Genomic DNA, 72,089 nt, shown 5'->3' with positions numbered 1-72,089 from the left:
AGAATAAAAGGAGAGGTAAAAAGGAACTCAGGGTGGAATGTGCTGATTGGATGAGGATCAGAAAAGATTTTATCAAGAGAAAAGGATATGTGTTGTATTCAGATCCGTGCAGGTGGTTGCAGTGATGAAGGGTGTTATGAGAGTATGTGGAGGACAGGTGTGGAATAGCAATAGGACTGTCATTGTGTGAAGAGGTTGTGTGGGATAAGTGAGGGAGATGTGTTATATTGTAGCTTGTGTAAATAGAAAGTCTAGGTTATTAATAATGTAGTTGGGGTTCCATGTGGAACACTTGCTTCTGATGTTATGTGATGTAGTTAGGGTTCCATGTGCAACACTAGCACCCGATATTATGTTATGCAATAAGGAATGTTTAGACTTGAATATAGTTCCAGGATCAGTTGTTGCCTCTCCAGCCTGGAGGAAGGAAGTGCTGGGGGTCTGTTAGCAGCTGACCTAAAATAAACACAGTTAAACTGTACTCTCAAGGTGTGGATGTCCATTCTTACTGTGCTATATTGTCGCTTGTGTAAATGGTAGAAAGTCTAAGGTATTAATAATCTAGTTGGGGTTTCATGCGGAACACTTCCTTCTGATGTTATGTGATGTAGTTAGGGTTCCATGTTGAACACTAGCTCCTGAAGTGCTGGGGGTCTGTTAGCAGCTGACTTAAAGTAAAAACAGTTAATCTGTACTCTCAAGATGTGGATGTCCATTCCTACATTGGCGATGAGGATGGCTGAAACGATGCAGATCATCAGCACCCAGATAACAGAAAGCCGCTCTGCTGTGAATGAGGTGCATCAGCAGCCAGCGAAGGGACAAGGAGAAGAAGCCCCTGCCACTCAGATAAAAGAAAACCGCTCTGCTGTGAATGAAGCCTAGCAGCAGCAATGAGGGACAAGGAGAAGAAGCTGCTCTGCCAGTTGAGGTGTGTTCAGTGGCCAACGAGGGATAGTCATTTAAATACACAGAACACATAGATCAACGCTAGTCCATTCACCGGCACCCCTACCTGATTATGGAAGCAGCAATGACACTGGCAGTTGGCAGCCCCGCTCTGTGTCCGTTTCCAGTGAAGAGGTCACATTGAAGAAAGGAGGACATAAAGTGAAAAAGGAACCCATTCGCGTGCCGTGCACATGCACTGTCCTTCGGGTTTCCCTCCAGAGTTGCTTGATCAAAGCGAATAGAGCACGCATGCTGTGTGAATGCGCGCAGACTCGCCTGACTTGCCTGTCGTGCTGACAAGAGCACAGAGACGTAGTCAAAGTAAAAGAAGTACACAAAGTAGATAAACCCACATAGATAAAATATGCAGTCATAGTGCACAGATACACCGTACCTTAGAGTTTCAGGATGAAAACCCGAACTTATGTAGTACAGCCCTACGAAGTTGGGACCATTGTGCTCAATGTACAGCAGTGCGTAAAAACATGCGGTTGTGAGCAAGATGCTAGGACAGTTAGGTAAGGGTAATGAAGGGGTTAGAAGAAATTCCAATCGTCTGCCCTAGCAGATATAGCTGTTTCCGACTTTCAGAACAGCCTGGGAGCATGAGCTATTCCAGCCAAAGAGATGATCCCAAGGAACCCTTGTGCGTAAAAACAAATAGATGAGCCAGGGGCCAGTGTCAGTTTAGTCAAGGTTGTCAGAGGTTGTAAATTCCACCTTTACTTCTCAGATCCAGCTCTCAGGTGCTGCTGGAGAGGACTATAGTCTGTGATGGGACAGTAGCCACAACTCTGCCCACGAAGGGAGGAGGAAGTAAATTCCAGTGCAGCAGGACTCTGGGCACAGCAGAAAAGGTAGGAAAGTGACCCACATTGACAATCACTCCAACGTTGTGATGCAGTGACCACAAAGGCTTGTAGGATGACACACTCTCCTAATTCATGACCCTGAGGGGAAAGGCCTATGAAATCTGGTGGGAGAGTGTCGAGAACCACGAGCTGGGGATTCACAAAGTTTTGCGTTGCAACTATAAAGAGCGGTGCTCCTAAGCAATGTCCCAGGACAGAGCTGGCCAGTTCACTGGACTGCTCAGGAACACTTACGAGAAGGCCTTTTTGGGGGGAAATCAGGAGACACCCAGAGTGTTTGTACCCACTACTCAAATGGGTCGAGCACCCTTGCACGCCTTCTAAGGTTGAGAACAAAGCAGGGGTCTGACCAGACAGCAGCCGGCTCAGTGTGCCAAACCTTCCAGCTTGTCTCCGGCGGGTCCATGGGTGTGCTTCAGCTCACAGGATACTTGGCTCTTTCGGTAGTTTGGTATGAACCCCTATAGATTGACCTGGAATGGATGCAGGGCCCCTTCTCTTATCCAAAGTTCAATGTGTGATCAAATATTTACAACCAATAGAAGATCTGCTCCCTTGCATGCAAACCAGCTGAGGTCCAATCACGATCCACAGTGGTCCTCATGTATTCATGCATACCAAACATCCTGGCACCAGTAGTGAGACAGTCCCAACCCTCTTCCTGGGCACTAGCACATGTTACATGCAGGAGCCTATGAAAGATGCAATGTTTACAGGAGTCTGCATGCCCAGATAAGGAAATCCCGGGTCAGCTCGACATGGGGAAGGCCAAGGGACAAGATGGCCAAAGGACAGGACAAATGACTTTGAGGCACGGCCATTTTCAGCACTGGCCACAGTCATGAGACATCTGGGGTAAACAAGGCATGGTTCGCTAATAGGTAGTAAGAATACCATTACAGTAAGCTGCTGCCACCAGTTCATCCTAGGCACATTTGTACATTCACCAAACATTCCTCATAGGGTGTCTAGGGCTATAAAACAAAAGGAATCCAGTGCATGGTACAGTAATGTACTTTGCGCACTGATAATAAGTTACCAAGAAATGGCAAAAAAGTAAAGGATTAAGGGAAACATATTTTCCCAGTACTGCAAGTCTGAAGGATGTGTCAGTTTCCCCATAACAAATGAGCAAAAGCCCAGGGGAGTGCATCTGAAGGCTGTGCTCCACTGGTAAAAGTCAGGATAGAATTGTCAAACAAAATCAAAAGGTTTGGGGGTCCATAATATGAGGGAAAATTGCATTCACAGAAGTCTTTCCTAACATCGGCAAGTGACCCTCCAGAGTTCCGTTTCGAGTCCCAGCAATGAACAGCTGCTTCAGGTCTGGTAAGTGATGAGCTTGGCTAGGACATGATGCTGTGTCAAGCTGAATGTGATACAGTGCAATAATATGGCTGTTTGTGGGAACTGAAGGTATTTCTTTGTGAAGGAGTGTGAGACCCCTTCTTTTGTTGGCACAAATCCTCAGGTAATTGATCTAAAGCTAGCATGTTTTAGGGGACCAATCCCTGCTCCTTGCTGCTGTCGACTTTGTCCTTTCGGTTTTGCAAGCAAAGTGCTTTGCTCCAGAGGAAGTGGGGCAGACAGAAACAGAAAGAGAGACTGTGAGAATCAAGGAGATGGAAGGCTTCTTACAGTGTCCAGAGCACTTCTGCCTACTATGGTCCCACCCCCTTCCCTCCTACCATCAACAAAGACATTTGGATATGCAACGCCATGGTGTGAGGATACTCCTCCTGAATGGGTGTGCTAGTGTTTAATGATGACACAATGAACTATGCCAGTGGAACCCACACATTCTATTTTAAATTGTGCTTAATTAAATCTGCATTTAAGTTTCACTAAATACTGTCAGTTTCAAAGTGTGATTATCAATACAAAAATGCTTTGAGGTTCTTGAAAATGAAATTTCACTTGTATTCATTTTCAAAGAGAGTGCACAGTGTCATTCTTTCTTACTCTGACTCTGTGCCCCTGTTAAATATAGTATCCCCTTGTGCCCCCAGCCCCTTTAATTCCCAGAATTCTACAGACGACAGCTGTCTAAGGATAATCTGAAGTTGTATTGGAGCTTCTAATTACATTCTAAAGGGCTTATTTCTCCAGCATGTTTGGATACCAGTCTCCCATTGATTTCAGTTCTTCCCATCCAGCTCTTTTCAGTTGTATCCAGTGATATTCTTCAACATATATTTCCTATCTATCTGTGTGCACACTATTCTATAATATTAAACTCCTCCCCTCATCTTGTGACTTGAAAGGAGGGGCATTTGCCTCAGAGTCCCATGACTGAAAAGGTGGGAGGGACTGTCTCTCCTAATCTTACAAAGATGCATTTTTTTAACATGATATAACTTTGGAAGTGAATGTGTGAATGTAATAGAATGTATATATATGTTAGAATGAACAATTCAAGATGCTCGCTGTCCCTGTGTCATGCATATTCTCATAGATCATTATGTTTCCTGGTTTTTACTTTTTTAAATCATTATACACTAGGCAAGTTATATGTCAGGTGTAAAACATAGCTTTTATGTATACATCTCAATTTGTCTTAAGCTTCTATGATATTACATAATAAAAATATACATTTTGAAATGACTATATATTGGTCCCAACAGCACACACACACTTTTCATTAGCTTGACAAAAGGAATACATACCAACTTCATCCTGCAGATGTCACTGGCCACACATCTTAAATTAACTCTCCTTTATGACATTAATACTTTGCATACCAGGCTAGTTTCATTTTCCATTTCAACAGTCACATGCCCTCAATTAAATGAATGTGTATGGGTGGCCTGAAATTGATGAATGTGACAGCTCCCTTTGCACTTAGCTAGCATCTGACAATGTTTATGGGGCCTGGCTTTTAAAACTAGTTTAAACACAGTGAATCAGGTGGTTCTGGCTGGGGCCCCTCTTTCTGTCTTGTAATAGACATTCCTGGAGTTGGGAATAGTTGTTCAAGCCAACATTAGATACATGTTCAGGCATACACCATTTCAAGTTAAAATGCAGTGTTATACAAAGTTAAATGAAATGCATGACAAAATGCAATAGAAGTTGCAATTATGCTTTTTACCTTCATTAAACTACGTATCATTTTAGTTAAATAAAATATATTGCAAGATACAATATTGACAATAAATGAAAGATTTTCATACTGTAATAGGCGGCCCACAATTACATGTAATGCAACCCAAATGCTTTTAACAATGCGCGTAGGGCATATAACAAGAAGACATGGATTGCCGACCTTAATTGCGAAACCTACACCATCTCCAATTCACCTTGCACTTGGACAGACCACCACTCCATGTTATTCACCATCCAATCCAGCACACAACCAAAACAACCAAAGCCCTAGCTCCTACAGCACTAACAAGAAATAACAGAAACAGTACATTAAAAAACATACTTCCACTCCTACAACCAATCCTAAATCACTCAAAAACTGAAACAGGCCCCTCCACCCTCGTGGACCTCTACAACCAGATGGTCCACCGAGCCATTGATGCCATTGCTCCTTTGAAATCACGGAAAGCCAAGCCTCATGCGCTCCTCAACAACTGGTTCACTCCTAGCCTCAAAATTCTACGTGATAAAGAAAGGCTGAATCTGAATGGAAAAATCACTCCTATACTTCTAATAGAGACACCTTCCTAAAATCTGTAAAGGGATAAGCCATTCTACAATCTAAAAGTGAATCCTTCAATAACAGAATTACTAACGCCAAATCTGGTGCAAAATAATTATTCAAAATCCTTAGAAAGTTGGAATCACCTATCCCTCCTACTGAGACCTGCACTAAACATAAAACATGGTGCTCTAAAATACAAGCAGCCATACTAGACAAAATATTGCTGCTACACACTAAAATAGAAAAGAAAAAAACATAACATTAGTTCTGACACAAGCCTTCCCAAGTCCCAAAATCCAGCAGGGATGGAAACCTTACATCCCTTTCAAATTCCCACCTCTATCCATCTCAGAAGTGGAGAACATAATCCTTGGCCTAAAACCATCTTGTTGTCAGGGCGACATATGCCCTGCAACTATCATCAAAGATGCAGCGAAAGAACTGGCACCTGCCATCACGTCCTTGATAAATTCCTCCTTTGAGACCAGCACAGTCCCTACTAACCTAAAAGATTCCTGGGTCCTCCCACTCCTGAAAAAGCCTAACCTAAAACCTGACATCCCCATCAATTACAGGCCTATCACCACAGTGCTGTTCCTGCTGAAAATTCTGGACAGGGCAGCCTATCTGCAAATGCAGGCTCACCTCGAAACAAATAACCTCCTGGGCCTGCAACAATCTGGATTCAGACCTAGGCATGGGACGGAAACTGCACTAATAGACCTTAAAACGCAGACCGATGACCAAAAGGACAAAGGCAACATAACTCTACTCCTGCTGCTAGATTTATCAGCTGCATTCAACCTCGCCAGCCACAAAGTCCTATGCAACCACCTCTCTTTCTCAGCCCACTTCTCTAAGAAAGCCACAGCCTGGATTCAATCATTTCTAGACAAAAGAACTATGAGAGTTTTCTCTCCTACAGCTTTGGGCATCCACCATAATGACTCTAAACTACTAAATAAAATCTATCTCATCATTCAGGCATGGATGGCCACGCATGGCTTCTGCCTCAATGATGAGAGGACCAAACTGCTACTGACGGGCTCCCAAGTCAGTCTAAACAAACTACACACAATCTTCAACTCATTCACCATAGACAACATTAACATCCCAGTCTCTAAAAATGTTAAGACACTTGGCGTCTATCTTGACTCTACCCTAACCTTAACGAAACAAGTGAATGCCAGATCCTCAACCACAGCTTACACTTGTAAACTAATAAACTTGTGTAGACCTTTCCTCTCGCCAGCAAGCTGTTCTACACAAGCTACAGTGCTTATATTATCCAAATTGGATTACTGCAATGTGCTCTACCTAGGCACTAGCAAACACAACTTGAATAAGCTACAGGTCCTTCAAAACAATGCCCTCAGAGTGGCCTTCAACATACCTAGATCACATCATATCTCTGAAATGAGATGGAACTCCCGCTGGATGTTAATCACAAACAGAATCACGCTGAAAACCTTGACCCTTGTGTATAAGTGTTTATCTAACTCAGCACCAAATTACCTTGTGTGCAAATTCGCCAAAAGGCAATCCAACCAACCTACTAGGTCAGTGCAACTAAACTGTGAAGGCAGACATCATCGAGAGACTATCAGGGCCAACCCTGATGATATACAAAATAAGGATGATTCAGAGAATGTAATGCTCAGCTAATAATGCGGTTCATCTTAAAGTAGAGTCCAAAAACTACTCTTGAATATACAGTGGATGGATAGAAATAAAAAGTAGCATTCCCTCAACCTAATTCCGACAGATGCTTATTGAATGCGTTGGGTGTGGGTGGCATGTGAAGTGCCTGGTTGTTCCTGAGAAGTGAGCAGCTGATATGCCGTACAATTTGCAATGGTATACAGAATGTACATTTGAAAAAAGTCCCAGTAATTTTGCACCTGTGCAAACGTTGAAATGCATTTGGCATGTGCTGTGTTTTGTACACAGTGGAACATTTTTTTATCACAGCTGCATGCTTTAGAAAACGCACTGCTTTGCTAGAAGTGCAAAACCAAATGAATCAGTTTTACAAAAAGGTTGTTCAATTAACACTAAAGCAAACGCAGACCTTGTGCAAAAACATATTACTTGGGGATGCAAGCGAGGAAATGATTTAGAGAAAAGTAGAAAAAAAATGGAATGTGTTCAGAGCTTATATGTCGGTATTACCCAAATTGTTCGTTTACAATTGTTCGAATGAACAATTGACCGAATGTAAAGAGTCACAATTGACCTTTTCACAATTGACCGTACATATATATATATATATGTATATATGCTTTGGTAATATATATATATCTATATCTATGTATATATATATATATATATATGGGGTTTTGGGTGGGTTTGGGTTGGGTGGGGGGCTGCGGGGGGTTTCCCCTGCATATATGTTACAATTGACCTTCACAATTCGGTCAATTGTGAAAAGGTCAATTGTCATTCGAACAGTTGAAATACAAAAAATTCGTATACAACCTATATGTCCGCTAAGGTGGGCACTCAATTGAGGGAATGTTAGAAATATACAAAACCTGTATAATCCCTGGTGCGATGTAGGCATTAGAAATTGTGGCATCCAGATTCACTAGGGATCTGAGTAAAATCGAGGGGAAGCTATGGAAACCGGCTTTAAGATTAGCCAAATCGATTCCTATTGAGGCCATCAGATGCGAATTCAGATTGACCTCCTTGCTGACTTTATGGAAAATGAGATGCTCTAAATTATATATAAGAATGACATTGGAAGAACAGAAGGAAGATAGTGTGCTGAAGACGATAGGAAGGATTATGACTAAGAAAGAACAAACAAATTAAGCTATAAAGGACTTCATAAATACTTCCATTACCTTCCTGAATGAGATAAGTATGAATTTAACTAAAGTAACAGTGAATGTAAATTACTTCTACAAAATTTTGACAAAGAAAGCCATACACTGTGATCTAAAAAATAATTTTTAACTGTTCGCTAAAAAGAGAAGGTTTGCAACATATTGTCTGCAAGGAATGATACCAGCTAAACCCCGCAAATATTTGTGGATGGTTAGCAGTAGAGTATTCTCCAAATTCATAATGATACTAAGGTTTAATATTCTACCAAGCTATGATTGTGTAGGTGCCTGGATGGGACTTCCTATTGAGAAAAGAATGTGTAGGCTCTGCAAATTGGAGATTGAGACGCCCAGAGGTTTACTAACTACCTGTGAAAAACTGGTGAAATAGCATCACTTAGGTTGTAAGGACCTAGTTTATGAGGTAAATGGGCGCCAGAGACTTGGGGCAAATGTGACATTTTACATGCATAAATCAGAGTATACGAGAACAACAACAACAACGGTAAGTGCGAGTTGACCGGGGTTACATGATGGTCGCTGGGTGGATAAATGTGCTACTATACAGAGTTGCTAATATTGTATTGCATTTTTAAGTGTTTAAGGTTTTAATTAACCAAATGCACTATGGGCCTCATTACACGGATGGCGCTAAGGGATTACCGGCACCGGTAAGGGCACTGGTGCCGTTAATCCCTTACCGCCATACTACGAGTTCCCTCAGCGGGTCCCGTCCTTAACGTGTGGCCAGACCACACGTTAAGGAAGGGACCCGCTGAGGGACTTCAGGGCAAATAACGGTACCGCTAATGGCGGTACCGTTATTTGCTCCGTCCCCATTCCCATTGAGCCCTGTGAGGGCTCAAATGGGAAAGGGGAAGGGCCTTGGTGAATGGGGAATTACCACCCCGCCAACCTTGGAATGGGGCGGTAATTCCCCCATTCACCAAGGTGGAATCAGTAAAATACCAGCGGCAACCATGGTGCTAATAGCGCCATGGTTACTGCCGTCCGTGTAATGAGGCCCTATGAATTAAAAAAACTTAAAAAACATTATTTCAATGCATTTTTGTTTCTGTGAAAAACACTAGGTCTAGGACAATCATTGCCCTGCATGAATGTATTTTCTTTTGCACTGGCGTAATCTGCGTCCCATTGTTAATTGCACTTGAACTAATGCAAAGTGTTCTGTAATGCCATCCGAGTGGTTATTTTAACGCATGTCTGCAGACCACGAGTAAAGACACAAAGGCAATGAATGAACACTTGCAGGACCTAATAGAATAAGTGAAACTAAAGGTGATACAAATGTGTAGAGCTTGGTAGAATATGGAATGAGAAAGAAGGTTTCCAGCGCAGAATAAGATAGCAATGCTATATTAGGATGAGAGGTTTTAAAATTAATATATTTAAAATGAAATGGTTTGATTTGGCTTTTGCTTATAGAGAATGGCGATGAAGTTATGTTGCAAAAAATAACGTGTAGATGCTTTAAGTGGACTGCCTTGAGAAGTATCATGACTTCTTAAAGGCTCTGTTTCAAAAATGGTCATGCATGCATACTTATTGTGAACAGTCAATACATTTCTATGGGCATTTATTGAATATTGCCAATACCATCCAGCCATATGGGAGGATGAGTTCAGGGCCGAACTGGGGCATACCATTGTCTGGGACACCAATGAAAAAGCGGCCCCCAGCTGCAAATGGCAATTTGTTCCTTTTGTGACAGACTCTTTGAATAGTATCCAAGGGGGAGTTTTTTAATAGAATGTGATGCAAATTGTGCCAATTAAAGAACATTTATTCAGTAACACTGGTCAAAACTACTAGACGCATAGCGAAGTAACTCATCAAACTGGCCCACACTGGCCAAAAAAGTGGCCCACTTTAAACCAAAAACTGGACTGCACTAGCATTTGCATTTTTGGTTCAGGCCAGTCCGAACTTGGATGAGATAAACGTTTCACTCTAATGGCAGGCATAGATTACAAAATAAAATCATCAGGATGGGCCATTGCTGTATTCATAAGAAGATAGAAATAAAAAAAAAAAAGAACACCAAAAGACCACATGTCTGTTACCGTCTAATAGCCTCCCTTGATTCCAGTAAAATGGTTTGGAAAGACAATAATGGAAAGAGAGCGGCAGACGCGGGTAGAGGATGTTGATATATGCATTGGAATTCAGGCAGGATTCTGTGTTGCTAATCAAAGACGCCTACTAAATGCCATCATGAATAAATACACTATTCATAAAATATTCAAAAGGGCCATGTTTTTGTGATTGCGAGGCAATGGTTGATATTGTAAATAGGAACTGTCTCTTGAGTATAATGCAAAGAATGGTAAATTGAGTATAATGTGAAGAATGACAACAGCAATAACAGCATGTGGTGTGTGTCGGAAAGCAGCTTGTGAATATTCGGGGATAAATAAAGCACAGTAATTGACGAGCAGTGATGCAAAGTCCTGGAATGTCGATGCTTCCTCCAATGAAAAGTGTTTCAAAGTTGTCTGCATTGTGTGCTGGTGATCGAGCCCTGACAGGTTGTGGGCTCTGCTGAGGCGGTGCACCAAAACTGGTTCATAGATGTGAACAGTGGCTAGAAGTTCAAATGCGATTGGCAAAGGCAGCAATGTGGGTTCCACTGGTTCAAACGCGGCAAACACAAGTCAAATGCAGTTTGAGCAATGAAAATCAGGGGTTCAGGTGGTTGCTGGATGCTGTGAATCCTTATCCAGGGACTCGAGCACACAATGAGTCCTTATTCTCGTGCTCCCAACCAAGTGAAGGCTGGCTAACACCTGCAGGAGTTCTTCACCTCCAGTGAGATCCTGGATACCAGTGCAGCTGACATAATGGCACGTCTTGCTCGCAGTAGCTCACACCCAATGTGCTCTGGTGATGGGTAGGGAGCAGAACCTTTCTCTGTCTTCAAACACTCCTCCTTTACCTCACTAGTGGAGGGACTAGGAAAGGTCTGTTCTTCCAAAAGAGGCCAAAATGAAGTATTCTTGCATTTCAGCAATGAATCAAAGAAATATATGGAGACCCCTTCCTTATAAAGGCAACATGCCACACGGGAATGGTTAAAAGCAAGACTCTTTTAAGTGGTCCAGTCCTTGCTATGTTAACATGAAACATGTGCCTTTTTGCATCATACCCAAAGGTATTTGCTGTGCAAGACGTGTTGCAGACAGTAAGGAAAACAAAGCCCACAGAAAACCAAGATGGACAGATCATTCCTGCTTTGTATTCTGCTCTGTCTCACTGCCTAAACCCACAGGTTTCTCTAAGCATTCACTTGAAAGTCATCTCTGGTGTCAAACTCCCTAGTCTGAAGTAGGCCTTTATTATGGAATTGTCTCTTTGAAACCAGGCTCTCGGGAGATCTCCTGTTGTGAGTTACTGACCCTGGGAGAGATAATTTTTACAAACTCCCTGAGTTTCAACACAGGCAGGCATCCTGCCCTTTGTATCCTTCACTGGAATTCAGACAATCAGGTGCCTGGAATCCACATCAACTCTAAAAGCTGGTTGAGTGCACAGGTTTGTCACTAGTATGCTGCAAATCCCTTATGGATTAAATAATTATGTGAACTAGCAGCCAACATACGAAACCTAGGTATGGCTTATATTTCCAGATTATGCTGCCACCACTTGATAGTTTAGAATAAGTAGTATGGTTTTGGAACCGAGGTGAACACAGAAAGCAGCTGAGAGAGCGCTCATCGTTTTCACTGGACTGGCCTGCAGGTCTAGAATAGGTGGCATCACTACTGGTTTGGCACCCTGTCACCCATTATGGATGATCGATCCCTCCATGTTTCTACACCACTGGCTACAATCTGGTTTCCATACTAGACAAGGCACAAACACTAGCCCTTGTGAACATCTGCAATGACATAATACCCATGAAGGGTGAAGGCTTACTCTCAATCTCAATGCTTATACTTCTCAATCTATCATTACCTTTTACACTGTCAACACCACTCACCTCCTAGATTGTGTGGAACTGATGACAGGCATGTCTAGTCAGGACTTGAGACAGTTCCAATTCTTCTTGACCAATCAGCGTCAGAGAGTCAGAATGGGGTGAGGGTGCATCTTGTCTTAAGCACCTGCATGCTATGAAGTTCCACAGTACTCTTCCTTTCACATCTACTTTTGGATGTTTATAGCAAACATCCCAGAACACTAGATCAACTCCCCTCATACAGAGAAGACACAGAAATCTTTAGGTAAGAATCTATAAAAAAAAATGATTCATTTTAAATGTGTCAGTATGGTTTGCTGCCCTTGAATATTGGATGCATCATAACAGTCTGAAGCTCACTGGTGATAACACCAAGATCCTTTTTGCTAAGCATCATGCCTTACATTTGCCTTTTCGTTTTGTCCCCATCTCTTCCAAGGTGATAAACCTGCAATTGACATGAGATTCAGATTAATGTATGGATATCCAAATTGAGACTCTTGTCAATCAACCCTTGTGTCTTCTATCTCAAGTCACTCAGGAAAAGCCTCCCTTTTATCTATTTCATCTACTTGTTAATGTCTGTCCGTATTACATCAATGTTCTGTGGGACCACCTTCCTGCCTACCAAATCAGAAGGATACAGTTAGTTTAGAATGCAGCCGTCTGGCCCATTTTCAGTGTCCAAAGAAAGTCTACACTGGCTTCCAGAAAATATTCAAGTCCCATTTTAAACTGGCTTTTAAATGCTAAAAGCCACATCTCTCACATACCTTAAACAGAAAATACAATGGTTCTGCCCTTTAAATGACTTACAATGTTCTAACAAAAGACTCCTGAATGTTCCTATTTCTGGATAATGTGTAATAAGTAAGGGAAGCTTTTCAGTTGTCATCCCTACTTTATGGAACAATCTCCCAGCCGTGTGCAGCAAGCACTCTCCCTGCTCCAGTTGATTATTCATTCCAGCATGCTTACATTCCTTTGCCAAGAACAGAACCTTAGATTTGACTTTTGTTATCTATAACCCATCACTTCTACAACTACTTCCCCGCACCCTTTCTCCATTCTCCCTAATCCTATTGCTGTTTTTGTGTTCCTGTTTCCTGCTCTAATACTGATGGCTCTTGATCTATTATTAGGGTCTGGAAATAATTCACTTTGGGGTGTTCACCCCATGAGCAAATAATGCAAATAAGCAGTATGTTGAATTCCCAGCAGTTAGTTCAACGATTCAGAAAGAGTGAATATGTCCAGATTCTGGGGCTAGGTCAACTTAGGTCAAAGTATCTTCGGGTTCACAAAACACCTTTGCACCTGCTCACTAACATGATGGACTCATCAGATGAACTTATTCATTCACCTTTTCACTTTTTATGGGTGCAATCCTTTCAAGAGTTCAAATAGAAGGGTGCAGTCTGTTTGCTCACAGCTTCTCTGCTTCTACATTTCAAAGTAGCTGAATATGTACCTCGGAGCAATACACAGTGCAGACCATACAAATCAAAAGTACATATTTTGGGGTCAAAAGTTGCATGACATCCAAGAAACGTGTCTTGAAAATCTTATCTCAATTAAGCTCTGTGGACTGTTCTGGTCTGTGTCAAGCTGCACCAATGCCGCCTGTGTCCATCTTATTCTGAATCGCTGACAGTCCTGCCAGAATCTCTTCTTTCTGGCAACAGACTTTGGGTATCCTTATAGCTTCGGCGCTATCCCCATCTGGAAATCGGATAGCCGCAGTTACTGTTACCACCGTGGTAACCGGGGGGGGGGGGGACTCTACCAGATTACATGGGTGCCACCTGCATGGCAGCAATGGAGGCAGATTTAGGGAAATATCTACAGGGTTGTTTCAGTAAATCCAAAAGACATCATTTTGATTGATTTTCCACTTCCGTCCTAATCCCGATGGTGGAAAGTGAATCTGCAAAGTAATGGCTCCTTCTGTACAATGCATCATTATTATACACTGAGGAAGGAGTAATTATTGCCGAATCACCTTACCCATTCCAAGCTATAATGACCCCTGTTCAGGGCTACCAGGCTATTAGCACATAGTGAAAGTAGCCATATCGGATTTGTAGCTATGGTGGCAAAGTAAAAAAATGTTAGTCCATAGAGAGAAACCTGAATAGAAAAAAATGTGCTTGTAAAATAAATGTGATTGTATTTAGTACACGGTAAGCATTTTAGCATTTATAGTGCGAGCTTGTTTGAACGGGAATTGTTTTAACACGGGTATGCATTATGTGTAATGTAGAAGTCAACAGTTTCTTTATACAAAAGAGCATTGTTCCGTGTTAAAGCTGTCACATTGGTACGCTAAATTAAATATTGTGTCTCAATATGAAAGTGCATTGGGATAAAAGTCCCTCCAGGGAAGGAATGTCTTGTTGAAAGAAATATTTCTCAGTGTCATTGCGGTTTCTTGAATGCAGAAACTTGTAGACTACTTTTTCCGTGTTTGCTTCTGAAGTCAGAATGTTTAGAACAAAATACCAGGGGTTATTGACTGTATTCATTGCATTCTGATTGGTTGATAGATCATTAATGACCTCCATGTGATAACTGTATATCATTGCATACCAATCACCAGCCATATATATTTCTATCACCTGTCACATTCTTGCAACAGTCTGAATCCACTTATTTGGAACTGCACTATCCAAACAGAGCAAGCAGTCAAATATTATGTTTCCTCTTTTTTATTCATACATATACAATCATGTTTGTATACAAACATCAATATTATGTACACACAACCACTTACACACAAACAATACAAATCATAAGGACACTGCATCATTCAATTTCGTTCACAACTCCCAGTCTGTAAATACCTAACCAAGCAGTGACTGTGGGAGTTAGCAGACTGTTTATAACATGGAGAGTTGTAAGCGGAGTGGAGATAGTAAAGACAAAAGACTTGGGTCAGAGGGAAGAGAGGGATAGAAAGACTCTGGAATATCAGTTATAGAGATTTAGGATAGTATGAGGAAGAATATCAGGAGGGAGACATTGGAGAGAAGCATGCAAACATAAATATACAGAGGAGGGAGAGAAGGAGGAGAACTATTAGGAGGGAAGGAGTGGAGAGGAGTAGGTGGGACATACCTATAGAGTGGAAGGAAAGAAAGAATGGAGTCGTGGAAATTGAGCAAAAATACAGAGAGACAAGATAGGAGGAGAAATATCTTAAGAGGAAGAGCAGCTTGGCTCCGAGATGATGCATAACAAAAGGAATGATGACTGGAAGGTTTAGAATTAATTTCAACCTATGTCATATTTCTGGGAAATCCCAGACCATCGTTATTCAGCCTGCCATGCCATTACAGATATGGGAAAGACCATATGTAAATCAGACTTGGTCCCACCCGAAAAGGTGTATAGAGTTGCAAGCGTTAGCAAATCTGCATGTGAATACTCATAAACATATTGCAACTCATTCAGGTGCCAACCAATCAAAGGGCCCACTCCTATGTGTCACAGTTGTCATAGGTTTCCCTCTTAAAAGCCCAATTACAATCCTAGGTGAGATGTAAAAAGGAGCACAGCCAAGAGATGAGTGAGCTAAGAGATTGCTGTCAAACACAGAATGAAGCAAAAGGGGAGGATGGAGGACGAGAGAGAGGAGGTGGTGGACAGAGTGGAAAGAGAAAGAGAAAGTGGAGAGGAAGATTTCAAACATCAATCTAGAGAGCAAGAAGAGAAGGAGGACAGATATCTGAAGAGAGACATTTTAGAGGAGGAGGAGACAAAACATCAAGATAGCGAGGAAGAAGAGTTGGAGTTTGACTATCAGGAGAGAAAGATTCAAAAGGAATAGGTAAAACATCAAGCTAGTGAGGAAGGAGAGGAAGAGGAGCAATACTACGGGAGAAATATTGGAGTGGATGAGATGGAACACGAATAAAGAGATAAAGAAGAGTAGGAGGATTTTCACGATGGGAAGACTGGTGAAGAGGAGCAGATACAACAATGAAAAGAGAAAGTAAAGGAGGAATATCTAAACACAGAGAGGAGAGTAAGAGAAACATCAAAGGTGGAAACAATGAAAAGTAAATAAAGGAGAGGATAGAGGGAGAGACAGAGAGGGGGAGGAGCGGAACACAGAACCATAGGACGGAGGAGAAGTTATGAAGAAAGAGAGGAGGAAAGTGGTTACTGAGAGGAAGAAGAGGTTCAGAGAACTCTTTAAGAACTAGTCCAAAATGGTGCTCCTAAGCTGGCGGAAAAGGGGTGTAGATCAAGGGCTGGAACCAAGCCCTTGGCCCTTGGCAAAGTGGAACCAAGAGACTATGGGAGGTGACTTCTAATACAACACTAAACTGAGAGGGTTCACTTACAAGACATAAGGTGGGGAAAATTGAAGTGCCCACCCACCCCTGAAGTGTCAGATGCCTGGCCCCCATCAGATGATTTAGGGGAAGAAGGTGAACTGGGGTGTCCAACCCAGCCCTTTAAGACAAGGTCGCAATACATTGAGATGGATGGAGATGCAGAATATACTCAAACATCAATAATTAAACTTACTCAGGAAGTTGGCAAAGTGCATCTGTTTTAATATCAATTATCTAAAACAGGTAGTACAGTGAACATCAACAAACTTGCTCGATCTTCACACTCAATGCATTAAATAAAAAACCCAACATTTATAGTTAAAACCCATCATCATTGACGTCAACCTACGTTGCAAACTACAAAAACCTACTTGGGAAGGTGATAGGCTTACAGGGAACATCTAGGTATACATTCCATACTTGTCAGGGAAGGTGATTGGGTTTCTACCATCAGGTGGGCCAACTAAGCCGTCCTCTAGTGCAGGTTTCTACGAACATCATCAAATACACAATGTCCCATTGGTTATACAAACTATAGGGCTCTCTATTACTCTATTACGTGGCCCACTATAACTGATTGGCACCCTTGTACCCCTCAGTAATATTCCACCTACGTAAGCAACACGCAGGCTGGCATCCAGGTGTTGGTGGGCTGGCCATAACTATAGCTTCCCACCAATTAGCCTGTCATCTATCATCATTCTTGCAGCCTGCTAGTCAATTAAGGCTTTGAACTTGACCTTGGAAATGTTCCCTGTGCTGGGGAATATGAGGGAGTATAGGCATACTCTGTCTACTTGGTTTCTATACAGCTTGTCCCAATGTCTATTTTCATCTGACCACGTGACTGCACACCATGTTTTAGAGTCTTTCTGCATTTAAAATACAATTAAATGATGAATCTCTGACGTCTTCGACATTCTCGCTCCTCACTTAAGACAGGAGTTTTGTTCTTTTCACATGTTCTGTAACCACTGCTCGATCATTCAGGCCCACATTGGCCTTGACTTCCTGGTCTTGGGCCAACCAAGCCTTTCTTTGATTCAACTCCATGGTTCAGTATTCAATTTCTAACTGCAACACACTGAAAAAGCCTTCCTGCTTACGGGATCCAGCTCTGCTAAAATACGTTGTGGAATCATCCATAGTCCATACATTTCCTATGCATATACGTTGGTGCATCGCCGCAAAATATTCACTACATAGCCAGCTTTTAAGAATATTTTGTCTACTTGCATTACTGCATCTGTACAATTGTAAAATAACTTGATATCTTCTTCATTATTTCTGTAGCATGAACATCTTCATCTCGAGCTTGAAATGCTGCTCACCTTTAACACCTCCTCTTAAGAGCCTATAGAATATTTATGTTCTCTCATCTCTGCATCTCTTCTGGGTGCATCAGCTCTGCTTCTTCATGATGTCACCAATCTTCTCTTTTGCTCGGTTTTCACACTTCCTCTGGGATTTCATTCAAATGGCCATCATATTGTTGTGAATGTATATATGGCTTCCTCAATGGGAACCTTACTTCCAAGATTCTGTTTGGTATAGGTATTTTCACTGGTTATGCACGTGTCTCACACTTTGGCTCCCAACATATAGGCAACATGGGGGAGGAGCTTTGGGTGGGGGTACTTGGCTCCACCTCTACACTCCCCCTCTGGATGATTCATCGACCACTCTCTCATCAACCTTCGTATCTAGACATCCTGGTCTGAAGAAGTGCTTCTTTGGGACACATATCTTTATGACTCCATTCAGGCATTTTGCTGATTTTAGGATGGACTGCAGTAGATCCACTTCCCAACATCTTCTTGTGGTTCTTTGGGTACAGGCACTTATTTCCCTCAGGTGCATGAATGCTGGCCTTCGCGTAGTCTCTGATTTCTTCATCTGTCAGCTCTTTAGTTTTCCATCCTGATTCAACATCAATCATGATCTTCACACCTATAGATTTCTTTGCAGTCTTCTTGCATTGTGAGATTATTATCCTGATCATACAAAATCCAAGCAATGCCATCACTATCCGGGAGCCAAGAAACTTGAATATATCTGCCATCCATTGAGGAACCCATGGGAATATTTATCCAAACCAACTGTCATCAGCCATGTCTTCCACTTCGTCTATCATCTGGACGTGTAACTTCGTCAGCATCAATATGGCCTCTGTCAAGGTGCCATTCCCGTCATCATGAGAAGGTATGAATGTGCAACATGATTTTCCAATTCTGGCACAAACACTTCTATCCATTGCTGTAATCATGCCCAGGTTACATCTATTCTGAAGAGTCATCAGTCGAATGGCTCTCAGCTCTTCCTTGATAGCATTGAATCCCTTTATGGTAGTGTTAATCATCTGCAAAAAGCTCCCATCTGGTTATCTGTAATCACTTAGTATTTGCATCTGTCTGGATTCTGGGCATGAAAAGTATTGTGAATCAAAGGCTTCTATTGACTTAGCTGAGAAATAATTCTCTCTCTTCATCCGATTCATACTTGGCCCCTGGTTTAAAACACTCCTTGTATATTTTCTGTACTTCTCATATATATTCATCTGTTAGCAGGTGGGCTGTGCATGACACCAGTCCTTCTTCCCATCCTTTTCTAGATTTTACTTTTCCATAGATTAACAGCTGAGCTCGTTCACAGCATCCAGGCTTCCAAGCTATTTCCTCCTTCTCAGAACAGTTCAGTCTCTTCATTTCTTCAATGGTTATCTCATCTTGTCCTGCTGCAGGATACACAAATATTTTGTTTTTCCATTTAGACTCCTTTTCCATCTGTGTGGTCTTGATATAATCATCCTGGAATGGAAATGACCATTTCGCTCCCATCACAGAGAAGCCCGATTCCCTTGAAACTGGCCTCTTATCATGCATGCTGCAAGGCAAATCAGACATCTGGCATTATTCTATGGGATTTCTCCCACAATGAAAGTTCGGGCTGTAGTCATAGCATAAGATATGAGAGCACAAACATAGCAACTCTCTTTAGATATTCTCTCTCCCACCTCTTTGATGTGCTGATACCACATATTGTTCCCCAAATGTTCTGTGCTATCTAGATAACCATTCAATTCATGATCATTCTCCCTTGAACTTCTCTTAGGTCTCCTTCTTGCCACATGAAGTTCTATAATCATCTATGAAGTATATCAGCATAAATCCTTCTCACTGGGGGAATCATAGGGACATTTGTCAGTGAAATCGGTGTCTTTACATGTGCAACTGGTGTAGAAACAGTCACATAAGGTCTCTTCCTATTGGCATAATACGAAGGTATCCATGAATCATGAAAAACTTGCAAAGATGACCTCCCCAAAAAGGGAAGCCTAGACCTTTCTGTCACAGGACTAGGCACTTTCACATGTACCACTGGAGTAGGGACAATCTCATAAGGCCTTGGCTGCCTTACAATTGCCACATCTGTACTATCTTGCTGCATAGGAAGATATACAGGAACTAATGTCTTGTTTGGATCTACATAATACACAGTATGTACTGTGAGAGAAATAAGAAAGACAACATGATGCATATATATATTATGTACCAGTATGTCGAGCTTATACAACTATAGCTCCTTGCACGTCGTGGTGCTCTCTCGTTTTTTGCCACATTGTTGTTGCTATCAGTGTTGCCCATAGTGCTTATGAATACATTTAAGGAAAGTAAAAATCTATTTCTTAATCTGCTGGTTCTGCTCCACAAGCACCACAAGCAACTGGCTGATTGCAGGACGGTTGACAGGATTCCGAATTAATACAAAAGAGTCATCTTTTCACCAAACCAAATGAGGATGTGCTTCCAATAAATAGTAAAAGACCAAGGTCAGTAAGTTGTGAATATCATCACTCGATAGACCCATCCATGCGTTCAATGAGATGTGTCAGGCAATAAACAGATCTACCTGTGAATTTCATGCATCAGGCAATTTATCACAGGTCGATTTCTAAGATTCCGGAGAAATACGCGAGTATTGGTTTGTCGTCCAACAAGATAAGGATGCTCTTCAATCAAATAAAAGATAATTCCAAGCAGTTTGTGTGCGTCTTCGTCAAACAGAACCATCTGTGCTTGCTGTACTATACTGCAGTAGCTGGAGGATTTGCTCTATAATAGCTGTGAGCATTCTGCTCATGATTGGACCATTTTTAGTATCTTTCAAAAACCATGTATGTCAACAGTTCTCCCAACCAATGAAGGATATGCACGAAGAATGAAGAGGAAAACAGCAAGAATGACAGTCAAAGATGAACTCTAGGTCTGGCACTTCTTTTCCCTTCAAGACTTCAGTATATCTCAGTCCACTGCTGAGAAATAACTTTGGCCATAATAGTTCATTTGGTCTGGTTGCTGTATGGTTTTCATCTGTGTTCTTAGACCAGTGGTCCTCAAACTTTTTAAACAGGGGGCCATGTTAACGGTCCCTCAGACCGTTGGAGGGCCGGACTATAGTTAAAAAAAAAAACTATGAACAAATACCTATGCACACTGCATATATCTTATTTTGAAGTGAAGAAACAAAACGGGAATAAATACAATAAATACAATATTTAAAATGAAGAACAAGTAAAGTTAAATCAACAAACTTACCAGTATTTTAATGGGAACTATGGGCCTGCTTTTGGCTAACGAGATGGTCAATGTCCGGTTCCATATTTGTCACTGCTAGTCGTAACAAGTGATGCAAGTGTTCATCCGTTAGTCTAGATCTGGTTGGAGATTTCAGATGTTTCATTCTGGAAAAAGTCTGTTCACAGACATAAGTGCTGCCAAAGATGGTTGCCATTTTGAGTGCATGGTTCCTGAGATGAGGATATGTCTCCGAAGGGAGAGATGCATAGAAACTATGAAGGCTGCTTGACTTGAATGCGTCTTTCAGAGAGTCACAATTCTGCAGTTCAGCCAGTTCCATTTGGTAAATTGTATCCACATTTTCAATGTCAAAAGAAAATGGGTTACGGAAAAGCTGTATGTCCTGTTCATGGAGATGAAGCTCTTTAAATCTAAATTGGAACTCCTTTTGCAATTTTTCTAGTGAATCCACACATGTTTTGTTTGGGAATGCAACCAATGGTTTTTCCCCTAACAGATTTTGAGTTGTGGGTAGATGGCAGAAGTTTTCCTCCTTCACTTGTTTGATGAGGAGGCCTAATTTTACTTCAAATGCTTTGACATGTGATTGCATATCACAGATGAGCTTACCTTTTCCTTGAAGTTGCACATTGAAACTGTTGAGTAGCTCTGTTACATCTGTTAGAAAGGCAAGGTGCCATTTCCATTCTGCATCATTGAGCTCTGGTACTTCTTTGTTTTTTGAAAGAAGAAAAGCTGTAATCTGTGGAAGTAAGTCATAGAAACGTTTCAAAACTCTCCCTCGACTCAGCCAACGGACTTTTGTGTGGTACAGAACATCTCCATAGTCAGCATTTAGCTCAGACAGAAATTCCTGAAAGTGTCTGTGCTTTAGTGCATGAGCTCTAATGAAGTTAACACAAGATACCACAATTGTCATAACAGAGTCAAACTTCAGTGATTTACTACACAGCGCTTGTTGGTGGATGAGGCAGTGTATGGCTATTGGATGAGAATAATTATGTTTGTCCATCTCTTGGTTAATGCGAGCAATTACTCCTTTCTTAGACCCCACCATGCTAGGAGCGCCATCAGTTGTCACACTGGCTAGTTTAGCCCAGTCCAGCTCCAAACCATTCAAAGTTTGGCAAACCTTTTCATAGATATCCTCTCCTGTAGTTGTTCCATTGATGCTTTGCAGTGCAGCAAACTCTTCTGTGACTTCAAAATTGTCATTCGTCCCACGAATAAAAATTAAAAGTTGTGCAGAATCACAAACATCATTGCTTTCGTCAAGTGCCAAGGAAAAATAGGAAATTTTTTTTGTCAGGTTTTGCAAATGCTGATACAGATTGTCTCCCATTTCTTCAATCCTCCGTGTAAGTGTAGGTCCTGAAAGACTCACTGTACTAAATAAATCGGCCTTCTCTGGACACATCTCTTTGGCAACAGAAAGAAGGCATTCTTTAACAAATTCTCCCTCCACGAATGGTCTGCCAGTGCGCGCTATTAGCTTGGCAACTTGAAAACTTGCTCTCAGTGATGAAATATTTAGCTGCTTCTGCTTCACAAAAGTATTTTGCTGAGCTGTCAATGTATTTTTCAGTTTTAATATTTTATCTTTTCTCACTTCTCCGAGCAAACAATCATATTTATCTTTATGTTGAGTTTCATAGTGTCGACGCAAATTGTATTCTTTGAACACAGACACTATATTCTGGCATATCAGACACACAGCTCTTTCCTTGTACTGTATGGAAAAGTAATCATAAGTCCACTGTTCTTTGAATATCCTACACTCCGAGTCAATTTTTCTCTTTCTTGACATCATTGTTTCCTAGGGATTCCAAATTGCTATTAGTAAAATACCAATAAAAACAATATACCAGCAACATTCCCCCACATTAGGTGCAGTATAGTCCCCCACATTAGGCTGGCAGTATAGTTCCCCCACATTAGGCTGGCAGTATAGTCCCCCACATTACGTTGACAGTATAGTTCCCCACACATTACATTGACAGTATAGTTCCCCCCACATTGCGGGGCTTATGTACCGGGCATGGTATCGGGGACTCTAAACGAGTCCCCGATACCATAAAAATGCCTGGTATCAGTCCCGATACTGGTATCGGGACATCCCTTCTGACCACCGCTCCGGACATAGCAGGACCGGTGGTCAGAACACCGAAGGGACGCGCCGCTGGTAAACACTTACCTCCAGCGCGCGTCCTTTCTTCTCCGCTTCTCTGCCTCGGTTTCCATGGGCGTGCGCACGCATGGGACGTCAGTGACGTCGCTGCGTGCGCCTACTCCCAGCGGTCCCCGCGTTTTTAAAGTAAACGCGGGCCGCAGGGACTTCTCAGAGGCATCCTTGTGTTCCGAAAGCATCTTTCGGAAACACAAGGATGTCCTGAGGCTAAAAAACCCGGCGGGCTGGGTAAATGCGCTCCGTGGGCCGCATGTGGCCCGCGGGCCGTAGTTTGAGGACCACTGTCTTAGACCGACACCCTTCCGCTTGAGTTTATCTGAAATGACAGTGATACTTTTAGTCATACATGTTAAGTACGCATGTAACTCATCTCCTAACATTTCTGCTGTAGTCTGGGCATCGCTTCTAGTCCTCTATGGAGGAGTGAGAAGCATTCTCATTTGCCTCCCAATTACTAGTTTGTGGGGCGTGAAGTGATGGTCAAGCGTGGTTGATTCCTCAGTGCATATAATGCAAGAGGCAAGCAATGTAGCCATCTTCTTTTCAAAGTTAACTTTACCTTAGCTACCCTTTCCTTGAGCAGACCATTGCGTCTCTCACATATTCCATTTGCTTGCAGGTGATAAGCTGAGGAAAACCTATGCTTTATACTGAGCAATAAGCTAATTTGTTTGAGCACTTCATTCACAGAATGTGGGCCATTATCTGATCTCAATACCTCACATATTCAACATCGAGAAAATTCTTCTCGAACTAAGAACTTGGCAGCGCAAGTGGTGTCTGGTTGTGTGCATGGTCTAGCCTTGACTCACCTAGAAAAGGGCCACACCAATACTATCAGATATCTATAACCATTACAAACTTGCAGCATGTAAACATAATCGATATGTAAATGCTGAAAAGGACCATTCGGTCGAGGTATAACTCCTCTGACTGTTCACAGCATGTACCCACCAGTAAACTTTTGAAATACGATGAAATTTACTAAATAAAAAGCAACGTGTTCTAACCAATTCAGTACAAACCAGTCCTATGCAATAGTTGCTGCAAGGCTTTCCCTAGTGACATGCGCAGGGTAGTGTAGCTGTTCCAACACCACCCTTAATAAGGCTACAGGTATTACCGTTTTACCAGTGCTTTCCTGTCACCACAATGCCTCAGAGGGGAATAAAGAACACCCCCTCCGTGTCCACAGATCTTTCTCATCTTGTGGTGCTCCACCTTGAATTTCCATCAATTGTGCCTTCGATAAGTTGTTAAAGCTTTCATTTACAATCATCATCACCACCATTCTTTCATTCACATCAGGCGTATCAAAGCTCATGTCTGTTGAATCTGCAACTCTTTTTGCTTCTTCGTCTGCGACTTGGTTTCCGCGTGAAATAAAGTCTGCTCTCTTAGTGTGCACTGCGCATTTAATGATTGCGATGGCTACTGGGAGTTGTAGTGCTTTAATAAGTCTGTCCAATAAGGTGGCATGTTGCACTCGAGTGCCGTCCACACGGAGGTAGCCCCTACTTTTCCAACATGCTAGCCCTGCGTGTACTGTCAATGTCACATAGGCAGAGTCACTGTACATGGTTTCTTCCTGGTCTGCGTTGTTCTCGAGTGAGACAATCAGTGCCACTAATTCTGCAGCCTGTGCTGAAAAGTGAGATGGTAGTCGTGCACTTGTCATTACTTCAAATTCCCCATTAGCCATGTGCCTTATAACAGCGACACCTGAATATCTTTGCCCACCAGTTTGATCAATTTTGGAACACCCATCAATAAAAATAATCCCTCCAGCTGCCAATCTCATCATAGAATTCCTCATAGTTTGAACAATCATATACTGCTCGTCTTCTGCCATTGGTTGAGCTACAAACATTTCAGGGTTCACTGTCTTACATCTGATTATTTTAATCGCTGGATTCGATATAACCACCTCCGAAGCAGAAGCTCTTTGAGACGTCAGTGTACATTTGGGATTTTCCAAAACAGCAAATAATACATGCTCAACAAACAACAAACAACGTCATGGAACACACCATTACTATGCTAGTAGACTTCTCAATGGCAAACACGGCAGCTGCCAAAGATTGTTTGCACGGCAAGTGAACCCTCATTACTGGGTCTAAAATCCCACTGTAATATGCTATGGGCTTGTACCCCCTTGCATTGTAGTTCTCTGTGTGAGTACTGCTTTCATGACTGTTCCATTTGTGTACGCGAGTAAAAAGAATTCCTCAGAATAATTAGGAATCCCTAAAACTGGAGCTGTACAAATTGCCTTTCTTAACTCATCAAATCCTCCCTCCATTTCCTCAGTGCATGCAATCTTTTGCTGATTTGCTTGAGCCTTTTTTAGGGCCTGCAACAATGGTCTTGTATATGACCTATAATTTAATACCCTTGCTCTTACATAATTGCATAGTCCCCGGAATTGCTGCATATGCTTTATCCTACGCGATTTTGCTGTTTTCAAAATTGCCTCAGGTGTGACTTTCCTTCATGCGAAATGAACTGACCTATGTATAACACCTTTTCTTGGCAATACTGCAATTTTTCTTTGTCCATCTTATATCCTTACTCGGCTAAAACAATTATTAGCTGAACTGAGTCACATCTGCACTCTTCTTCTGACATGCTGCAGACCAAAATATCATCTACATATTGCAGCAAGACACTTGGCAAATCAATATTGCAGGACTCTATTGTATTGAAAATCGATAGAGACTCACAGTATCCAAGGGGTAATCTTGTGCTTTTCAACTTAGTCTGTCTGAATGTAAACAACGTCAGATCTTGGGAATCTTTATGCAATGGTATTTAGAAAAACACATTTTTTAAGTCAATCACAGTGAAACATCGTGCCTCAACAGGGATACTACATAAGATCGTCGCTGGATAAGGAACTAGTGGAAACTCGGCCTCTACAATCTAATTAATTGGGTGCATGTCCTGAATTAAACACCATGCCCCTCCCCTTCATTTTTTTGACAGGATACATTGTAGTATTGCATGGTGACTTTGACCTCAATAAAAGGCCTTGATGCGGATATTGTCTTAAAAATACCCTTGTTTGCCTCTCGAAATATGGGATACTGCTGTGCTTGAGGTAAAATTGCTCCTGGCTTCAGTTTAATCTTAACTACTCCAACCCCATTTAATAGGCCTATGTCATAAGGGCCCGTAGTCCATAATGAAACTGGCACTTTCGCCATGTCTTCATCAAAAAATGCAGGACGCTTTCTCACTATCATCATTCTCTGTGGAACCTTTCTGCCCTAACCCAATATGTAAGCTCATTTCGAACACTACATCGTCATCAGATGGGTCATTTTTAAACATGTCCTCATCAGTGACTTCAGTTAATCTGTAACCCTCTGCAATAGCAATTACTTCGCTCCATGGTCTGCCTTTATCATAAAATCCTATCTGTATAGCCAAACCCCTCTCACCACACCTGCTTGTAACTCTAAGGTGAAAAAGCCCTCCCCCCCTTCGTCCATGGGAATCTGAGGTCTAAAAAGAAATTCATTATTTATTTTCATAGTCTTACCAACTAAACCAGGCAGCCATGTTAAGAAAATGCGTACCCCATAATGAAATACTTCTGGTTCTAATGGAACACCTCATATGGCTATTTGTCCTGTAAATGCCATGATGAATTTGCTCACATTTAAATAATGTATTCCTGGCATTGAACACACTATGCCTTCATCAGTAAAAGAAATTGTCATGTTCAATTTCGTTATTAGATCCTGAGCCAGTATATTAACTGGTGTCTGTTTTTAATACAACAATGGAACAGACATATCACATTCTTCTATAGAGACTGGTAATTCTTCTGTAAAAGCAAATCTACTTGTAGCTCCTGTGAAACTTTAAGCATTCATGGCATTATCTGATAGTAAAAATGTTCCATCCCGTATACATGACTGATTTGCACCAGTGTCTACCAAAAAAGAAAAGGATTTGCCTCGTATCGTGACGTCAACCCTTGGTTCTTCTTGAGGATTTGGCATTACTGATAGTACAGAACACATCAAGTCACCCAGTGGGCTGTCCTATTGTGGATACATGCTTATTCCTGTGCCCATGAAAGGTTTCCCATCCTCAACAGTGACACCCCCTATCCTAAGAGTCAATAACTGTCCTATGTTTGCGCTCTGCTGTATCTGCATAGGCGCATTCTGTGACTGCCCTTGTGGTGAATTCAATGGTGCTTGCTGTGGTTGTAAAGCCTGTTGCATTATCTGTGCTTGTGCTTGACACACTGTTTGATCTTGGGCAAACTTGTCCCAATTTTGTGAGCTATATACAGGCAGATAAGCGGTCCCACCTCTTGAGAACTGCCCATCCTGCACATACCCTTCGCTCCCACATGTTCGTGCTATGTTCCCTGTCATTCCACATGTCCAACATGCAGGAGGGAGCCTTCTAATTTGCACTCCCTGCATGTCTTGATTATCGTTCTGCATAGGCTGAAACCCACCTTGGTTACTCTGGAAATTCCCTTGATTACTCTGAAAGCCTCCTCTTCCACTGAAGTTTCCTCTACCTCTTGGTATAAATCCATTCCCTCCTTCATTGAACTGCCGTTGGTTACGCACCTGTGGCATACCTGCTACTTGTTGTGATCCTGACCCTTCTCCACTAGTGGACATTGGCCCTTCTATAGCATACTTCAGTAGCTTTTTCTGTACCACCTTAGCCTCCTCAAGCTTCCTACCGTCTTCTCTCTTTTGATTTTTCTCTTGCAACAATCGGCAATGTAGCGCTATGGTCAGCTGTATTTCAGGCCATAGTTTTGCCTCCATACCTACCATGTTCTTGAGCTGTCTCTGCACCTTGTCTGTCAGCCCTTGACATAAAATATGATAGAATACAGGTATAGATTTTCCTCATGGCTCACGCGTTTCCAAGCTCCACTGCTCTTGGAAATTCTGAATATAAATAAGCTGATCCTCCCCTTTATGCATCTTACGTGCCATTATAGCTCCCATATCCAATGTATCCGGATACTGTACTCGAAGCGCTTTCCAGACTACCGCTCTACAATTATTAAACAGTGCTCCATCATGAGCTGTGTTCTGAGCAGTGACACCTGCGTTTCCGCACCCAAAGTCAGACTCAGGAGTTTACACCTTAAATTATCCTTATCCATTTGGGGCCATGGTATATACTGTGGTCTGACCCTTCCTTTATCTAACAAGGGTAACTGTGAGATCCCAAAATCGCATTCATCCCCCATCATCTGCCTGTCCATAGCTGGGACAATTGTTTTGTACCATCTTCTTCCCGGTAATGACCTTAGTCTGCTCACATAAGGTGACGAGTCACCTCTCACCATATGGGATTGGCCTTGAGGTCGATCTGGCCGTGCCAGGGGCTCTGGCATCCTCAATTTAGGTAGGTCCAGATCTGACCATCTCACTTTCCTGCCTGTCAGAGAACACTCCTCAGAATCACATTCATTAGCTCCCTCCTCACCACGGATGTTTTCTCTGTCTTCATTTGACATATCTTGTCCCCAACTAGTGTGGCTTTCCTCTTTCTCATCTCTATTCAGAGTCAGCTTGTACAAAGACAAGGCTCTATGCTCGAGGCTGAACAAACCTCTCTCTTCGCCTTGCGACTGTGCACTTTCAAATCAATAGTTTTTTCCCTTATTTTTTTATTCACTTTTGGTCCTCATTTCATGATAAACCTTATCGATTTTCTCTCCAATACTTCTTATATCAAAATTATCCTCTAGATCTGCTCTAGATGGCCCTGGCATTGGTTCATGTGTCAGGAATAATTCTTGTATGTGGTCCCATGCTACGACTGGATTAGGTTCCATTACCTCTTTCTCTATGCGATCAATGTCGCATGCCCTTTGCCTTCTCTTGAGTTCTATTTCCTCGTCAAACTCTCTTTGTTTCTTTGCTTCCTCCCTTACCCTTTCCTCTTCCTGTCTTTTTACCTCTCTTCTCTCATTTGCTCTATGCACTTCTTGATCTCTGCGTATGTGTATCCTTTTATTTTTAACTTCTGTTCTTCCTCTTCTTCTCTTTTCTTTTCTAGCCTATCTCATTCTTTGATTTCCCTTTGCCTGTTATCATACTTCCTTTGGTCCTCACCTCTTTCATGTTTTTTCATCTGTTCATCTTGATAAAGCTGCTCTCGCCTCTGTTTTCTCTTTCTTTTGGCCTTGTCTTCTTTCAATCGTTTCTCTCTTTCTTTATCTTTTTTATCCTGGTCATCCTGTTCTTCCTTTTGTCTTACTTCTTCAAAGCTCTTTCCATCAAGTTTGAGCAATATCTGACCACCCATCAATTTGTTCTGCACGAGCGCTACCATGTCAGCTTTATCTTTCTATCCTTTCCATCTTTTTATTTCTATCTCTATATCTAGAGACATACCTGGTCGATCACTTCTCTCCTTGTCCCATGGGACTTTAGGAATTACATCTCTTTCTGAAGACTTTTTGGGACTCTCGTCACTGCTACATGCAGGTGACTTATACGTTGGTTTGCTATATGCGTCGCTGCCTTAAGCTCTTCAAAAGGATATAATCCTTGATCTTTTGTACTATCGCCATTTACTTCAGGCACGGTAGGGGGAGCAGAAGGCTCTTCACCCCCGTCTTTACACTGGTTAAGCATCTAGTCTTCATGAGGTGGGTTTTCCCATTCCTCCTGGTACATCTTGCAAAGCTCTAAGCTGGCTAACCTCTTTTCTAACTTTTTTCCTGGTATGCTGTGTGCAAATATGTAGTAATTTATTGCAAAACTGCTTTAGACAGTGATCCGTAGACAAAGGGCTCCACACTTTAGAAACTGCGCCACATTGTATTATGAGTGAAAAATATATGCGTTTAATGGGTTACCCTCTTTTGATAACACGTGTTCCGACACACAAGTGTTTTTTTCAAATCAGGGCTAGTCTTAGCTATCGTCCATATCAAAATGTTTCAATTCAAGATGGCAACATGAATGGTCACGGGATAAATCCCCCTAGGTCTCGCTTAGCGTCTCCTGCCGTCTGGTCCTTGACCTGATTTGTGTCTCTGAATGAAAGTCTCTGAATGAAAGGCAATTTTATCAAAGCCTTTCAGTTAACCTTGCCAAAAGGTGTGCTCCGACTTGGATAAAAAACTTGTAGCCAGTTTCAGTGTCTTGGATGCAAAGAATTTACCGAATGATGAAGACATTGTACTTTATGGTGAAAATGAGATTCAGAGACTGTGTACAAAATTTCAGCTCCCAATCAGAGACACCATCCATGCCTTAATGGATTTTAAGGACTTTGGTGACAAAAGATGCCCTGAAGCATTTAGGGCTTTGGTTGCTTGCATGGAAACGTTGCCTGCAAGTAATTTAGATTGAGAAAGGGGCTTCAGCGCCATGAGTTTAATTGCTTCGCCAAGCCGAGCATCCCTCCATGTGGCCACTATTTCCTCATGTTTATGCCTGAAACTTAATGGCCCTCCAGTAAAAGCATTTAAGCCATTGTCCTTTGTGAAAAGCTGGTTGGCAAAAGGAAGACGAACAGCTGAGGAAACACACTGCGAGCAAGATCATGCAAAGAAGGACTCCCTTGAAGATTATTATGTGGGGTTCTGGGAAATTGTCAATTAATTCTTTACACACTTGAATGCACCTGTTAATGTACCTCAACACCTATCCTTTTGTCAACGGCCCAGTTAAGGGTCCAATAAATAAACACCTTGAGCTTTGATTTGTTATACTTTATGCCATGTAGCAAGCTTTCTGCTACACAATATGTACTTAGTAATGTAGGCCCAGACAGTTTGGAAATTGTCAATTAATTGTTTACACATTCGAATGCACCTGTTAATGTACCTCAACACCTATCCTTTTGTCAACGGCCCAGTTAAGGGTCCAATAAATAATCACCTTGAGCTTTGATTTGTTATACTTTAAGCCAGATAGCAAGCAGTCTGCTACACAATATGTACTTAGTAATGTAGGTCCGACCAGTTTTACCATGTCACATTTAGGCCCCGCCCACTAATTAGACCACGCCCATCATGCTTTAGGCCAGTGATGGGCAACCTTTTTGGCGTGGTGTGTCAAAAATCGGCAAAAGATCGAGCATAACTCGCGTGGTGTGTCACTTCGACAAAAAACATAATTTTGCGCAATTTATAGTAGTTTAAACTACAAAAATGTATAATTGCAATATATAATTGTATTTAATAAACCAAAAACAAATTATTTAACATACCTGCTTAGTAACTTCTTTGTTCATCAGTCGATTTCGTATGTTGCCCTTGATATTATTGAACTTATTTGGGGTGCCGTGAACCAGGGCTGTGGAGTCGGCTGCTTCCAGCTCCACGTCCTCATCAACATGCCACTCCAGCCCGCCCCTGCTATGAATATTCCTAGTTACGTGAGGGCGAAGATTATGAATATTCAGCCCTGCCGTGAACTGAGATAAGTGAGGGGGAGGGCAAATTCTTTAACTAACCTGCCTATTAGTGACTTTTTTGTTGCTGAATTTCATTGGCTAAATCTTCAATTGAAGGTTGGTATTTTGTACACTTCAGGCCCAAGCAAGCGCTAGTAACCTCATCTGTCAATCTGTTTCTTTTGTTGGTTTTGATATTATTAAATGCTGAGAATAAGGTCTCACAAAAGTACGTAGAAGGAAAAATTGTGAGTAAAGCTGTTGCTATATTTGTCAGGGTGCTAAAAGTGTCTGGTAGTCTGTTCCAGGCACTCCAAATTTCCTGTTCGTAGTGGCACTCATCTTTATTCTCCAAGCGGCCCCTTTCCAGATTCTCAAGCTTTGACCTCAAGTCGACAAACACCTGAGCCCAGATGCTGTCTTGAAATTCTGCAAGCTGCATCTCCAAATCATCTATTTGCATCCATTGGAAACCATTTAATTCCAAACTATTGTAGACTACTACATCAGGATACTTAATTATTTTCATGGTCTGTTCTAGGCTTCTAAATTGACTAAATCTATCAGTAAACTGGTCAAGTAACGAGTCTAAAACATGCTGGTACTTCATATGCAAGAGTTCCACTTCATTTCGTACAGCTGCACTGGCCTTCTCAAAATGCTTTTGTACTCGAGGAAAATACTTATACGTTTTAGTTTCTACATCTCGCTTGAAAATTTTTACTTTACTTTCAAAAGCTTTTATGTATCCAAACATAACATCAATACTTTTGCCAAAACCTTGTAACTTTAAGTTCAGTTCATTAACATGAACAGAGAGATCTGTAAAAAACATCAGGGTGTTGACCCACTTATCATCATTGAGCTGAGGAAAGTTTCTCAGACCCTTCTCTTCAAGAAATATCTTAATTTCTTCAAAGCACTCCACAAAGCGCTCAAGAACCTTGCCTCGGCTCAGCCATCTTACATTATTGTACATCAGCAGTCCACTGTAGGTGGAATCAACCTCCTGTAAAAGTGCTGAAAATTCTCGTTTGTGAAGGGGGCGAGCAGCTATTAAATTAACTATTTTTGTAACAACTGACATTAAGTCATTTAAGTCAGTGAATCCTGCCTTGGCACATAAAGCCTCCTGATGGATAATACAATGAAAAGGCACAATCGGATGTCCAATAGCATCTGTAAACAATTTCACAAATCCAATTTTTTTCCCCACCATGTTTGGGGCACCATCTGTCGTCACTGACACAACTTTAGATATATCAATGCTTAGGTCGCAGAATGTTTGCATAACAACCTTACATATTTCGCTTCCTGATGTACTTGTTGGCACTGATACTAACTTTATCAACTCTTCTCTCATTGTGTGACCATCAGAATATCGACCAATAATGGCCAACTGAGCATGCGATGTGACATCAGTAGTTTCATCAAGAGAGATGGAAAAATATTTACAATTCCTTATGTCTCTCTTTAATTGATGTTGTACGTTTGTGTTCAGTCTCATTATTCGGTCTTTTATGATGTTTCTACTGAGTGGTAACTCAGATATTCTCTTAATAATTGCATCTTTATTCTGCATATCGTGAAATAGAACTGGCGCACATCTTAGGAGAGTTTCTTTAATAAATTCTCCCTCATTAAGCGCTTTTGCATGCTGAGCTATGGAGTGAGCAATGCTCAAACTTGCAGAGTTTAAATTTGTAGAGCCTTTTATAAATTTAAGGATGGAGTTAGATTGGCTCTTATAAAGGTGTAGCTTCATGGAAATGTATTCCCTCCTTTCATCCTCACTTTTTTCCAAGAGCTGGGAATGATTAGTTTCAAAATGTCTATTTATATTCCACGTTCTGCTTACTACCGTTTCAGTACATAGAACGCAAAATGATCTGCCATTTTTTTCTATAATGCCATACATCTCGCTCCATGTCTCTTGAAAGGGTCGGCCACTGGTACTACCACTCCCTTTACTTAACCTTTGTTTTTTATTTTTTGGGTGCTCCATCAGTCGGCCAGTGACAGCAGATAGAATTATAGATAGCTTGTTAGGCTAGTTAACCCCTAATTGGCTAACACAACCTCCCCCTCACTTATCTCAGTTATTGTGGGCAATTACAAGTCCATGGCACCCCAATAGTTGTTGCTAATGGCGCTCACAGTTCCCGCCGGCACTCCGCTGTTCCCTGCTGTGGTGCGGTCGTAACCGGAAGTCCCAGGAGTAGACTCTCTGTGCCGGAGTTCAGGCCTACAGACAAAAGGGGTTGAAACTTTTATTACTACATGACTACAACTCCCAGCATGCCTGTATACAGCCTACGGCTCTGCAGCTACGCCAAATCTAAAACTCCCAGCATGTTGCACTTGACTATATATAGGGGGACCTTTTCTTACAAGTGTAAATTGCAATCAGGGGAGCGCCAGCATTAGATGCGGTTGGGTCCCCTGCATGCAACTGTAAACATCTGCAAGGAGTGTGAAATTAAAGAGTAAAAGTAGGCACAATCCCCTTCACTCGTCACTTTTAAGCTCCGTTTTGCAAAAACAGTAAACGCAGCTTGAAAATGATGCTTTGCAGGCGACTTTTATTAACAGATTCCTATGGAATCCGCCTGCTCATTAGCATGTGCAAATGTAAAACGGATTCTAAAGGAATCCAATGGTTTTATGCCTGCATGAAAATATCATGCAGGCCTAAATAAAACTGGGTGCTCATCCAAGACGGGGGGGGGGGGAGGGAGTAAAGCAGGAATGCAAAACTCCCTCTGTGCCCCTGCAACGCATTGGAAGGGCAAGAAAATGAGCTGAAGGTCCAAATGGAAGCGTGAAAGCAATGCCGCCTGCTTTTGGGTTTTCATTTTGCAAAAACCACTCAGTGTGAAATCACACCATAATATGTAAGCTACAAGTTACAGGGGGGGGGCAGAAGGGAGATGGTCGTGCAGCCTGGCTCCCCTCTGGTGCCCAGTGCACCCGACAGCCTCCCGCGGGCGCCGTATTGGCCACCCCCCTGGCACCAAAAGCTGCCTCTGCTACTGGCCACAACTGTACACTCATTTAGCCAGGCAACCCGGTGTAGCATGAATCCGTCTTTCCAAGTCTCCAGTGAGCTAAAGACTTGGTTGAGACTCTCCCAGGGGCCATCCACCCAAGACCAGGTCAATGGGCTGTGTTCGTGCTGGTAGAGAGACTCCCAGACCCCCCTTTGATTTTCATGTCCATTACAGCTGGGCTTGTTAGAAACCAGATGTGTAACTTCAAACTATTTAATGAATACGCTGATCAATTTCCCACTCCATTCATTGATCTTGAAACCGACGAACAGGTGTCCAGCCGTATTTTTACTATTCTTAAATGGTAATTCACAAGGGATCAGCATGAACACTCTTTGTAACTATTATATTTAATTAATCATTTACACTACAACCAACATCAAAGGTCCTTGTTGCTTATTTCCCAAATGAAGTGCAGGTTCTTGCATTTGAGAATGTCCAACATAAGCTCGATGTTTCCCTGCAAAAAAGCAATGTTTGTAACTTTTAAGCCTGTTCTTAAATGACTACTTCAATAGTCTACTTTGGCTTAGCACCCACTAATATAGTAGTATGGTTATGGTGCAACATGCGTGTAGTTTTGGCTCAGCAGCAGTTCAGCTGAGCCAAAACTACAACGCCCAGCATGCCCTGATAGGTTTGGGGTCTGCAGCAGACCCCAAACCTAAGTAGCATTATTGCTAATAATATATAAAAAATATAATCTTTCCCCACTTTCCTTCCCCTGCTTACCGTGAAGGTCAGTCTGGCAGCGACTGAATTGCAGCCTGACTGGAGAGAGGAGCGCACTGTTCCCGCGCTCCTCTCCTGCGGGTCCTCCCTAACGTCCTTGCCGTGCTGGAGAGAGGCGCGCACTGTTCCCGCGTTCCTGTCCTGCGGGTCCTCGCTAACGTCCTTGCCGTGCTGGAGAGAGGCGCGCACTGTTCCCGCGTTCCTGTCCTGCGGGTCCTCGCTAACGTCCTCGCCGTGCTGGAGAGAGGCGCGCACTGTTTCCGCGCTCCTCTCGCCGTGCTGATGACGTGTGTGCGCCAGCCCCTGCGCTCAGAAAGGGGCTGGGCTGGGCTTCACTGTCAGGCGGCGGCGATACAGTAAGTGAGTGTGGGTGGGGGTGATCACACGTCCCGCCCCCCCGCCCCTCCAGCACAGATTCTTTCATCCTCGGCGGCCGTGCAGGAGCCGAGGATGAATCGCATGAAATCCAGCGCGTGTCACCCCAAATGGCTACGCGTGTCAGCACTGACACGCGTGTCATAGGTTCGCCATCACTGCTTTAGGCCATGCCCCAAATGAGGGCCCCCTCTCAGTTTCTTACCCCACTTAAAGCACTGATGTTCTCTCATCGCTGCATCTCTTCTTGGTGCATCAGCTCTGCTTCTTCATAACGTCACCAATCTTCTCTTTTGCTCGGTTTTCACACTTTCTCCAGGATTTCATTCAAATGGCCATCATAATGTCGTGAATGCATGCATGGCTTCCTCAATGGGAACCTTACTTCCAAGATTCCTTTTGGTATAGGTATTTTCACTGGTACTGCACGTGTCTCACACTCTGGCTCCCAACATATAGGAAGCATGGGGGAGCAGCTTTGGGTGGGGGTACTTAGCTCCACCTCTACAAAGGTGATGGTACCTGATATTAGAGACCAGTAGGACCAATGTGGCATCATAAAAAATCATGCACAGGTAATAAAGATCGGGACCAAGAAAAAAGTCATTGGGACAGTATAAAATGCCAGAGAGCAAGAGTGACTGAACATCCCAAGATTACCTGGAGCTCACAGAAAAAGGGGGGATCTGAAGACATCAGTCCATCAGGACACAGAGAATCAGACATGAAACAGACTATCTGCTGAACAATTTCTAACCTCCGCGATTGTTTACTAAGACAAATCTGATCCCCTTCATAAACACAATGTAGAATCACTAAGACTCTAAACGGAGTCATCTGTTACCCACTCACAACATTCTGAATGAACTTTACTGAAATTCCCAGAGGCATTCCATTGATGTTCCAATTCAGGTCACTTGTGCAAATAAATATGTAATGACAATGTAACTGCTGCAATAATGTGCATTCGCAAAGGTGGCAATGCAAACATCATGCAAACACAACCATTAGTTTAGATAGATATATGTCATTTCCATTATGTTTCATTAGTTCCAGGACAAAAATATAGTCATGTGAAAAATGCATTTACATATTGAATGCAGAACATAACACAGCCACTATATTATGCACAGTGCATTAAAGATACATGCGGATTACAGTTCTGGCCAGGAAAGTAAATACTAAAGCCCTTTAAGTGAAAAATGCTTTGCATTTCGCCTGCAAGGACAATAAAATAAACATTTAATTACAATGACAATTCATTAGTAAGACAAATATAGCTTTGAGTTTATGTAAATTCCTAAATAACGTGGGTCATGTCTTTATACGTAAAACACGTGCAATTACCCATAAATAAAGGTTACACTTGGAAATACCTAGGTGTGGAATAAACGTCGTTGTTTCTATGTAGAAACAGTTTATCTTTTTAAGCAAACTCTGACAAGGTTTGTGATCGGTGCCAGTACATATGTCTGCTCAATACACTAACACAGCAACATATCTATTTTTCTTCTCATTAGAAAAACTAACAATTATTTATGCCCGAAGGTATTGTTACAAACTTAAATACACTGCGGTGGTCATTTTTTTATGGATTGGAGCTTAAAATGAAATCGTAAAAGCAAGGCGTAATGCTTGGACGTCTTCATTTGACGCACCGACGCATTTTCCTACTCATGCGAGATGAAGGAGGTGCATGGAGCAGTGATAACTTTTGTGCAGTGCTTGCCTCCTCCATCTTGTGTGAGCTCATCGCTTTACACCTGCTTGAGATTTTCATGCAGGACCAAAGCAAATGGATCCTACTGGAATCTGCCTAGAGAACACCACTTGCATAATAAATAGTATGATTTTGCACTGTTTAACTCTATACTTTTGTACTCTCACTTGTAAAAGTAAAAAAGTACATGTAGTAGACCCAGCAGCACGCAAGAGCAACTGTTGGCGGTACCATGCATGACATATGCATAATGTGCCAGGTTAAGAAGATTTCCAAATTACTGGCACAGGAATATCCCATATTCACACAAACCGAGGAACCAAACCTTCATGTAGTTGCTTACGCTTCATGTTTTACATAGGGTTTCAGGGGCTTGGTGCAAACCTACTTCTGTATTGTTGGCTTCTCTGGGACACACACACGCCAGTTTTAACTTCTGTGCATCTCAGGTCAGCTACTGGGGCTATGGACAAGACAATGAGCTGGAGCAAAATCTTCCTCCAGCTAAGACCTGTCCACGCCGACTAACAGCTGGATTAGAGACCCCTCTCTCTCTCTCACACACACACACATACACACATACACTCTCTTGCTCTATTCACTTTGGAGGGAATAGTACCCTCTCAATCAATGGGTATCCTTATCTTTTTGGAATTGGTTTTCTTCTTCATTTTTTATTTGGTTTCTTCATATGTATCTTGCAATTGATTTTTGTAAAGCTGTATAATGAGACATTTCCCTCTTGAGCAAGAGCTAATAAACGAACTTCACCACAGTGCTATGGGCATCTACCTGTAGTGGAAGTACCCTATTGTACGTATGCAACATAGTAATATTCCGACTGTCCTTTCTTATAGGTGGATCACCAGTGCCCTGGGAATGCCATCAACTCACCCCCTAGTGTTTCCATTGATGAAAAGTATGTGAATCCCTGTGGAGGCGGGGGAGATTATTAATGTGATGCCATTCTCCCTATCTCGCCAAGATTAAATATGTGATTGGTCGGCATAGCCACCATGATTAGACTCATTTGACATTCAGACCAATTTTCCATCTGAAATGAATGTTTATGTTAAACAATTCCTTCTAATTCTCAAAATTAACTATTCTATGGAGTAGAACACATCTGTAGAGCATTTCCGTGGCACTAGAAAAGGTATTTCTAAATGTTGACATTTAAGAAGTGTGTGATGCAACGCCACAACAAGGCTTCAACCAGCATTGCCGACAACTGTGGGATATTTGAAAGCAAATTACACAGAATATTTAAAAGAGAATGAATGTATTTGTAAATAGAACAAACCGATGTATTGATATTTTATGGCACCCACCTTCCTGCCCTCTGCTGTTTGAATGGCAGCAAGGTAATCAGAGCAGAGTTGGGGAGGCATTTCAATCCAAAAGCAGAGGAATGCTACTTTCAACAAAGCTTTGGTGTCCATCTGGGATTGCACCTCTAAAAGTAACCAATTCAAAATACAGGCTTCCAAAATCCCAACTTTATGTAACGGGTACTAAGTCTAGGTTTTAGAGCTGTGCAGGTTTACAAGCTAAAAGGTTACAGTGTGTAAGAGTGCCTGTCCTAACACAGTTGCGGCCTGTGGCCCTTGGCCTGTGTTTAGGAAATGCTAAGTACGAATGGGGAAGAGTGCATTTAATCACTAGATCATTTACACATTACAAGATGCATTGCCATTAGATACGATATCACCAACGGTTAAATTGGCGTGGCTTTAAGATGTGTGTGCTGTAACACCATTGCAAGACTTTAATCTGCATTGCAGATACATTAGGGCAAAACATTTCATAAAAATGAGGCAGAAACAATTGTAGCAATTCAAACATAGTGAATGCTGTCCTTAGCGAAAACTCAGAAAGCTGTGTATACAGCTCCTCCTGCAATATGATTAGCAAGTGGTTGTTGATGCTAGGACTTTTGATCTCCCACCTTACAATTAACTTTGAAAAAGGTGACACCTCCCACCTACAGCAAATATTGATAAAAAAAACTAACAATGATAACTCTCAGCCGCACACTATTTGATCCTTTATAATTGCTATAGCTTCCAGATCGTATACTGTAAGTGATTTCAATCTGGCACACACTCCAATCTGGCACACACTCAAGTCTCGCCCAGCATGTAGTGCGCAAATGAAACCCTTATTTATTTTTATCTATATGTTCAATATTCTTAATGATATACCACTCATATCACACCCTTCTCCTGAGACCCCCCACCCTGATCACATTGAACCAGGAATCAGGCTAGTTTGCAAAGGTAAATATTTATTTATGTATTTAGAATTTAAATCACAATGGGCCTCATTACGGCTTTGGTGGTAGCCATGCTGCTATTGGTGGCATGGCTGCTACCAAAACCGGGTCTGGGTCTGGGTTCCCAGAATGGGGAATTACTGGGCAATTCCAAGTTTGGAGGGCCCGGTAATTCCTCCCTCTGGGAACCCGGGCCTGGAACTTCTCCATTCCCATCTGAGCCCCGATAGGGCTCAATGGGAATGGGAGAGGGAGCTAATAAACTGCCGATTGCGACCGGCCAGTTTTTAGCTCACTGGTCCCCTCACGGGACCCGGTAACGAACGCCTGGTCTTACCAGGCGTCCTTACCGGGTCCCGCGAGGGGACCTCGTAATTTTGCGTAATGGGTTTAACAGCCTCCATTAGCAGAGCCTGTTAACCCATTACGTAAAAGTCGTAATGAGGCCCCATATATTTTAATAGGTAACAACAATCACCAATGGGGTGACAGAACACTGAATAATATCTTTAATGCACTAGGAATCAAGTAATGAGCACAAAAACAAATGCAGCAAAGAAAAGGATACTTTTGGGTCAGTTTGGAACAGATAGCACTATGGTTAGGGGTTCCCCCGTTGCAACACCCCTCAACCCACCCACCAAAAGGCAATTTATATAGATGTGAGGAGAGAGCAGGTACTCAGGAACAACACAGATCAAACAGAGTATCACTCCCACTTCCCCCTTTAAACACAAGAGAAAAACGGAATTTACTTTTCAACTGTCAGCATGGCTTGGAAAATGGCTGAGCAAAAACACCAAATGTGGTAAAAAATGCTAAAATTATTATACATTTCTTCAGGAGCCACTTTGAACAGATGCATACAAACAAAAGCAATGATTTAATCAAAAGGAAACAATAGGAATCTCAAAGTCAAAGTGGGAAATAATTGAAAGCTATTCACACGTGTTAACTTTTCAAAATGTTGATTCGCGGCAAACTTTTCCTTATGCGATATTTGATATAACGGGTCAATCGCACTGTTTCGCACTCCGGTTCTGTGTTCTAGAGATAGCCAAGGATGTTAGGTATCAGTGAGAGGTGACATTTTGTTTCTATCTTTAAAACTGAAGGAGTTCTAGAGGTTTTCGTGAGAGGCATTTTTGCAAAATAAGCACAAAAATGGAAAACAGAAATTCGGGTTTAAAAATGACAGATATGTTTTCTTATACTATATTAAGGACTACAAAAAAGAGAATGCCATGGAGGAATCAGTTATTCAAGGCCGATCATAACGCTTCATGAGTGATACTCTAGTTTCCGTTTGGTTTGGAAATTACTTTTCTTAATCAAATCAATAAGCAGCTATGGTTTAGTAACACAGATGAGAGAAAAGTCAGCGCAAGGATAGTTCTAACAATACTATGGTTCTGAATTAAAGATGGGATGGGTTTGAGATTGGGATCATACAATGCAGATATATCATAGGTCACTGTTCTTCCTATTCATACTTACATTCCTTTGTAGTTAAATTGGTTCGTCAGTTCTGTCATTGGATCGGGCAGGTTTACTGGCAAACAGGCAAATCTGGAGGGATTTCGATTAGCGGCACGGTACTGGTCAGGTTTGGACTGTACATCAGACTGGATTTGGAAGGGCCCCTTCTGGTTACTTGACACGTTAGATGGCCGGATGCAAGTTTTCATCGGACAAGCCTAATGGTAGCCAGCCAAGCTAAATTAAAATTAAGTCCCTTCAAGTTTGGGATTTTTGAAATGGGGTCAGGCTAGCAATAATTTTGCAATGCTAGAATCTGGATTCTGCAAACAAATCTAGATCTTTCAAAGAATTGTGGAGTCAGCTACAAGTTGAAAAGTTCTGCAATAAGGGGCAGCGCGGACATCTGGATGGGTTCTAGAAGTAGTGTGTTCTGGAAGTAGTGTGTTCTGGAAGCAGCCTCCTTATGTGTACTGCCCTTCCTATATTTTTCCATTACACATTTTATGGCATGGGCAGAACTTCAAAACACACCCCCATGTCTGTGAGTAGCTACAGGCGTGTGCTTTGTTTTGGTTGGCATCCTAAACAGAGCTGTTATCTTAAGACAGGATTTAGGAACTCCCACCTGGATCTTTACCCAAAACATACTTTTGCACAAATGTACATTTCTACCATTATGTACTCTCATAAAATTAGACACATATTTTTCACATTTGATTTTCTACATTTACATTAAATTTCCATCTTTGTGAGAGCTGTATTGGTCATTCTATGGATTTTTATCAATTTTACCCATAACACTTTGGGTTAATCATTTCTAATTCGATACACCTCTGGGCGCTGATCAGTGGATCGTTTACATACACTGTTAAGCTTGCAACATTAATAGTTTTGCCACAATCAGTGTTTTAGTGTATCTTTGGTTCCTTATGTAGTAAGAACTACTACCACATCTTCAACTGTCTAGCATGAGTTCAGATGTATAAGTTTGTATTTTTCACTTGTCTTCTTATTTTGGCTGTCATGTTAAATGTCATAAATTTCTGATGCCAAAACAAGTAATTTCCATTCAAAATCCAGTCCAGTTTTTTTTTCTTACTTCCAAAGTTATCAGATGGCCAGTCCTTTGAAGTTCACTGAGAAACCTCCCTGACATCCTGCTCCTCCTTGCAGAGGCCAATTCTCATCATGTCCTTTGTTCTTTGGTCAGCCAGCAGACGAATATCTAATGCAGCCCCATTGAGTGGCTTGCTGGGATTATGCGTGAACCATTAACTGTCATGAGCCTTCCTGTTCTCAAGGGAGTGTCAAATGGAGATGTCAGTTTTCCCAGGCCATGCACTGTCAGATCAGAATTCACATGTGGATTGGCCCCAGACTATGCTCTTGGACATTAAAGTATTTTTAATTCAAATATAAAATATAATCACTGTGTATGAATGATTTAAACATTTTAAAAGAATTAGCCCTTCACCAACATGCTTGAAATAGTGAATTTTGCAATTTTTCAGGACAAAGAAAATACATTTAAGCTAAGTTTTACAGCCAATTTCTTTATGCAGCTGTCAGGCTGTGATGCCTGGATTCCTCTGACTGCCTGGAGGATCCATGATTCCAGCACACTTTCCTTTCAATAATTCACTGGGGAAAATAACTGAATTTAGCGCCAAAACAGCACTTTGAAGATTGCCACTGATTAGGAAACTGTATTTAGCAGCATTTTCAGTTTTTAGCCATTCTGTGGGCTTGTTTCCAGTGACAGATGACAGATGACAGCAGTGATGACAGATGACAGATGTCAGCAGTGATTCCTGCTTTTACACCACTTTGCCAATGTATTTGGCAAGGGGTGCAGCTCTTTTAGTGGGTTATGAACTCTGCGCAATTTTGTAGACTTAGTGTGCACCGGGGTTATTGCCTCCATTCTTGGCAATTTCCTTTCCCCATTGGCAAAGGGGTGCAGTGTGGCGCAGTGGCGTGAATAAAAATACTCCACTATACCATCTACTTTGTTGATATTATAATTCCCCTTGTGTGAACCCATTTATAGCACTGCATTCAATGGTTGCAGCACACAGTCTTCCTCTCCAAGATATTCCATCCTGCAGGACATCCATTACATCAGAGTGCCCTCATTGATCAATTAAATGCTTTATTTTCTATTCTCAAATTCACTAACATTGCTATTTTAGTAAATCTATCTTCAGTGTGGACACCACTCAAAGTGTTTTGGAGTGAGGCACAATAAAAGATCGATAAAATAGTACAGCAAATTCAAAACATGAAAATCAGATTACAGAAAAAACAATCATAACATTTTTTTACAAACACATGAAAAAACACAATAGCAGCAAGGGAGCTAAAATACAATGGCCCTCATTACGACCCTGGCGGAAAGCGACTGACCGGAGCGCCACAGCGTAAATAGCGTTTCCGCCATTGCACGAAGGAGCAAAGTGCGGCCCATTCCGACCCATCGGGCACGAGCACCACGGCATGGCGGAAGTGCAAAGTCCGCGATGGCGGAAATGACCCCAAAACGGCCCACACCGCCGCCGTACGGCGCCCTAGGTGCAATACCGCCACCCCTCTTAGCGGTCACCGCAGTGTGCGCCTACCGGAAAGTACGGTGGCCGGAAATATACGGAAACGGAAGTGAAAACATGGGCCCGGAACGGGAAACATCCCGGCGTACACCTATAAATACACTAAAACCACACAACCACTAAAATCACTACCCTGAAACACACCCCAACCCGTCAACCACCCTAGCGAAACCAAGAAAAATGGGAAAAGTAGCGAAGAAAGCGTGCGACCGCAAGCGGCAGGTCCACTTCTCCCGTGAGGAACTCACCGTGCTAACAGAGACCCTCCAGGAGAATGCTGCCGTCGTCTTCTGCACGCAAATGACCAGGACGGCACTTGCAAACAAGAAGGCCATGTGGGCTCTGGTGGCACAGTGGGTAAGTGCGGTGGGGACCGCACCCCGCACCCCACAGCAATGCCGCAAGCGATGGGACGACCTGCGGATACGCGTCCGCAGCATACTCTCTGCCAACCGCAACATTGCCACAGCCACCGGGGGAGGTCCTGAATCACCCATCAAGTTGACCCCCTGGGAAGAAATCTGTGCCTCCACCATCGGAATGGAGAGCATAGAGGGAGTCGGAGGGATGGAGAAAGGAGTGCAGACATCCGAAGATTCAGGTAGGTGGGCCAGATAAAACAATGCCAAATCCACACAGTCCATCCATGTGAAGTACCATGCGTCCACATAGTGCAACAGAAACACATGTCCAGGAGAACGTCCACACACATCGGCCTGCAAGCGCACGTTAAAACCCACAATAAATACATAAATAATTAAAAACCCCTAATACACGCACTACACGTGCAGCAGGCACACCCTAACTGCAGGCTGCCAGACAACTGCACCCTCACTCCACACACAAATCAAAGCACCTCCAAGGCCCCGACCCAAATCACCCTCAGGTACCACCCCAATGCATGTGATACAATGCCATTCCAATTCCCACAGACCCATCAATAACCCTCGCCCTCCTTTACTCCACCACAGGGTCCGATCCAAACGACGAGCTACAGGACACCCCTACCAGCACACCTGCAAAGAGGGCCAAGACCAACGGCCAGAGACCCTCCACCTCAGCTGCACGCATCAAGACACGGCAGCAGCACAAATCAGGTGGCAGCACAGAGGAGGGAACATCAACAGGCACCCCAGCAGCCAGCATGCCCACAACACCACCACCACAGGTCCCCCCAATGGATGCCACAGAAGGCACTGCCTCTGGTGGCAGCAGCACCATAGGTGACACCCCATTGATGGCAGCATGCTCGGACACAGAAAACGGGGATGCCGAAGTCAGATCCATCCATGACCTGTCCCAATCCCCCTGTCTGTTCCATCCCGTACAACATGAGGATACCACGCAGGGGCACCCACCAGACGACGACTGGCCATCCCCCACAAGCCCTGTGGCAAGGCAACATGAGGACAACAGCCCCTCTGTGACACCCCCGCAAATGGCCATGGCCCAGCAGAGGCAACAGTCCCTCGACCAGTTGATCGAACAACAGCAGCAACTGGCCACACTCCTCAAGGACCATGCCGATGAATGTGGGGGCACTAAGGCAGACATAGAAACATCAACTGAGACACTTAGGGCAGAAATGGAGAGAGGTACAGAGACGCTAAGGGCACAAATTGAGAGAAGCACCGAGAGCCTGAGGGGGGAACTGAATGCGACGTCCAAAGACGTATGTGCCGAACTTGCCGCAGTGCGCCGTGTGCTCACTGAGCTCTCGCAAACCCTTAGGGACATGCATGGACGTGAGCAGGCAGACACATCATCCGTTGCAAGTTCCGTCCAGGGCAGCCCCCAACGTAGATCTGGGAGGAACCTGCGCTCCACAGGCAGGGGTGCCCCTGATACCCGCAGAGGGGGCATGCAATAGCGACAGCCCACTTACAATGAGCATCTTTGGACACTGGTGTTCGGGGGGGAGGTAGGAGGGTGGAGGGGGTGTGTTGGGCTCACTTGGGTGGCGGGTCGATAGGGTGTTTAACATGATATCACATATGCCATAAAAAGTGCACGATCAACCAATGAGAAGTGTGGACATTGATCTTTGTGTACTAGGCCATCATAGGCGTACAGTCCATATTGTGCATGTCCCAGACACACGCAGTGCCACGAGTCCCGTGTCCATGTATCAGCCACCAGGCGTGAGTGCTAGAAGCATACATCAATGAGATGCTGACGAATGTCACGGGCCTCCGGTGCCTCGCAGACTCCATGAGGTGCTGCCACATCCCCACCCTCATCATGACCATCATCAGGTGCTTGCAGTTCTGCGTCAGGGGGCATGGGCACATTTCTACGTACGCACATGTTGTGGAGCATGACACATGCCATCACCATCTTTGCAACCTTCTCATGGCGGTACAGGAGTGCCCCGCCAGACCTGCTGAGGCAGCGGAAACGGGTCTTCAGTAGGCCGAATGCCTGTTCAATGACTACACGGGTACGTGAGTGGGCATGGTTGTAGTCCTCCTCATGCTGGTCCCGTGGGTTCCGGACTGGTGTGAGGAGCCATCTCTTCAGTGGATATCCAGCATCACCTGTATGTGGACGAGAAACGTATGATGTGGAATGCCATTGATACGTACGCACACCCCCCCCCCCCTTCCTGGCAGGTCAATGCCAATTCACATACCCCACATCATCATGCATGTAATGAGACTCACCGAGTAGCCAGGATCTGTTCCCTGCGTGTCGCTCCATGTAGCGTGGTATTGTAGAGTTCCTCAAGACCATCGAATCATGGGTTGATCCAGGGAATCGGGCACAACAATGTGTAATGATCCTGTTGGAATCACACACCATCTGTACATTCAGGGAATGAAATTGTTTTCGGTTGCGGTACTGGGCCTCCATGGCATGTGGGACGACCAATTCAACATGGGTGCAGTCGATGGCACCAATGCAACCCGGTATGCCGGCAAGTGCATGGAATCCCACTTTTGTGTTGGTTATTTCCTGCTCCGAGCGTGGTAGAGAGATGTAGTCGTCTGCGTGCTTCAGGAGGGCATCGAGCACTTGCAATAGTGTCCGTGAGAACAGTGGCTGAGAAATGCCATGCAACTGTCCGACTGTGTGCTGGTAGGTGCCTGTGGCCAGGAAGTGGAGTACAGACACCACCTTCAGTAGGGGTGGGATGGCGGTTGGGCTATCTATCATGCTGACAAGGTCAGCCTGTGTCATGTCCACAATGGCGGTTATGGTGTCCCGGTCCAGACGGTAGAGGGTGTGGATCTGCTCATCAGTGAGGTTGAACGGATGTGCTCGGAGGCGTGGGATTGCGGGCTGCCTGCGTGGTGGTAGTGGCTGTGCTGGCAGCCCTTGCTGGCCCTGCCTTGGCCTCCTCCTCCTCCTGCGTCTCCTCCGTGCGGCTGGTTGTAGTTGGTGTTCGTCTTCTTCTTGGAGTCGGAGCGCTTGCAGTGCTATCAGGTCCCCCAGGGCCAACATCGCGAGTCCTGCCGGTAGCATTTCGGTGTGGTTGTGGGAGGAGACTGGCTGTGCAATTTATGTGTTTTCAGGCTGTATGGCCTCCACCTGTGGTGATTGATTCCACCTGTGCAAACTGCTCTCCCCTTTGGCCGAGCACGTCCCGCGCACAACGCTGCAAATCGGGGAATTGTATCTTGCTATTGCAACCATGTATTTGTACCCGATGGCCGTGTAAGATTGGTTGATATGTTCATTCTGCTGTGGTCCCATTGTTTCCCATACTATCTGTGCAGTCGCAAACTGACTTGTGAGGGGTCAGTGGAACGTAGTACTCGAGTAACGGTGGACCCTCATGCATCACTGCACCGAGGTTCAACGACGGGCGGGGCGTCCCATTCGTGGGTGAAGGCAGTTGCCATTTTCACACACAGCCGCACTCGATGGAATAATTAGTGATTTCAAACGGCCACAGATGCCTTTTCGACGTGATGTTGCAAATGAGGAATTCGAGGGGTGGCGCTTTCGGTTTCCAGCTAGCGGCGAGGAGATGCCCACAGGTCTGACTGCAAATGTAACGTTCTATTGTTCTATGTCCTTGAGACAGGGCCCATGGCGAGGGAGCAATGATTGATATGAATAGTTTGGGATGCGCAATAGCTACGTGGGCGATGAGGCCGTCCGTTCCCAAAAACATGTTACTTCACAACACTGGAATTACGGGCTGGGGCACTGTGGATTTAGCAGGCTGCATAACGCACGGACTCAATGGATGTTTCTAATGTTATGTGAGTAATTATTCAGGCATTTTGATCCCGGGATGAGGGAATGATGGATGGATGCATGGGCAGGTGATTTGATACAGAGTTTGCCATGTACAGGGCTTCTTGGGATCTATCCGCCTCCCCTACGCTATGTGATGCAGGGCTGCCATTGTGGGACCATCGTCCATCTGGCCTTGTTGAGCCCTCCCTGTCTCGAGGCGCCCTCAGACACTTGTGTCCATGCACGTTAACATTCCCATCTGATGGAATCTGTTTTGACAGACGCATGCACAGGTACACTCGTTTGTGATGGTGTTTGCACCTCGATATAGATGGCTATGAGTCGCAAGTGGTTTTGGGGTGGTGATGATCCTTTTGGTTGGGCTAGCATGCATATGGCTGTGGATTTCGTGTGATCATTGAAGTGAGTAGTTGGAATGTAGTTCTGATGGCCATTCTGTTCTTTTTCTTTTCTTTTGGTTGACAGGTATCTCCTCCCCTTTTGCCACTGCCATCTGTATGCCACTCCTGCTGATGGATTTTACTCCCGACACCTGCTGCTTCGTGTTAATCAGTGGAGCAGCATTATGATCTTATGGGACGATCGCCAATGGCCCACATGCCCTTACGCAGTACTGGTGGCTCGGAGCAACATTTCGGCCTTTCAGCTGGACTAGTGCCTCCCCATTGGGACGGGCATGCGGTTCTGTGCGCTTCCATGTTGCCTTTTCGTACGTGATTGTGGCTCTGTGTACCATGGGGGAACAGGGCGACACACAGGTAGTGGCTGGTCATTTCTTGCGGAAGCAGCCCACAATGGTGATTGGTGTTTTGGAGTTCATGGCCTGATGGCTGTATGGGCTTGGTGATTTTGATGTGCATTAAATTTCTATTCGGATTTGGCCCGTGTAGCGTTTTTCTTTGCAAGTGATGTGGCATATGCCAATTTGGGGGGCGATGTATTGTGAGGAGATCTGCATCGGGTTCCGGCTTCGGGGTTTAGTTGCGTGGTACTGTACTGGCCGCGTTTGCCTACGAAGCCCAGTGAGGTCAGGGATGGGGGCTGGCAATATGACAGTTTGAATGTTGTCATGCTCAGGGGCGGGGGATTGGGTTTTGTGTGACAGATGCCGGTCAGCCAGGTGGACTGGTGGAATGATGTGATTTTCGGAATATTGCTGGTCACAGGTGCCTGTGTTTGCGTGCGTTTCTTGGTGGGGGACTGTGGTCATGTCCATTGGGATGGCTTCTGTATTCGTGCCATCTGTGCCCTGCAGCTCCCATTGGCCCCTGTTGTGTTTCTTTTGTTCGTTGGCATGCATGGGTGACTTGTACATTTCAATGGTTGCATTGTGGCTTCATTGCACCTACGGGGAGTTGTACTTTGTGGGCAGGGAGCGGTGTACAGGCACTCAGTGGGGCCGTTTACGGTTGATTCGCGATGCCGTACTTCTCGCCATGGCGGAATGGTACATTACGCCATGCCTGATGGCGTTAGGTACATGTCCGCTAGGGTCGGAATTGGCGTACCGTTGCACCATGGTGGTGTTTGCGGTTTGGCATGGCGCGCGCGCGCGTGCTTGGTGCAGTTAGCGTTGGCGTTCACTACGGTGTCGCTAATGGCTTCGTACTTTGCGGTGACGGGTCATAGTCGCACCGAGCGCTATTCGATGGCGGTATTGCATTTCCGCCATCGTTTTTCGATTTCCGCCAGGGTCGTAATGAGGGCCAATAAGAATTAGGACCAGCAACATTTGGAATTCCTACATTTTTTCTTTTTAGGTTTTTCTGTATGGTAACAACTAACAAAATTGATGTAATGAAGGAATCAAGGTATTACAGCTGGTGATCACTGTGCCAGAAAAGGCTTTTCAGTTTGGCAGTGTGACAAAATATAAGGTCTTCCGGTTCAACATTCTCGAGGTTCTAAAGGCCACACGAGGCCACAGAGATAAAACGTTAAGGCATCAAATGCCTGGGAAAAAAGGCACTCCCACTCTTGTGTACCAGGTAGGCAAATTCCAACTTAACCCTGGAGCCTACAGACAATTTGTGAAGGTGTTCATAGGTAATAAATGAAAATAAAGTACTAGAAGCAGTATATGAGCAGTAATATTTACTTATTGTTATCTTTCAAAATCACCTCTAAGGGTTGTAAAGAAACCAGATGAGATTAGGAATCTTCCACTAAAGGTATACAGACATACATAATATATTGCACTGTTTTGTTTCCCTACCAAGAGGATAGGTATTATTCTCTGTTTACAATTCTATTGCATTGCGGGCGGCCTATACATGCATCCATTGCTGTATTCTCGACAGACACCAGTTAACATTTTGGGAAGAGATTTGATGACAAAACGGAACATGACGATTTTTTTTACTGACAAAGGGATAGTGTGTTCTAATCCTGGAATACATTACATGAATGTGGGTGACTTTATATTGGCATTAACAGCGCAAGTGGCTCTGCAAGGTGTTCCAGTAGTAGTTTATGGGGTGAGAATTCTATTGACATGGCTACCTGGCTTAGTGGGCAAGGCTACGAGAATACCTGATGAATATTTGTTTAGAGCACAGTTACCTATGGATGAAGAGGGGGGACATACAATCCCTATAGAATTAGATGCAGCCATACTACAAAGGGAAATGGTGATGCTTGAACGAACGGATGACGAAGGCAGACCATGGAGGACAGTGATAGCTATCGAAGAAGGGTGCAGACTGACTGACATAACTGACAATTACATGTTTAGAGAAGACCCAACAAATGATGAAGTAGTGTTCTTTATGAGCATTACATAATGGATTAGAATAGAGAAAAGGGGAACCACAACGAATGGTGATAATGTGGCAGCGTCCACCATTTTTTGATGTAGACTTGGAGAAGGCACCAAGTGTTTTATGGACTACATGCCCTTATGATGTAGGAATGTTTTATGGGGTAGGGGAAATCAAGATATAGCGGAAGCCAGGAGTGATTTTACCTCAAGCAAGACAGTACCCCATGTCTCATGACTATCGCAGCACTGATGGAACAAGGTATTCTGGTACCGTCAGAATCATCGTGCAATACTGTGGTGTACCCTGTGAAAAAACCAAAGGGCGGGTCATGGATATTTATACAAGATATGTGACCGGTTAGCCAGATTGTAGATGCAGAGTTTCCTCTAGTTCCGAATCCGGCAATGATGCTATGCAGTATCCCAGTAGAAGCACAATATTTCATGGTGATTGATTTGAAAAATGGGTTTTTCTCAATCCCGCTGTACAAGCACTCACAAGACTTGACTTCATTTATGTTTTGCCAGACTAGTCTGAAACAAACTTGTTTGCCCCAAGGGTACTGTGAGTCCCCATTGATCTTTAATAGAGTCCTAAAGATGGATTTAGGCAACATTGATGTGAAGAGCGTTGTAATACAGTACGTAGATGATATTTAGTTTGTAGCACCAGCGAAGATGAGTGCAGGCAGGACTCGATTCAGTTGATGACTATCCTAGCAGACAAGGGATACAAGGTAGACAATGAGAAATTGCAGTACTGTTAAGAAGAGGTGTTATACATATGAAAATTGATCTCACATGAAGGAAAGAAGGTGACACCTGATAGAGCTGAGGCGATTATGAAAACTGCAAAACCATACTCAGTAAAGCAGATGCAACTGTTTTTGGAATATGTAATTAAGATATAGCCTGGATGTTTGATTACAGTTCATACACAGGACCCTTTTGCAGGCTTTGAAGAAAGCACAGGTAGATAAAGTCAAAATAGAATGGACTGGGGAAATGGAGGAAGGGTTTGAAGAGTTAAACAAAGCATTTTGTACGGTTTCTGTTTTAGGAATTCTCAATAATGCTGATGAGTTTTTCTTATTTTCGCACATGAATGAGACTGTCATGCAGCAGTGCTTAGCATTGTAATGGTTGTTCTAAGACTTTTTTTGTGGAGCATTCTTTGTTTGCCATTTTAGAGAAACCCAAAGATACATTGACATGCCATAGAGCTTCTGTTTATGAAGTGATAATTTCAAACCCAGCAATCAAAATTTTCAGATGTAAAATAGTGAATCCTGCCACATATATACCTGAGCCAGTGACAGAAAGTGACCATGTGCTTGATTATGCAAACTATATACAATTCTATGATGATATAACACGTGTCAAGGAAAACATGTTGTCAGGAGGGGAAATTCTCTTTATTGATGGATATTCGAAAATTGATCAAATTAGTGGAGAAATGCATTCTGGCACAGCTGTAGTGAGGCATAGAGCAAATGGCGAGCTTGAGGTTGTAGCAAGTGCAAGGCTACCATCTCACTTTTCTGCACAAGCGGCAGAATTATTAGCGCTTATTGTTGCACTCAAAAATCATAAAGGGCAGGAAGTGACACTTTACATTGGCTCTGCCTATGTGACATCAACCGTACACACAGGGCTAGCACTTTGTAAAAGTAGGGGCTACCTCCGAGCGGATGGCACTACAGTGCAGCACGCATCCTTATTGGACAGACTTATTAAGGCACTACAGCTCCTAGTAGACATAGTGGTTGTTAAATGCACCACTCACAATAAGTGTACAGACTTTATTTCTTGCGGTAACAAAGCCACAGTTACAGAAGCCAAAAGGTTACATATTCACCTGATATTCCAAGTTTTGATGCTCCAGATGTCAAGGAGAAGGTACTCATGAATATGGTAGTGAAAGAAGGATTTAACCATTTGCAGAGAACTCAATTAATGGAGATTCAACGAAGTGCACCACAGGAAGAGTATGAATTATGGAAGCGAAGGGGGTGTTCTTCATCCTCTGCTAAGCATTATGGCGACAGGATAGCACTGGAAAGCCGGTGATGCCAGTAGCAATGTTAAAGGTAGCGCTTGAACAGCTGCACTACCCTGCGCATGTAACTAGGGAAAGTCGTGCTGCAACAATTGCACAAGACTGGTTTACTCCACATTTGTTAGAACACATTGAATTGTATGTAGTAAACTGCAACGTATGTCAAAGGTTAACCGCTGGGCATTAACTGCAAATGATTGAAGGAGTAATTCCTTGACCAAATGGTCCTTTTCAGCATTTGCATATTGATTATGTTGATATGCTGCAAGTGTATATTGGGTACAGGCATTTGATAGTGGTGGTGTGTACCTTCTCGAGGTGGATCGAAGCAGGTCCGTGTACACACCCTGATGCCACTTGTACAGCAAAGTCTTTAGTACGAGAAGTATTTCCAAGATGGGGAGTGTGTGAGGTGCTGAGATCTGATAATGGGCCACATTTTGTCAATTAAATGTTTGAACAGACAGGTCTATTGTTGAGTATTAAGCACACATTTTTTTCTGCTTATCACCCGCAAACAAACAGAAAATGTGAGAGACTCAACGGCCTCCTTAATGTAAGGATTTCCAAGCTCAAGCTAACATTAAAAAAGGGATGGCTATATTGCCTGCCCTTAGCTTTATTTGCCCTAAGGAATTAGCTTGGTTCAGACCACCACCTCACACCCCATGAACTAATAACAGAGAAGTGAATAAGAACACCTTTGACTCCTCCATCAAAGATTAGAAGTGATGCCCAGAGTACAGCAAAAATGTTAGAAAATGAGTTACGTGATTATTTAACATGTATGACCGGTAGTATCTCTTTCATTTCAGATCAACTTAAGCGCCAGGGGGGTTGGTCTCAGAACACAGATAAAAACCATACAGCAACCGGATCAAGTGAACTTTTATCAGCACCTAGACTATTTGTTGGCGACACTGTGATAATTATACACTTCACTAGGAAGCCAAGATTTGATGGCCCTTTCATTGTTGAAAATGTTACTCCCTCAGCAGTAAATGTCCAAGGTAGACGAGCGTGGATACACCTGAACACCGTCAAGTTATATGCCAGCGAGAGCGCAGCACCCCCAGTCATCGATTTAGATGCAAGACAAGAAGAAGAATTTCAGCGTGTGCAGACTCGATCGATGACAAAGGAGAAGGATGATAAAGCTAACTGATTAATAAATGCAGATTCACATTTGAACTGTGACTCCCCGTTTACACTCCTTATAGATATTATAGCAGACGTGCAATTCTTTGAATCACAGAATCTTTGAAAATAAACTTTAGAGAAATGCTGATGTATCACAATTATGCCTAAACGACAACACTTATTCAAGAACTAGAAACGTGAGAAATTCCATGACTCGTTTTTCACTGGGCATTTGTTGGGCTGAATATATGGTATTGACAAAAAGAAGGTGCTCACATATTCGTGCTTGCTGTTTTTGTGTTTATCCTTCAAGCTTATCCTGCTCTTGTCAGAAGAGACGTGTACATCCACACTTTTATGCAGGATCCTAAAAAAGGACCTGTAATCAGAAGGCTGCTTGGAGCAATAGTAAAGGAATTACTGCAGCTACCAAATTCATTACAGTTGCCAGAGTGAAGTGATTTTCCTTCTTTAAATTCCAGTAAAAATGAGGAATGTTGAAGCTGGTATGATTTCAGAGAATGAGCAAGCCTAAGAAAATCCAGAGTGGCACAAGTGGTGGGGATTAATTTGTTGGTTTGTGATATACATATGCACCATTATGCTTTGGGTTTTTCTGTTTCTCGTGATTTGTGTTTTCTGTCTCATTTATCCAAACAAGGCATAAATCCCTTTGATCCTCCCTACTCCAGGAACTCTTGAAGATCTCCCCATTACCGATGAGCCATGGTCCCTTGTGTTGTCTCCCCATCATAGGACTGCTTTATAGTTGTTTCCATGGGCTGCAAACATTTTGTTAAGGAGATACAGAAGAAGTGCAGAGGAAGCCAATGATGGGATAAACACATATCTTACAGCACACATTGGAAATGAGATGTGGTATCAGCACATGAACAATGTGGGAGAGAGAACGCCTAAAGAGAGCTGCTATGTTTGCACTCTCATACCTTATGCCATGGGAACTTCCAAATTGTAGATAGCTATGGAAGTACCAGTAAAAAAAGCTCATTGCCTGACGCATCTCACACTTTGCCAGACAAGAGGACAGTTCCAAGGTAAAACAGCATCCCTGGTATGGATAAATAAAGAGACATCTCAAAGAGACGATAACTATGTGCAAGACTTCAAGACAAGAGAGAAGCCAGAAACAAGGCATCGGATAATCAGATATGAACAGCCGGGAACAAGCAGAGCAGGAATCAGGATGGAAGAAAACAAGATGCTAAATTGTCAAGGCAAGAATAAAGAAGAGGTACCGATATGCTGGGAAAGAGGTCAACTGAAAATCAGAGGAACAGTGTTGACTCAAGAAGGATGGACTGATGGACTAATTACGTGTAAAGCAACAGCATTAACTGGACAGTATGAGCCCGTTATAGAAATGATAGAAAAAGAATGCAAGGATCAATGGTCGAAGATTGTGAAATTGTTGATGTGGGTCGATGACAAAGGGGGACCATTACAGATACTATCTTTAAAGAGTGCATCCTTATGTTTCAAAAATAATGGTATGAGGAAGGTTGGAGAGAATCACCAGTGTGGTTGAATTGTTGATGTACCAGGCATAAAGGATGGAACAGTCGTTTTAATGGATCACTATTGGGCTTGTGGGTCTGGAGCCTACATGAAGCTGCCCAAAGATTGGGGAGGAATGTGCTCCATAGTGCTTATACATGTTCCAGCATTAGTGATTCCTAAGAGTGACTTGAATATTGGAGAGTTTCCAAAAGCAGATGCCCATTTGAGGAGGAGAAGATCACTCATATTTCTCAACTGAACAAAGAAGAATTACTTTTCAGCTAAATCGATAGAAGCCTTTGATGCTATTCCATATGAGTACAGGTTGTTAAGTCATACTTCAGCAATATTCACAACTATCGTTATGCCTGGGATCCAGATGATGGGCAATTCAAAAAAGTGGTTTCAAATCACTTGCTTTGAACTCCTGCAGATGATCAACACTACCATAAAAGGATTCAATGCAATCAAGGAAGAATTAAGGGCCATAAGGCTGATGACCCTCCAGAACAGATATGTCTATGATATGATCAGAGTGACGGCTGGAGGAGTTTGTGCCAAAATCGGGCCATCATGTTGCACGTTCATACCTTCTCACGATGACGAGAATGGGACCTTGACAGAGGCCATAATATTGCTGATGGGACCATGATCAGATGGAAGATGAGACAAAAGAAATTGCACATGACAGTTGGTTCGCATCTATCTTCTCGTGGGTTTCACAATGGATGGCAAATATCTTCAAGTTCCTGGGAGCAGTATTAGTGATGGTGATGTTTGGATTCTGTGTGATCAGGATAATAATTACACAGTGCAAGAAGACAGCAAAGAAGGCAGTAGGAATGAAGATCATGATCAATGTCGAATCAGGGTTTGGACCCAAGGAATTGACAGATGAAAAAAACAGAAAATATATAGAGGGCAAAATCTTAGCACCCGAGGGAACAACGTTCCTGCAGCCAAGAAATCACAAGAAGTATGTGGGATGATGGGTCTATTGTAGCCCAAATGGAGAGTGCAGCTACATGACCTGGAATGTTGATGAAGATGTAAAATCAGCAGGGTTCCCGAACAGAGTGGTGAATATCTGGACTCCAAAAAAGCACTTTTCAAGAGAGCATACCAAGACGTGAAGACTAATGAAGGAGTGGTCAATGAATCAACCAGAGGGGCAAGTGTAGAAGAGCAGCTGAATGCCTCTACAGGAGGTCCCGTCCCATCCTTCCTATATGCTGGAAGCCAGAAATCGTGACATGCACAACACAAGTGAATCTGCCTATTCCACAAAGAGCCTTCGAAAAAGGGTATTCATGGAATAAAACCCTATTTGATGTATACCCGTAGAGATGACAAGCTCTTGGAGGCAATCCCCGAAGGAATATGAAGATAAGAGAAAGAGAAGTGGTGATGTCACAAGAAGTGAGCGTGACGCATTGAGAAGAATGGCTGAAGAAGAGGATGTATAGACTTTATGGCATCTGATGATGAAATAAAGAATCGAGTAAACTTTCATGTGCGGAATGAAGATTGCATATCTTGGGAGGATAGCTCCGCGCAACATGCTCACCTTGGAAGCAAGATGACAAGAAGCAACACAGGTTCGATTCCTGGGTCCACACTTAGAAACCTCTGGGCATTAAGCGCATTATAAATAACCTATTATATCGTAGCATATCATATCATGTCATGTGTGAAGAGCACTGCAGAAAATGCAAGCTGTTTTATAACTGGACAGATGCAGCAACTCAAGCAGATTAAGTGATCCTAAAGGCTAGCTATACGTAGAGAATAGGCAGCAGGCGGTGCTGCCATTATATAGAATTCTGGACATAGGTGTCACATATTTATTAAGCTCAGACCCAAGGAGAAGGAAGGATCAGAAATCTGTGTCACAGCAACATGAAACTAAGAGCATGGAAAGGCCTGGAAGAGCTGTCTGGCCTGGTATCAAAGGATGAAGTAGCCAAGAACTGGTTATCTATCTATAAGGAACAGTGAACGTGAGATGCTGAATCAGCACTTGTTAAAGTACAAATAACACCAGGAGTGACAAGTTTATTGATTCAAGAAAAATAAATGCTGCAAAACAGGCCGAAAAACAGTCTCCTGTCACATGAGCCAAGGATGGAAATAGGAGTTGGGCGTGCAGAACAGAACTGTCATAAGAGTGTGCCTATACTCCCTTATATTCCCAGGAGCAAGGCTACCTTGCAAGGCCAAGTTCAAAGACAATCTGAATCGCAGAAGGCATGAGCGATGAAAGATGGTGGGCTAATTGGGTGGGGAGACACGGTCAAGTCCACTCATTGACACCTGGGGTACCAGCTTACGTTCTACTAGTTCCAGACAGCCACGAGTGTGCCAACCAATTGTAGAGGGCCATATAATGAAGGGTCTCATAGTTTAAGAGCCAATCATATACCATGTACTTAATAACTGTTGAGGATGACATGCACTAGGGGTGGGCATAAGTACTACACCTGACTGTAGAGACCCAATCACAACCCGTCCCTATATATAAAGTAGATGTTCCCTTTGAGCATATCACAACCCCCATAGGTTTGTCTTGTAGGCCATGCAGTATGATGTCATGTCTGACTAATTTCTAGCATATAAATTTGTTTTTTATCCAAAATGATTGAGAGCTCGAGCGAACGTCTGTTGATGTCCGTTGTAATTCCCTGTTTTAGATATTTGATAATAAAACAGTCAAACCAAACCTTTTGCCAACTTCCTGAGTTGGTCTTATTATTTGGCTTAAGAGTTACTCTGCATCCCATCCATGCATGACATGCTACTGATTTAAGGATCCCCTGAGTTCACTTTGTTTGCTAAAATTATGTTCTTTTATTTGGACCCCTTGGCTACAATTCCAGAGCTAGGACACACTAACCTTTTTTAATTGTGAAAGAATAACTCACACAATGACAGGCCACATACACACAATCATTATCACAGAGCTCTTTGGCTTTTATCTGAATTTGTTAAAAATAGGACAGAGTCCAAAGCCATCATATCAAAATGCAGTTGGAAAGTCTTAGTACAGCATAGAACATCTGCATGCAAGTGAATAAAGTCATTTACCACTTAGATGTGGCTTTTGCAATCATAATAAAAAGAAGTAACAAGATAAATACATGTAATTGCTCATTTTACTGTGTAGAGAAAACATTTGATATTTTTTTCAGGGTATTCTAACTTATTTGCCATTTACCGTTTCTGGACAAATTATAAAATGAGAAATATATTCACAATCAGCTCAGTGTGGTGAACACACGTTGATGTCCCTCTTCATGCGTTCCCTCCCACGACAAGAATTTCTCTTTGCTTTTAGCAAGACTATTTATATATCAGCATTTGCCAGGAGAACTGCAGTTGGCATTCACACTAAAAACCCTTAGCACCCTTACACTTCACATTAGAACAGAAAAACATTGAAAACAGAGTATCACCTCCCAACTCTGACCAGGGCTTTTCCTAATCACTTAATGTATTCATCTTAATTATTTTGATTAATACCAAGCACAGAGAGAGAGAGGATTCAGTTTGCATGGGAAATGCCTTTAGTCAGAACTGCTGTCTTTCTCCCACACAGCTGGTGGCTCAGACTTTCTCAGTGCAGGCCTGCCCCTCCTTCCTCCAGACTCCAGCTGCAGTCTCTCAGTACACTTATGGCCAGTCAGCTACCAGTCCTTGAGTCCCTTGAATTCTCTCCTTCTCCATTGAACCTCCTTCGTCTCCTGCTTTCTGTCGGTAACCTTCCCCCTGGTTACTCCTCACTTTTTTTAAGCCATTTCTTCTTCCATCCCACTTTGCCTATACCTCCACACACAAAGGTAGCACCACCATCATTATTTGTACACTGGCATACACATTCTATAGGAGTCTGAGGTGCTGCTAAAAGTCTTGCATGGTTTAAATTCTCAATACTCATTCCTACATGTATTTCACCTTTCTATCTTTAGGATCATAAATAAATAAGGGCCTCTTCTGAGGAATGTTATCATCCGCACAGGGAGTGTGTGCTCGTCTGGGCTTTTTTGAAGTTTTGTATTTAAAATGAATGATGGGCGATCAATCTCAGAAAATGTGATGGGCTAATCCGCACACATTTTCCTCTGCTCGCCATACAACCAACACATAGTCAAGTGTACTCAGGGGGGGGGGGGGCAGAGACTACAGGTGTAGTCCTCCCTGTCACATTTACCTGCAATGTGACAGCCACAGGTACATCAAAGCATCTCTGAAGGGGGAAGGCAACACCTTCCTCTGGCCATGGCCAGACTAATCAAAATATCAAAGACTCCATGGATACACCCTCACTATTGTGTAGGTTTTGCTGGTAGCAGCGCATACTGAGTTAATTGAAACAGGCCTGTTATAGGCCTGATCACAGAAATGACAAAAGGACACATGACACCCCAACACCTCTTCGAAATGCAATGTGTCAACTTAAAGCTAGCTCCCACCCCACTGTATTAAGTATAGGGAATGGCATGTCTGGGACAACTGTTTACAGTCGACAACCTCTAAAGAAGTATGTGATTTGAGGTAGACAGAAAGTCTGTTTTCACCACAAACTTCAAGTGAAACCTGTACTTTGATCAAGAGTCACAGAAACCTCAATTAACCAGAGAGACACTTTGATCCACAACCGACAGGAAAATGGGTGGGACCTAGTCACCATTTACCTTTCCTTTTGCAAAGCACTCTGGTTGTGACCTCACACATAATGGATGATTGTTGGAGGGGACCCAGGATATGGATCATTAAGGCAGGCTTAGTCTGCACCAATCACTGGGGCCCATTTGGCCTTAAAAGAGGACTGAGCCCCTCACTTAGCAAATCATCCGATGACTATGAATGGTGTAACACAAAGGACTGATTTGGCTCCTGGCTGAGGGTACAGTCTGCCTTACAGCTTCCGCTAGTGAAGGAAGGCCAGGACTTCCAAGAGGGAAGCAAGAACCCTCCCCTACACATCTACCAGGGAACAAAGGGAGATACAGGCTCAGAAGGCCTGTGCAGTAGCTCCAGAACTGGTACCCAGTCAGCACAAAGCATGCCCTGCTAGGTTCTGCCAGCAAGCTTCCTAGGTCGGAAGTGCCAGAAAGTCTCTGAACAAAGGACACGGCCGTTGCCTGAAACACTCTTTGAGTCCTGAGATGTTCGAAGAGGACCGACAGGGCTCATTGTGAAGCGACAATTGTGTGATTTGTATTGTGAGGTGCTGGGAGGGATACATTACAGTTCAAAACGAGGTATGAGACCTTGGAGCCAGATGGAACTGAGAGGAGTGTTCGAAGGTTAAAGTGCCCTAGAACCTCCTTTATGCCCATCTTAAGGCCTGCCAAGTGCACAGTATGAGTGATAAAATATTGTATGGTGGTAGTATAATTAATTTGTTTTCTGACCTTAGATGTGAGACAAAGATGATCACTGCAGCATCCATGTGATGGAAGATGGACGGATCAGGCTGGAACCAATGGCCTGGCATCCCTTACGGGGCAGGCGGATCCTGTATAGGTGCACACCAACCAGCCATGCAGGATTTTACCCTATGCATTGCGTCATGTATGACAACGTTTTTCTTTATAAGAGTCTGCTTGTTCTAATTTTCGGCAGAACATTCTTAGCAGAAGCGTTCTTTTCTGTTGCTCTCATCTGCGTGTGAGATTAAAAATGTGTTATCCTTACAAGATCGACTTGGGCCTTTCTTCTCTAGCAGGTTGTATTCTCCCTGGTATGAGCATTCAGGGACTTGCCTTCAAAGTTCCTGTTGGTTTGAAATGACGGTGAACGAGTTTGAATCATCACACTCAGAGCAGGAATTGTGGCTCAATAGGCTCTTAGGAGCTTTGGGTCCCACTCTAGGGTATTAGGACAGGGGTAAACCTTTTCTCAGGCTCCCAAACACAAGGCAGGCTAGCACAAAGTTTCATGGGTCCTTTACCATGGTGATGTACTGGGCAGAAGTGTGAATACAAAAGGTGCTGCTTGTGTTTCAGAAGATGTCACCACGGATGTGCCCTGCAGATGGTTAAGTGCTAGAACTATGCCTCTGCCTTGGGCTACCTGTCTTCATCTCACAACTAGAGGACTTTGGAAAGGACAGGAGACAGGAAGGAAGGGTAGAGAGAGAGAGAAACAAGATAGTGGAACCTTTCTCCATCTGTAAGGAGCTCCCTCCATCTACATTAACCCACCTACTTCTCTTCCCAATAGAATCAAAGGCCCTGTTCATATGCAGCAAACTGTTGTGAGGCTACTCCTTCTGGGAATGGGTGTTCCCTTTGATGCCTGTCCTGATGACAGATTCCTGTGGAGTGGTTGGTTCTCTGGGCAGGTTGTTACCTTCCCTTATGAAGGAACACAGAAAGACATACCCCAGTGCATCAGTATTGCTGGAAGCAGTAAAGGCAGTTTTGCTGGGGGAATACACATAACCTTTCTGCATCTGAACTGGGCTCACAGGGCTGCCACATATTTGATATCAATTTGATGTGGCTTGAATAACTATGAGAGATGCCAGCCACCATACCTCAAACCTAGGTATGGCTTATATTTACAGTTAACATGCCACCAGAATAGCATACTCATAGTTATGTAGTTTTAGAAACACAGGGGCATATGGTAAATGCAGCCCCTGCAATTTACCGACTTTTGTTGTCACTCCAGTTGTCAAGAGGGCACCTGTGCCCTGAACCTGCTCTGTGCCACTGGAGAGCAGGCACTGTAATCAGTCTACTGATTTAACAGGGTACATGTGTACAATATACTTTTGGCATTGAGCTTTAGAAAAGTATACCTGGTTAGCAGGTAACCCTTTCTGAAATGGAATTACGCATAATTTTATTTGTTAATGCACATTTTAAAAAACAGGGCAGTCACACCCTTGCCAGATGGCAATTCCTCACAGGGATGTTTCCAGTTTGTGAAGCACATCCCAAGAAGGATTGGTCGAGGGTTGGTTGCTTTATGACGATTAGCATGCGGAATCATAGGCCCTTATTGTTGTGTGATGCCTCGTAGATACCCAAGAGTGTGAGTTTGTAATCTAGATACTTGTACTATGTAGTATTATTTTTTTATTGACTCGAAATATTTACACATTCTTTTGCAATCTTTATACAAGCATTTTCTGTCCTGATTTTCCCAATGTCTTCCCCAAAGTGCCTCCTCATGGTCCGGTTAGATTGGAGAAAAAATAAAAATAATAATAAAAAGCGAACTGCCTGGGAGATCCACATAGTTCCACATGACACTGGGTCTGTTGACGGATTGGTTGCTTTTTCCTGGTCGTGGTACGTCCAACCTGTCCACCCAGAGGGAGGCAAAGTCCGGCGAGGGAGAAGAGAATGGGGAGAATGTAGTAATCAAGTGAATTGGTCTCTGATACAAAGATAATTACGAAAAGACCAATGTTTTCATGTGGAACCTTTAGGGTGATGAGGGTGATGAGCTCCTAGGGACTTGCTCATCTGGCAGAGGTGTCTTGTACACACCTCAATCATGAAAGTCTTAATTTTGCAAGATCTGTCAGGAGGGCATTTCTACAATGTAGTCTTCATTGGAGTCTGAACAAGTGTACACAGTATTCTGATCTTGGAATGTAGTGTTTGATGTTTCTTAGCAGAAGAAGTTGGTATTGGGCTTCCAACATCATACTTTGAAAGTGATGCTCAAGGTAAAATTTGCTATCAAAAAGAAAACAAAGGGATTTTGTCCCATGGCAATTGCTTCTCAAATAGGCAGAAAAGCAGCTGTACATCGTCACACTTAAGAGTGCTGAAGTTCAATGCATAAGCTGAATTATTTTTGGGGTGTTTCTTCAAAGTAGAAAGGGAGATTGTGTCCTGTTCAGCTGAGCAGAAACTTGTCTGTATAGTGTTGAACTGAGACAACCCTAATTTTAATTTAGTGTTCCCAAGTGTGCAATGTAGGTAATTAGTATGATTGAACCCTGGCAGGTTGTTTACAGAGGATTTAGGGGCATGAGGTAAGGTGTTGAACCCTGGCAGACTATTTATGGAGACGGTAGACTGTAGTATTTAGGAGCACAAGATGAAACTTTGATCCTGGTGGACTCTTTATGGAGGTGGTACAGAGGAGGATTTAAGGGCATGAGGTAAAGTGTTGAACCCTGGCAAATTCTTTATGGAGACGGTAAGCAGTAGTATTTAGGAACACAAGGTGAAACATTGAATCCTGATGGACACTTTATGGAGGTGGTACAGAGGAGGATTTAGGGGCATGAGGTAAAGACTTGAACCCTGGCAGATTTATTATGGAGGTGGCACAAAGGAGGATTTAGGGGTACAAGTTAAAGTGCTGAAACCTGGCAGACTCTTTATGGAGATGGTAGACAGTAGTATTTAGTTGCACAAGATGAAACATTGAATCCTGGTGGAGTCTTTATGGAGGTGGTACAGAGGAGGATTTAGGGGCATGGGGTAGAGTGTTGATCCCTGGCAGATTCATTATGGAGGTGGTACAGAGGAGGATTTAGGGGCAAAAGGTAAAGTGTTCAAACCTGGAAGATTCATTAAAGAGGTGGTACAGAGGAGGATTTAGGGGCACAAGGTAAAGAGTTGAAACAACCTGGCAGATTCATTATGGAATTGATATAGAGGGGATTTACGGTCATGAGGTAACTGGTTGAATACTGGCAGACACTTTATGGAGATGTTACTCAGTAGGGCCTAGGCGCACAAGGTAAAGAATTGAACCCTTGCAGACCCTTTATGGAGGTGGTAAAGAGGAAGATTGTAGGCATGAGGTAAAGAGTCAAACCCTGCCAGACTCTTTATGGAGATGGAATATGTTGTGTTATGTTAATAGTATTTATGGAGCACACGTTCACCTTAAGGGATCTTGGTGCTTGGAACAGAACAATACAGCCAGAAACAAGAAACTTACCAAAAGAGAAGAGTTTTTAGATACCACTTAAAAAGAAAATGGTACTCAGTAGCCCTAAGAGAGAATGGCAGTGAGTTCCAAAGTTTGTTTCCAGCCATAGAGAACATCCAGCCACAGTGTTGGACTGGGGCATATAGTTGTCTCGGGCACCAATGAAAAAGTAGCCCACAGCCACAAATGACAATTCATTCCATTTGTGACAGACTGTTCAAATATTATCCAAGGTTTTTTTTTTTTAATGAAATGTGATGTAAATTGTGCAATTTAAAGAATATTAATTCAACAATAATGGTCACAACTACCAGCCTCATAGTGAAGTAACTCATCAAATTGGCCCACATTGGCCAAAAAAGTGGCCCACTTCGACTCAATAAAATGTCCTACACTAGCAGTTTGCATATAGGCCAATCTAACCTTGTCCTAGATAGCTCAAAGTGAGGGATGAAATAAAGCAGGCTTCCTGGGAGCGTAAAGCTTTTTCAGGAGTATATTGCCAAAACTAGTTGCCGATATTCGGCTCCCTGTCCATAAAAAGCCAGATGAACTATGCCAAGGGACTTGAACATGATCTGTGTAGAGACAGAGAGCCAGTGCAGAGAGCGCAGAAAGAGGAGAGATATGGGCATCATAAGGGGTGCCAGTGGCCACTCTAGCAGACAGATTCTGAAGGAGTTGAAGAAGATGAATTAGGGAGTCAATCACAGAGGCATGAAAGCGAGGAGTTAGAAAAGGAAGGGCCTTAAGAAGGACCCTGAGCTGGTAAGGGCCATCCTGACAAATGATGCTGACCTGGGCCTAAGAGGAAAGTGAAGAAGACGTGTTTTCAGTCGGGTTCTAGACCAGGTCACAGCACTGAGACAGCTTTGGTGTCGGCCTGGGATGATCTGCTGAGGGCCGCTGATGAAGTAACTGTCAGCATGCTTGTCTTGCTGGATCTTTTGGTGGCCTTTGATACAGTTGACTTTGAGACTCTCATTTTAAGGCTGTCATCAGTGGCACAGATCTCAGAAGAGGCCCTGAGATGGTTTGTGTGCTTTTTGTCTGATCGCACTCATCAGGTGGAAATGGGAGATTTTCTCTTGAAGGCTGTGCATGTTGAGTGCAGGGTACCACAGTGATCCTCACTATCACCTCTGTTATTTAATATCTACTTCCAAACTCTGCTGAATATTTTTTCTGAATTTGGGCTGTCATACCACTCATATGCAGATGACATACAAATGTATGTGCAACTTAATCAGCCTTTAGAAGCAGTGAACCTGGTTCTGTCTTGTGCCAGGAAGATTAAGAGATGGACGCTGGAGAAAAAACTCCAGCTCAATCCCTCAAAAACAGAGGTTATCGTGCTCGGCCCAAAGAGACTGGTACAAAAGATGGTTCAAAATACCCCATGCCCCTCCCTATTTTGTGTTTCCACCAGATACTCAGACACAGTGAAGAAACTAGGCTGTATCTGGCAGTCAAGTATAAACTGCAATACCCAGGTCAGCCAAATGATTACGTCAGTCTATTACCAACTGAGCCTCCTAAAACGAGTCATGTCTCTTATCTCAGAGAGAGATTGGCCAACAGTGGTTGGATGTCATGGGTGTTAGTTTTAGCAGTGCACGGTGGTGGCACAAGTTATGGTTGCTTAGCTTACCATAACTGGCGAATTTCTGGGATTTTTCGGATTTACTTGTAACCATAATATGGATAGGTTGTTATTAGTGCAAAGTAATTATAACGTCCTTTAACAAAGATATTTCACTGAATTTGATAGGTTTATATTAGCGCAACTTAACCATAATGTGCCTTTGGGCCTCATTACAACCCAGGCGTTAAGGGGTTAACGGCGCCGTAAAAGGTGTCGGCGCCGTTAAACCCTTAACGCCTGATTACGAGGTCCCCTTGCGGGTTGCACTTTAATGCCTGCTTTTAGCAGGCATTAAAAAACCAACCCGCAAAGGGACCTAGGAGCTAATTACGGCACCGTAATTTACGGTGTCGTAATTAGCACCTTCCCCATTCCCATTGAGCCCTATGGGGGCAAAAATGGGAATGGGGAAGGCCCAATGGTGAATGGGGAATTACCGCCCCACCAACCTTGGAATGGGGCGGTAATTCCGCCATTCACCATGGCAGAGTTGGTAATTTACCGGTGTCAACCATGGCGCTAATAGCGCCATGGTTAACGCCAGGGTCGTAATGAGGCCCTTTAACAAAGATGTTTCACTGAATTTCTAAGGTTTTTACCAGGATACCCTTAATTTGTTAATATGTACCATACAACATACAGAACCACCTGTTCCATGCTGATAATCACAGGGTCCGCAGACTATGCGACTGTTCGCGGACCTCAGGCTGCATCCACACTGCCCAATAGCTTGGGGGTTGATTCACATTATGGTAGCATACAGCAAAGAAACTGAACATCTTTAAATACCAACATATAAGTAAACTGTAAGAAAAAATTAAGTAGGTCTACACACTCCTTATAAAAGCAGCAATGCAATTGCTTGGAGTGTGCAACATAATGGAATGCACCAAGCTGGAATATAACCTGTGCTTCCAACAGTATTACCTCAATGTACTGGCAGCAGAACTGTACTACAAAGTGGAAAGTACACTATATTTTTTCCTGTAACTGTGCAGTTTGTTCTGTGTACAATACTAGTAAAAAAGATTTCTCTTTTTTTTACACAGAAATGTCAAGCACCCTGGAGTGGCTTGAGGATAATTTCAATTGTGATGAAATGAGTGAAGACAGTAACTCCAATGGTACACAGTGCAGTCTGAAAAGTAAGAGAATTAATATACATTGCTTAACATATACCTGAGACATATTTTTTTATTTAACAGTACATACGGGAAATGAAGGAAATGCCCAGAAGCAGCAGCCCCTCTACAAGTACATGGGCACATAGAAAACCAGACTAACAGTGTAGAAAAGAAACTAGTGAGCCTGGATGCAAAAATGGACCAATTGATGAACAGTTTTGACACTTAAATGAATTTGTACAGAGACATATAATGGGCAATATTAAATACCATTGCCCCACCTGCACGTGTACCCATTACCCATTTCCCAGCCTAGCATCCCCACAAATTCCTTGTAAGCAAAGATGTTATGATGAGACCTCAATCCCTTCCTCCCCTGATGACCAACCTGTGGAAACCCCAATTGCCCTGTATATGTTTTAATTTCTGCTACCCCTTTCCTTTCCTAATTGTGTGTATGTATGTGTGTAAATAAACTTATATGTGTATACTGTTGTTGTGTGTGAGCGTTTTCTTTTTTAAAAGCCCATTTGGAAGTCCACAGAGCGTGGTACTGTCAGGGATGTCTGCAATTAATCAAAATGGAGATGTCCAACGGACAGCGCGCCTGTCCGGGAAGTCTGCATTCGAAATGGCGGTATCCATAGGACTCTGCTCCTGTCCGCGTGTCTGCAAAGCTGTGACGTATCTTTAATTAGTTTGGGGATGCCAGCCCTTTCTGGCTGACACTTTGGGGCATGTGCATCACATTCCCTGTGTCCTACGGATGACGAGCCTGTCTGGCATGCCCGCAAAGTTGTGGCATACTTTTAATTAGTTTGGGGAACCCAGCCCTGTCTGGCAGACACCTGGGCGCATGCGCATCTCATCCACTGGGTCCTACGAACACTGTGCCTGTTTGGAACTGTCCGCTGCCCATGTGTCACACTTTTAATGAGTTCAGGGACACCAACCCTGTCCGTAGGACATCTATGCACATGTGTACAATGGATCCCGCGCAATAGGTGTCCTGCGGACAGCTGTCCCATTCGAGAACAGCCCCGACGTCACCATGTGACCGCACCCATGCTGTGAATCTGTCCTTATTAATGGAGTGGGTTTGGCCCCCCAAACAGCAATAAAGGTGTTTCTTGGGCCAATCCAAGTTGTTTTACTGTGAAACTTCACCCTTCCAGATATCCCAGACCATGCCCCAGCCAACCTGAACACTTTTTGGAACTTTTTGAGGCCAGCTTGTGGTTCGAAGTGTCTGCGGAGCATGCGACTGTCCGCAAGGTGCCCTGAAGCACCCATATAAAAGGCCACACCCCAGTACTGCTCCTAATTCTGTTTATGGCTGACCAGGACTACTGCTGCAGGTTGATGTGCTGTTTGCCAGATTGCTGTGTTCCTGCTGTTTTTCAGATTACTCTGTTCCTGATTCCAGACTACTTTTACTTGGATAATAGCATCCATGTCTATCTCTGCTGCTGCCTCTGCCTCAGCACCATCCCCACCATCCCCACCACCGCCACCACCACCGCCACCTTCCCTAGGGCCTGGGGAGGGGAACAGGCATGATGATGCAGAGGAGGAAGAAGAGGAAGATGAGAATAAGGTAGTGGAAATCCCCACTACCAGCTGCCAACATAAGTCTTGGGTGTGGAGGCTTTTTACCACCGTTGGTAAGCCCAAGGCTACTGCGGCCAAGGTTTGCTGCAATGAGTGCCACATGGTACTCAGTCCCGGCAAACCTGAGCTGTACAGTTATGTACAGTTCCTCCATGCAGTGACACCTGAGATCCAACCACAAAGCAGCAGTTCGTAGCATCATCCCTTTCAAACAGGGTAGTAGGTTGAGTTCCACTGCAGCATCTTCGAAATCTGCTCCTGTGACCACAAGGGATACTCCTGTGGGGGCAGAGTATTCCTTCAGCAGCCTTGCAGGCCATACATACTATAGTAGATCCTTACCTTTCAAAGGTCACTTTGCAATGCAGTACTGCAATGCACTAATCTGCAGGTGTGAGCAGTTCCGCAGTGGTTTCGAGGTTTCAGGCCAGGACTATGAAGGAAAGTGCCTCCTTCCTCAATGAGACACACCCAACATCTTCCTCTCTACATCTGCCCTTTCTTATCCCTGTGGTTGATGCCCCTTTCCTACCCTCCCTACCGTTATCTCCCTTGTGTTTCATGTTTAAAAAATCCCCCAAAATGCACTAAACAAGAACATTAAAAAATAAAGGCTCTTTTTAGAGCCACCTTTCACAGTTTAAAAATAGAAGTGCAAATGAAATGGCGCAGACCCCTATGCAGTCAGTGAAGTCTGGAGATAGTGCAGGATTCCAATAGCATGCAGAGTGTGGCAGCATGTAAACCATTGAATCCATTTCCCGGAGAAAGTGTGGGCTCTCAAAAGATCCTTTTTGATTTTGTTGTTTTGTTCGTGGAAGTTTTGAAGTGGCCAACACCCACTGCACAAAAGCTTGCTATTCTTGCAATAACAGCTGCAAAGTTTTTTGGATATTGCGCAAAAAAGGTGATTGCCAGCATCAGTAAGATGGGCACCATCTCTGTGGAAAATATTGGTGCTATGAAATGTAATGTTTTCTTTCTGAAAGGCAGACATACCAACATCGCGCAAAAATGCGCAAACAGCCTTTGGTGACATTGCGCCTGGCTTTCTCCATTTGCGGACCAAATGAGGAAGACCGCAGCCATATCTGTCTCTGGGCAATGCGCAAAGAAATGTCTCGAGAGTTTGGAAACATGTCCATGACTTTCCCAAGTGCCTCCTTCATCACAAACTGCAGAGAGATTCCAGTAACAAGGCCTAAACTGTTGCCTCCACAATGAACAATAATAATGGCTAGATGATGCTGTGTCACTAATGTGGCACAAAGGGGAAGCAAAATCCAGCCACTTCATGCCACGCACTTCATACCAGTGCACATCTACATGAGGGAATCGTAGATGTGCAGCCACTTTACAGTGCTCTGCATACACCTGCAACCAATGTATCCACGAGTCCCCCAAAATCCGCACACTCTGCCTCCTGAAAGATACAGCCATAGCCATAGCCATCTGCACTCCTCTCAGTAAAAAGACCCTCTACCACAGTCTCTCCTTGCGCACCACACCCAGGAAACCGTATTGACCAAACCCCTGGCAACCACTGTTCCATTTCCATTCCTGCTATCCTCAAAAGCCCTGGATGTGCAACGTGTGATCCGCAAACTACTGCGGTGTCCGCTGACATACTGTGTAATTCACAATGGTGGGGAAAGAAATTCTAACCAGGGTAGGAGGTTTCCTCTTTAGTGGTGGCTCTGAAAAGAGCCATTTTCTTTTAAAGGTGCTTGTAAACAGAAATCTTTTATTTTGTATTGTTGGGGGGTTTTTCTCTTCTTTTCCTCCTTAGTGCCTTACATCAACCTCTGTAAAGCATGCCTTAGATTCTGAAAGAAACAAGCATTTTGTAAAATGGACAAAAAATGCCATCTGTGGTAAAATAGTGCACACTAAGGGAGTCGATGTTGTCATTGGAGAAAACAGGCATCTCAGCAAATCACAAAACTATACCCATGCCTATATTAACAATGCACCTTCAAACATTTTGCTGGGGATTGCAGACATTGGGGTTTTCCATTTTGCTCTTGGTAGTATTTCAAAAAACACCTTTGCACTAGGGAAAAGCAGCATTAGTTCTTCCACCAACAACTTCAATACAGGAATCAAACTTGGGGCACTGATTTAGCCCAAATGCTCTCCTCCACTGTGAACCACCAAAACATCAGGACTACCAAAAGTAGCGATGTTTCTGCAAAGAGCAAGCAGTGGCTGCAAATTGTGGCAAGGCACACTGCACCATAAAGCCTCCAGGCCTGGACAACAAAGATCAGCAGAAACCCCACTTGCCTTTGCATACCTTTGCAGATTGCATTAAAAGACATCTCTCACTATCCATACAATAACTCCAGCCATCTTCACTACACAACCAACACAGCAATGACAAACTGTATTACCCTCCCTTCCTGTAAAGCACACCCTTAACACCTGATTGGTTAATCCCCACAGTCCCATTTCCATGCAAGGCACGCTGAGAAGCCCCGGATGTAGCAAGTGTGATCCGTGAACTACCACTGTGTTTGCAGATCTCGTAACACAGGGGCGGCCCTTCTTCCCTTTTCACTTCACACTTTGCAGCACTCTCTCATTGGCTGCTGGTAAGCAGTCCCACAACCATCCATCAAACACATCCAAGATCTCTACATCTAACTCTATCAACTCAGTACAACACTGCAGATGTACTGTTCAACACTCAGAACACAGGTCTCCTATGATTCCCAAGCACCTGCATCCAAAAGAACTGTAAAACTCTCCAAGATTTATACTTCCAGATTCATCCACATCTACATCCATCAACACAAACTACAGGCATGCATATGGTTTGTAATGCACACAGAAAATGAAAACTTCATGTATGTTACCAAAGCATAGCAAATACATAGATTACATGCATGTGAACAGGGTGTCTGCCACTTACCCTGCATAACCTACTCAATAATCATACTGTCATGTGTACCATCTCCTCCCATCAAGTGACAGTTACTTACAATGCTGTTTGCTTTCACAGTTTTCTTGTACTGTCCACTAGTATAACAGTTGCAAACCACATATTTCAATT

This window comes from Ambystoma mexicanum, chromosome 9, assembly GCF_040938575.1.
Source record: "Ambystoma mexicanum isolate Mex_15411 chromosome 9, UKY_AmexF1_1, whole genome shotgun sequence".
Taxonomy (NCBI): Eukaryota; Metazoa; Chordata; class Amphibia; order Caudata; family Ambystomatidae; genus Ambystoma; species Ambystoma mexicanum.
The sequence above is the reverse complement of the archived record's forward strand: the minus strand, read 5'-3'. Positions refer to the sequence as shown.